The sequence below is a fragment of the Bombus fervidus genome, chromosome 15, assembly GCF_041682495.2.
Source record: "Bombus fervidus isolate BK054 chromosome 15, iyBomFerv1, whole genome shotgun sequence".
NCBI classification, from domain to species: domain Eukaryota; kingdom Metazoa; phylum Arthropoda; class Insecta; order Hymenoptera; family Apidae; genus Bombus; species Bombus fervidus.
Window position 1 is genome coordinate 1,823,634 of NC_091531.1, and position 72,089 is coordinate 1,895,722.

Sequence of the window (72,089 nt, forward strand, 5' to 3'; positions counted from 1 at the left end):
GCGAAGGATATGGGAAAGGTGGCACTCCCAATTGCTGGAGGAAGACACCACGCGGCCGCACCGAGCCGTCCGCGCCATCCTTCCCAACTGGGAGGCCTGAAGGGACCGCGGAGAAGTCCCACTCACATTCAGGATGACGCACGGCGTGGTCGGGGAGTACCTGCTAAAAATTCAAAGAGAAGTGACGTCCATCTGTTACCACTGCCAAGAGGAGGAAGACACGGCACAACACACACTGGACCGCTGCCCAGCGTGTGAAGAACCGCGCCGCGTACTACGCCTCACCATCGGCGATAGGCTAGCCCCTGAAGCGGTCATGGAGGCCATGACGAGTGTCCAACCGGAGTTAGCCGCCGTCCGCAACTACTGCGAGCAAATAATGCTAGCGAAGGAGCGGGCGGTGAAGAACAGGGAGAAGAGAGGCGGCCCCGTCAGAGTGGTTCGCCGAAGAGAACCGATACGACGCCGCGCGACCGCGGCACCACCACTACCGCCGTCATAGAAGAGCGCGGCGAAGGAGCCGTCAGACTGTGGTGGGTCTGGGCCCCCCCTCAGACTCGAACGACGGCTCAGGGAATGCGGTACTAGGGGGGAGTGGCCCCTCCTTCCTTGCTGCCAACCTCAACCAGAATGCTTCCCACAACAACAAAGGGAGACGACGACAAAGGAGTGTTGCGGTAGCAAATCTAAAGAAAGGAACCGGGGCACTCCTGACTAGCGTCAGGAAGACCGCCGTGGGGTTTTAGTCGGTAAGAGTCCGACACTACCCGCCGCCCCCCGGAAGGCGGCCAGGCGTCCATGAGGATTTCCCCACGAAAAAAAAAAGTGGTTAGCGCCTTAGGTTACGAACGTTCGGGACTCGGGTTCCAAATCCCGGCGATCGAAGTCCGATTTTTCTTCCGCGGCATCTAAAATGAGGAGAAAAAAGCAGCAGTACTCCAGCAGTGTAAGCACTAATACTATCGTCCACAACCGTTTTTTTTTTTTTTTTAATGTGGGGAAATCCTCTCGGACGCCCCGTCGCCCTCTGGGAGACGACGGGGTATTGTCGGACTCAAACCGACTAAAACCCCACGGTGGTCGTCTTGACGGTTGATAGGAGTGCTCCGAGACTGCTTGCGAATTACTGCCGAGGCACTCCTTAGTCCTCTCCCTGATGGTGTTATCGGAAGTCATCCTTGGTTGATTGAGCAACACCACGACACTGTCTGGGCCATCATGCAAGTCCGGGCGGGAGGGGGGGGGGGCAGAACCTCCTCGGCGTGACGCCACTCTCGATGGATGTTGTCCTCTCTCCCTTTCTCTCTCGGCACGCTCCTTTGCAAGCATGACTTGCTCGCAGTAGGAGCGGACGGCGATGTACTCCTATTGCCCCCTCAGCGTGGCTTCTACTAATTTCCCTAGTGATAAATGTTTCTCGGATCATATATTGAACTAATTCTACCATCGTGTTCCAGTGTATCAAGTCCTCGCCACGCTAAAAACGTCTGTGGCAAATCGCGTATCCGAAATACGAACCAAGACCAATATCGCCAACTGGCGTCATGTGCCCACCGCCGACAATCCAGTGGGTCTAATCTCCCGAGGTCAGACGCCCAAGGAATTCCTGCACCCAACCATTTGGAAAAACGGACCAGAGTGGCTTGAGCAGAACGAAGAAAATTGGCCGATCTGGAGACACAAACAACACCGAACGGCACCTCTAACAATAGATAAAATAACTTCGTCACACAACAAGTTGATACAATTAATACAAAGCACGCATTTCTCGAGTGAAATTCGCACGTTCCAGAAGGGTCAATGAGGTTGGAGAGAAGCTCCAAAGTCTAAATCTCTTCATCGACAAGGAGGGAATATTACAAATCGGGGGAAGACTCAGTAACCCACCGATTCCTTACCACCAAAAGCATCCCATTATTTTGCCGAAAGCCTCGATAACAGAGCTTATTATAGAACATGAGCATCGAAGTAACCATCATTCAGGAACACTATACATGATACAACACTGAACATCATACGTTGTTAGACAACGCTACTGGTCTGTCAAGGGTCGTAGCCAAGTATGGCGTACTATAAAAAGGTGTGTACGATGTTGCCGAGCCAATCTACCCCCAGTAGAATACCTGGTGGGAGACCTTCCAGAGGCGCGTATTACCGAATCGCATCCCTTCACTAACGTCGGGATCGATTATTGTGGCTCATTCGACCGCACCCACCGAAAGGTCAAGGTTTACGTCGCCATATTCATATGTCTGACAACCAAAGCTGTACATATCGAATTGGTGAGTGACCTGACAACCGACGCACTCATTCCCGCTTTACGCCGCTTCATCTCTCGGCGAGGATATTGCGCGACAATCCTTTCAGATAACGGCACCAACTTCGTCGGGCCTAATAAGAAGTAGAAAGAACTCCGGGTCCTCTTACAGATAAACACAACAAAAGGGAGCAGAACTTTCTCACTGATCGGCAAATACAATGGCGTTTTAATTCTCCCAATTCACCATACTTTGTGGGCTTATGGGAAGCCGCGCTGAAATCATTTAAACGTCAACTCACCTGTGTCGTCGGCACGGAACTCTTAACCTTTGAACATCTCAACACCCTTATTAGTGACATAGAAGCCATACTCAACTCCCGTCCTCTTACCCCAATATCATCCATTCCTAATAATCTTCCTGTCCTCACTCCCGGTCACTTTTTAATAGGCGATACCGTAACGAATCTACAAGAACGAAACTTCAGAGCCACTCCACCAAGCCGGTTAACCAGCTGACAGTGTATCAACCAATTAAAGCAACATTTTTGGAGGCGCTGGTACTAAGAGTATATCACCGAGTTGACCAGCCGTAATAAATGGAGCAAGGGCACTCATAATATTTGCGAAGGTACCATTGTAATACTAAGGGAGGATAAGGTTCCATCAATGCATTGGCCCTTAGGCCCCATAATCAAGACCCATCCTGTAGCTGATGGAATCATCCGGACAGTCACGGTGCAGACGGCAGCGAATATCTTGGATCGCGGCTGTTACGTCGGACGAGTCTCTACCTTTTTTTTCTTTTTTTTTTTTTTTACGTAAAGAAATCCTTATGGACACTCCGCTGCTGCTGCTGCTGCACCGGCAGCAGCAGAGTAGTGTCGGACTCCTACCGACTAAAACTCTACGATGGCCTTCCCACGCGTCTGACGGGAGTGCACCGTGTACCTCTTGCGAATTATCTGCTCCGGTGCACCTCCTTACGCGTCCGCTCGTTCGTTCGAGCCAGTCAAAGGTTCTCCTACCTATCGACTTCTGGCGCTAGGGGGGGATCGCCACTGGTCCCACGCATCCTCCTCTGCGGTTCCTAGATCGTCCGGGGCCGCCGGCTCGGCCGGGTCCTCTCCCGGGTCCAGCGCTCTTATCCTGCCGAATCGCTTCTTCAGCACCAACGCCCGAAGCTACCACGGGGGTGACGCGGCCAGAACGGTCGCCGACGCGTGGGACACCGTCCGGTATCCCCTGATGATTCTGATGGCGGTCGACCTGTGCAACCTCCCGAGGAGCAGGATGCTGCGACGACTCGCCCTCAGATCGTCCGCCCATAACGGGGCTCCGTACATCACCCGGAACCGAACAACGCCCTCGTATAGTCGGCGCACCGCGACACCCGCCCCGCCGATGTTCGGCAGCAGGCCGCACAAGGCGTTGGCCGCCGCCAACATCCCCGGGATCAGGGTCGACTCTCTACCTGGAAGTGTATCTACCTAGGATTGTATCGAAGTTCTAGAGTAATTTTTCCATACTTCCAGATTTTTCTCCAACACGCAATTTGGCGAGTAGATAACTACAATTCTATAAAACTAACTAAAATAACTTTAAACCACGAGAAATACCAAAAATCTCCAATGAAACGGCTCAACCACGGTGGAACCCACTACGAGCAGACTCTATCTCTGTCAACAAACAAGACCATAAGGTGGCAAACCTCTTCCCAAAGTTGCGAGTGGACATCGAACACTGCGCCTGGGGATATACCGAACCGTATAACAACATGGCGTATCAAGAACCAAATTTCGCAAGTCGCCATTTTGTCTGGAACTTTGATTAAACTACTGTGAATTAATAACCGTGAATAATTGTGATTAAAATAACCCCACTTTCAAAGTCTGAAACTACATTTATATGCGTTAAACATGATCAACACATTCCAATTATGCCTGAATATAGTGATAACTCAGACAGTATTCGAAGATCACTGTCGATAATATGATGATATCACCGAATCAAACATGTACAACTTTATGCGCTTAGCACCGTAGTGATAGCAACTAAAAAAGCGGCAAGCAAATAACATGAAAAGTAAATAAAATTAGTCACACTCAACAATGCAACTTATCTCTCGACTCTATCTCAGCTGGCCGCAATGTGATTACGGAGGGAGCTATCATCCCAATATGGAGTCAACTGATGAATATCGTACATGGCACTCTCGTCCGTCGCAGGCGCAGCGATCTCGAAATCGAGCTCTGAGGAGCAGGTCACTATCATAAAATGACGCCGAATACCAGTTACCGTAAGCGTCACCTCTACTCGCGTCGATCAAGTGCCTTACAAGCGTAATTACAAAATGGTTATACAAATCGCAATCTTCCACCTCATCAAGGCTCCAGCAACAACAAGGCATCTGTCATCCCATGGATTCTTACTAACATTAACAGTCTTACACGCTCGTCAACAGCTCAAACGTCAACATTAGCCATTCAATTTATTACCTGCACTTTAACTGGCAAATACCATAGGCCCATGTACAACCGTTAATTAAATTGATTCAATATTATTCAATTTAATTAATTAATTTTAATTTAAGGAACGGCACTGCAGACCTATCAATAAATAACTACCAGGCATATCATCCTGGTAAGGTGAGCCAATGTTTATATATAACTATTTTACTCTTCATTATAAATTCTCAAATCATACTACTATATCTTAGATTAACTGCTTACACTTTAATCAAAATGATACTGTTATAACTTTGCTTTAATTTTACTACGTTCTTCTATAAATTTAATCAAACATTAAATTTATTTAACTTTTGGGGACTGCATGCCTAGCCCTGTCACTGATAAAGAAATTTATCCTCCTTCCCCTTAATAAAGTAAGACTGATTATATAAATAACTATTTCTTTTATTCATAATTCTCAAATCCTCCTAATGTGTTTTCGATTTTAACCATTACCGTTCCGTTATACTTAAGCTCCAATGACTACCACTTTATTTTGATATTTATTATGTTTTCTAACTCATTTTAATCATTATATTATAAAAAACCTAACTCCAACCTAATCCCATCAATACCAATGATTCATCCACTTTCCCTTTGACAGAGTAATACTGCTAAACAAAATTACTATTTCGCTTTAATTCCCAATTTCTAGTCCTACATATGCATATCATTACATAACCCAACCACGACAACAGCTATTTTTATAATAAATATTATAAATTTAACTTTTATAAAAACCATATCTATTATATTTTACTATTATATCTTCCTGCTTGATATTGGATGTCTATGAGCCATTGTTGGTTCAATCATAAATATTTCTATTGTTGTTTTTAATACTAGATACACCAATTTTGACCGATAAGCCATTTTATTTTAATTCGGTTTATTCTGTTTTTTATTTGTTAGTTTACCTCCTTTGTTTCCAACTTTACCTCTTTCGTTCTATGCTAAATTCATTTCGAATAACCTTAATCTTAATTTAGTTATAATTAACTTCCTGTGTATTTGTATTATGTAGCGATATATACTATCTACCATATACCACGGTTAATTTAATTCATTTTATTACTTAATTAGGATGAATTAGTCGATGATTATTTACATCTAACTTTCTGGTCCTCCATACTATTGGCAAACTAATCTATTAGAGTAAGTACCAAATTAATTTACTAATTTCTACATAGTGATCAATTAATTATGATCTCATTAATCTTACTATACCTTACTATACTTTAACTACAGCTTCTTTCTACAACTATCAATTTATTATCTTTATTATATTTATTATATTTATTTTATTTTATTTTATTTTTATTGTAAGCCCGGACCACCAATCCCACTTAATACTATCAAAATCGCATTTTACATGGCCATTGCCCAAATTGACCTTTATTTAACAATGAACTACGATTATTTAAACTCTAAACATCGGCACTTAATACAAGAATATTCAAACTGTATACATAATTAATATTTAATATTAAATTAGATATTCATTTTAATTACACGTTGACTTTATTATCTACCCTATCTTTCTGTCTATGACCTACGTCTACCTTAACATGTGACTCGTAGTTATTCATTCGTTATAGTTGCCGAACCGTAATTGCACTTTATTTCAATTCCTATTCTATTCAAATTTTAATTTCTATTTCCTTTAATTTAACCAGTACATTAACTTAATATTCATTTAGCTCACTTTAACTTGAATTAAAATCCACTAAACGCTGACTCACTCAATAACATTAATCGTTATATCGATTTTAGCTCCGCTACGCCTTCCAATTTAGCTTGCGACTTCTCGCATCCGTTAAACCTTCTCATCTTATTCAAGTCAACAATAAACTAAAATCACTGTCCGTACCCATCACAACCTAATTCTTTTACTGGATCCTATCCATTCTCTTAGATACTCCAATATTCCGCTACTTATTTAACCCCAAATGGGAATTATCCATCACTATCTAGCTCGTTAAAAATTGGTATTTCTCGTGTTTCCTTTAAACTAACTCCACCCACGTTATGACACATCTACTACTGTTACAATTAGCCTTATGCTCACGAGCGGGAGCTCGCTGCAAACACATCCGCACGCAATGGTGTCTCGAGTCGAACTCCAGTTTTACTACTAATTAAACTCGGTTTGTCTGATTTCTAAGATTTTATGTGTTTTAGATAATACGTCGATCTGCACATTGTTCGTGAGGATAATGATATAATGATTTTCAGTCTTTAAAGATACGAAGGTCAATTCTTCCAACTTGAATACAGCAATTGGGCAAGTTTTGACTGTCTGTTGGTTACTAATTAATTCGATTCTATATTCAGGTGAATTGCTTCTATTCTGACTTGGTTGAGTTCCCTTACAAATGTGGATGATTGCCGTTCGTTTATATTTGTTTAAGTAATGGCTATCGACAAACGTGTATTGTTCTAAGTTGGTTAGTATTAGATCAATTTCTACCAAGGTGCGATAAATACAGAGTTTTGCTTGAAAGGTATCGGATGAATTTGTGTTATTGAAAATTGAAAGTTTTGAACTAAAGGTTCGATATGGTTACTCATAAAGTTTTGTTTCGCTATTTGGTCGAGTGTTTTTAAGAATTGTTTAGGTTCTATAATTTGTGGGTTTATTATTCCTTGTTTTCCTGATATGATAGGGCTAACAATTTCGTGGATGTTAATATAGAGCTCCGATATGGTAGATTCAATCTGGATTAGTAAAGAGATCAGTATTTCGTTTTTGTCGTTACGGTTTTCAATCTTGCGTTGGTAAGGTTTTTGAGTTGATTCGTCTTAGTATCATCTAGTACGTGTTTGATGTGCGATATGGTTACTAAGAATCGTTTTTATTTTGTTGTTGGAGTCAAACAATGTATCAATATTTTCGTTAATGAATTCTAAATCTTTTTCGAGGAGAGTTCCGAATAGAGTTTTAGATACTGAGCCTATGACGTTGAGCAGTCCGCGTTTGCTTCTATAGTGTAATAACAATTTTAAGTTGATGCGTTAGGTTTTGGAGATTTCTATACTTGATTTTTAGATTGTTTATTTCTAATATATAAGCGCAAGGTGGTTTACATTAATGATTTATTGGCTCAATTACATGTTGTAATCTATTGGTTTGATCGATTGGATCATTAAGGTTCACTATAAGAGTGATACCTACTTGTTCATTATACAGATAGTAATCGTCGATATGTTCTAAGAAAACGTTAGCATAATTTAGTTAATCTTACTATTAGATCGCTTTGAATGTATTCGAGAGTTAAAATTATCCATGTTATGGTCGCCTCCATGAAAAATAAGGTTTCAATCTGTTACCGTGTATTCTTTGCGTTTAACCATTGGAATATTCAATAAGATAAGTGGGTGGACTGGATGAGAGGATTGCTGCCGGTCCTAGCTATTCGTAGTCTAGTTTGTTGGTTTTGCGATCGTTATGTATCCATACTTTATCTTTTACTTGGAATATCGTTTGCGTTTTGATAATTTTTCGAATCTGATCTCCCTGATATCGCTTTTTGTTTAATTCGTAATTTTACTTTGACTATATAGGCGTTATATCGATTTTTCCAGAGCTTAAATAATTGTTCTTTAGTTAGGGTGAGGGTGTTTGATGTTGAGGATGGCGTATTAGCTTGTCGTCCAAATGTCAGTTCGAAAGGGGTATGTCCGGTCGTTTCGTATACTGAAGTATTATATCCCATACATATTAGTTTTAGGTTTTCGTCCCAATCGTTTCGTCGGTCGATTTTAAAATCTTTCACGGTCTGAATCTTTTTGGGATTGAAATTTACTCCTTCTTTTGTTACTACTTGTCTTAGATATTCTAACTCTGGTTTCAAAAATTCGCATTTGTCCGGTTGTATTTTTAATCCTAAATTTTGTAGTCGGTCTAGTATAATAGCTAGATTTCGGTTATGCTCTTAGATGGTGCTTCTGAATATTATGATGTCTAGGTATACGAAACAGTTACTTCCTACTAATCCCCGTAGCGCAGTATCCATCATGCGTTGGAACGTTGGCCGTACGTTTTTGAGTCCGAAGGGAATACGATTATAGTTTTTTTTTTTTTTTTTTATTTAATTTTTACTTTACAATTTGTCCAGCTGGACATTTGGTTAATTTTTCTAACTTAATTGCTAAATAACACGTGGATGGCTACTCCCCGCGGGATACCGTCTTCAAGTTTGACTATTTTATTTCTTTATTGAGGTCAGTGGAGTGTTTTCTTTTTAGTCTTCTTTCTATGAGAGTCTTGTTCGCTTCAGCAGCCAGCTGGTTTGGATGTGTCGCCGTTCTTTCCTTGTATTTTTCGACGTACCTCCCGATTTCTTCGTTGACCGTTGGTATTTATAAGTCTTTCCGTATATCCTCGTCTCTGACATACCATGGGGCGTTGACTGTTGTTCTGAGTATCTTCGATTGTAGCGACTATAGTTTATTTATGTGGCTCATTGCTGTTGAATAAATATATACTCATTCTGATGTAGTACTAAAGAAGTTGATTACTAACAACAATACTTCGCAAAACGCTTTTACAAACTACGAAAAATTACGTTGATCGCACAATTTCCTTAGTTGGAGATTGTTCACTCGGCTTAGATTCTGGAAAATTCAGGATTAACGCGAAACAAGAATCATTTCTATGAAAAGTCGTAAGACAGCAATAGCATATTTTCGACTTTTTACACAAAGAATTACGTATGTACTTACCTTAATATATCAAGGACTTTTTTGTTACAAGAATGGATGAGCTACATGCACATTTATCTTCTATATCTATCTTATATATTTTATATACATGCTTATACGCATACATATAGATATACATGCTCTATTACGTTACGATAAGCCCAATTGTTAGGTTAAAAATAAGTAAAAAATGTGTAGAATTCGTTTTTCTTAGATCGTATGTAATATCAATTGTCGTAGAATATCGAGACTCTGTGTAAGTAATACACATTTTGAGTGGATCCGTTAACTTTCCCACGATCAATCTGTTAAGTTACGAGACGAGAAATTTTTAACTTACAATAAAAATGTATGAGCTTACCTTCGTTTATCTTCCGACGTATACGATTTTTCAAAGATTTGTAGCGGCACTAGGCCGCAGAGAACAATTATCTCTCCAACGGTTCTTCGGTACATAGTAAAGCATCGCTGGAACACTGTTTACAAAAGACCGACGAAACACATACACGATAAAGCGTAGATGCTGACAGTGTCGGGAAACTTCAATAGGTCTAATGGTCCATCGATATCCCTTTCGTTCTTCGGTCAAATAATCGGAAGAAGGCTTATATAATAATAATAGCAGATGATTGCGAATACGTGCGTAGTAGGGATATTGAAAGATGACAAAGCGGAGAAAAGCTTATCACTGGAGGTCTAGGGTACATTGACCACACAGGATCTATTGACCAAGTGCTCCCTTGAAATTCCTACTGTAGCGGCTCATAGCCACGAAGAAAGTTTCGACGACTGCGACGTTCGAGGCCAGGACGTAGTCAAAGAATAAACCCCGACGCAAGGCCTTCGAAAAAGAAAACCGTTTTCCTACCCCAAAAGAAAACTTTCTCTTTCAGGGACCTTGGCACCCTGTATAACGGGAAACGAGGAAACGCTCGACATTGAAGTTAAATGTTACGTCTTATTAAATTCCAAAGAATCCGATAGTATACCTCTCTGCATCATAAAATCTGCATTTAAAAAGAGGTATTGTGTGAGAGAGAAATCGGGTGTATCACAAAAAAAAAAAAAAAAAAAAAAATAAATCAAAGGTTATTGAAATCGGATAAAACGTCCACTTTGTAAATAATTACCAGTTTTTCTTTTTGAAAAATAAATCTTTTTTACTTAATTATCCAATCTTATTCGAAAGAAAGTTATTTTTAATAGTTTTTATCGCCGCTCTGATCGTGCTTATAGCTTCTATTGTAGACAGAACGTAAACATACTTTTAACCTCGGTTATCTTCGTTTTCTTATATCTCGTTTCTCTTGCTTTTTCTTTCTCCTTTCCTCTCTAGTGTCAGAGCGGCGATGTATATAGGCGTTATACTCTCTATATTATACTGCTTATACTGCTGGTTTTGTGTAATAAAATTTACATAGACTATCATATCGGAAATATTATTTACTTTATCATTATCATTTTACTTATGAAACGTTTGAATTACGTGAAACAATTTGTAGCGACACTCGACAATAAACTTTCCAACGGTTTCTGTTCCTTGCTATACAAAGCAGGCTCTATCCCTCAGACAAGATGATTACATACCTTCAACTAGCTTAAAAACCCGCCATAAATTTTAGGATTTCTGTAGTCAAGGTCCTTCAAACCGATCAAATATCTTTTAGTTTTAACATTCCTTAATTTATTATCTACTCCGGAAAAATACGGGAAATCTGCTTTTCTAACGTATCATGTTTCCCGCTAGCAACTTTCTCTCGACGGCGGTTACCATCCCTCCTCACTCACCGACCTGGTAGATCAACCAATTAATAGCGACGTCCATTTCCCTCACTTTCCTAACGAAAACTTTCTCTAACGAATCCGATCCTCTCGTACTCTTAGCCACACCCGGTTTTCCTCCGCAGGGCCATCAACACAGTCAGTTCCTCTACGTTCCTTGAGCAGTCGTTATATTAGATTGTATCGTGCACTCTGCTCAATCGCTATCTTAACTCATCGTCTATCAGTCGAGTTTAACCGAGAATTGCGAATCGTCGAGTGTAATCGCGAGTCCTACGTAAAGCGTCGAAAGTGAGAATAAAAAAAGAACAGAATATGCTACTCACCGAAAAAATAAAAATTGAAAAGTTACAGAAAGTACGAAAGATGAAAAACAAAGGGAAACGAAACGGAGAAAAACCAGAGAAAGGTTTAGGAAAGGAATATTTGAAGAGAATGTGTGTTGAACAAACAGGAGAAGAACAGATAAAACTGGAAGATGCGAATTACGATAATAATAAGGATTACGAGCAAAAGCCAAGGATATCTCCGTGTGGATTTTTCTGGTATGGCAACCCTAATTTATCTCTCGATCTGGATAAATCCAGCGATAGTGAAGATGAAGCAGAGGAAAAAGCAAAATTTAGAAATAAGAAATTAGGTGCCACTGATCGTCGCGACCAAGAAAGGCAAGAAGGAAGGCACAATTCGCCATCGAGAAGAAGCACTAACCAATACCCAGTTATCGAATTCCGTGGATCAGTTCGACAGATTAGTTTTAGCTAGTCCAGACAATTCAATAGTATGGTTACAGTATATGGCATACCATTTACAGGCAACAGAAATAGAGAAAGCAAGAGCAGTTGCGAGAAGAGCGGTGAAAACAATTAACTTTAGAGAGGAGAATGAAATATTAAATGTTTGGAATGCGTGGTTGAATTTAGAGTCTGAATTTGGGATTCCTAAAACATTGAATAATGTTTTTCAAGAGGCAGTGAGGTCTAACGACTCACGAAAAATATACAGCCACATGTTGACTGTTCCTGTCGAGGCTGGCAGGCAAATGGGACTGGAAAAAACAATATCTACCTTGATTGCGAATTTTAAAGATATTCCTAAGACATGGTTTAATTGTGGAGAAGCTTTGATAAAAATGGGTTTGAAGGACAAATCAAGGCATATTATGCAGAGAGCATTGCAATCTTTGCCAGCATCTGAACGTATGTACATAACAGAAATAAAATGTCATAAAGAATAAAATACTAATATAATATGAATTTTACAGATGTAAATCTAATGGCACGGTTTGCGATTATGGAGAACAAATTTGGGATAAAGAGAGAGCACAAACTTTGAACAAATTCTAAGTTCTTATCCAAAACGGCTGGATATATTGTTATATTGACTCCCTAGTGAAATCTAATGATATTGATATAGTAAGGTAAAAATATTTTTTCAACTATATTTTGTCATTTTAATTTCATAGGGAATTTACCTTATAATAATTTGTATTTACAGGAAAGTTCTAGAGAGAGCAGTTGTTTAGACATTACCGCCTAGAAAGATGAAGATCCTCTTTAGAAAGTTCATCAATTTTGAAGAACAGCATGGTACTCAGGAAGACGTGACTCGTGTTCAACAAATGGTTGTAGAATATGTAGAGAAGCAGTGTACAAAATGTTCAAAAATAATAAAACATTTTGACACGTATTTCATTACATGTGGGCAAAACCTTAATTGCACAATACCTGACAAAGTTCTGTTATGTAAAGATTTCTACCCGTATGCAAAATACTATTAATATTGATAAATATGAAAAAAGTAATAATAAATTGACATATTTATAATTTCTCTGATCTCGAGTACGTCCTTTTTATTGATTATTCTATAATGACAAAATCAGGAATATGTTTAATCAAAAATTTTTTAGTACGTTTGGGACGCAACTGCTCCACTGTACAGCAGTAGTTTTAGCTGACCGATCGTTACAACCACGTCCGCGCTATTTACTTCTTCAGGTCTTGGCGACATTTGAATTGTGCCTGAAATTGTACATGTTGGTTTTGTAGGTACTCAGCTAGATACCCTTGTCCAAGAATTCTTTGTTTTTTGTACGTCCCGTTCGTGCTTATTATGTTTTGCGTGTATCTTCTTAAACGCCTTTGTTGAGGTAATACATGCTGCTTTCTGAAGACAGTAAGTACTGTAGATTTATATTGTTTCGACTCGAGATTTCTACCTGATTCATTTATATGACCAGACGAAGAGGAACCAAATTTTGTTCCCAACACTGCAGAACGATTATCATATGCAATAATATCTGAAGGATTAGTGGTATTAGGATGTATTTCTGAAGTGACAAACTATGATTTGCTGATATCTTTGCCAGGCGGCTTAGTAGGTCGTGCCCAAATTACAGATATCAGTGAATGTTACACAAATTTGTTGCAAAATTTTGTCAAATCACAGGATTCTGAGACAAACGAATTTAAGTCCCTTCCTGAGTTATATACCTATGGAGATTACGTCGTATGTTATGTAAAAGCTATACAATCGCAAGAGATATTGCAAATTGCGATATCTCTTGAGCCCAGTCTGATAAATCAAAGTTTAGATGTTGCTTATTTAGATATTGGCTCAAAAATAGTATGTACTATTAGTAGTATAGAAGATCATGGTTATCTGGTAGATACAGGTTTAATAAACGTAAGAGCGTTTATTCCTGCTAAGGAAAGTGGCAGTGAAAAATGTTTGTGTAAGTAAATTTAAATAATATATACATTTATGAAAAAAACTAACGATTATTACTAAGAAGTCTTATGTAGTTTCAGGTAAACAGCTTCTATGCTATGTTAAAGAAGTTAAAAATAATGAGAATACATCGACGATTACATTAACTTTGAAGCGGAAGCTTGTTAAGACTATTTGTGAAACAGAAATTAAATCATTGGACAGCATGATGCCAGGCACAAAATTTGATCTTTCTATAAAGAAAGTGTTGTCTAATGGCTTATGTGTTTCATTAAATGAAAACAATATAGGATTCATAAATCAAATATATTTAGACGAGCCCTTATCTAAATATTCAAATAGTCTGACAATTACTGGAACATTATTATATATTTTGCCGACCATCAAATTTGCATACTTTAGCTCGACGATAGATAAATCTAGAGACAATACTATTAAGCCTGGAGATGTTGTAGAAGGAGCTACTGCTCTATTCAGAGAATCTCGTGGAATAGTACTACAATTAACTAAGAATGGAATACGGGGATTCGTTTCCTTGAAAAGAACAGGTGTTGAATATAATAAAATCATTGAAAAATTTGCACCTGGTACCACACATAAATGCAGAATATTATCATACAGCTGGTTAGATGGAATTTATCTCTGTACCATGCAGCGTTCGCTGCTGGAACAGAAGTACTTTTCATTCTGATTTTAAACCTGGCGATGTGGTAAATGTAAAGATTACAAATATTGATAAAGTGAATGGTTTCGTTAATGTACAACTAGGTAAATTTAATGGGCAAATTGCACCAGATCATATATCTGACGAAGGTTTAAGTGCCTTAAAAGAGCTGAAAGTCGACAAAGAAGTAGAAGCAGGAGTCTTGTCCGTTCATATAGACCGAAAAAAAGTATATTTCACTTTGAAAAGGTCTTTAATAACGAGTGACTTGCCCCTTTTGGCAAACATACAAGACGCGAAAATTGATTCGAAACACCACGCATCTATCATTCAAATACATAAGCATGGAATATTGGTAAAGTTTTTTGGGGATGTTAAAGGTTGGATTCCACATACTGCTCTCGATATGAAAACATCTAACATAAATTGGACCTATTCAATTGGACAAACAATTTTGGTAAAAATTCAAAAAGTGAACATAGATTCGGGAGAAATAACTGTAAAAATGGTTAATCAGGACATACAAGTTGAAAAAGCAGCATTCGATATTGGGGAAGAAATAAAAGGCACAATAATAGAATCATCCACTCAGGGATTATATTTAAGAATCAGTAGAAATGAAGGACAAACTGTTAGTACAGGATTTTTACCAGCTGGTCACATGTCACCTTGTATGGAGATTGCAGCTCTACTGGCATCAAAATATGTTCCTGGTGATACACTTTCAGCTCTTGTATTTGCTACAGTATCTAATTTAATTTTAACTAGGACTTTTGTAACTCAAGGAAGATATAGGAATTCTGAAAAACTGAAAATAGGAGACTGTATACCTTGTACGATCAAAGATATGGAGCCAGATGGTATAAGACTAATTTTACCAGTTGCAGAATGTACGCCACTTGGATATGTGTCCTATAGTAACGTTAGTAATTTTAATCTATTGCACACAAACCAAATTTTATTAGCGAAAATATTTTCTATTAACAAGAAAGAACAACAATTAGGACTAACATTGTCGTTAAAGAAAATATACGATGATCTATCAGATCCTAAAAGTAGAATAGTGGCTGCATTGGATACATTGATTCTGTATTTTAATAAATTAGTAGAACTCTCAAGGAATTCATATTACAAAAACAGAACAATTGCATCTGTAAAATTAGGGCAGAGGGTTATTGGAAAAATTAAAAAAATTACGGCTGATGGTTTGGTTGTTCAATTACAGAATAACTTGCTAGGTATAGTGTCTAAGAATCATTACTCTGATAATAAAAAAATAGGGGACAAAATTTCTGGGACGATTATATGGATAAATTACGTACACGAGCTTGTCGAATTGACCACGTTATCGTCAATAATGCACAAAATAAGTGTCAAACAAAATAAGCAAATACAATTCCCGGACGGCAAATTGCTACGTGATAGAATCTTAATGGTGACAAATTGGTTTATCTTGATATTCCTACAAAGTATTGGTAAAGGAACTTTAGCTGCGATACCTGTACGTCGTCACATAAACGATTTACAGCCAGATCTAACACCTTATACTATTCATTCTAAAGTTAAATGTTACGCCTTATTAAATTCCAAAGAATCCAATATTATGCCTCTCTGCATCATAAAATCTGCATTTGAAAACAAGTATGATGTGAGACAGAAATCGAATAATAATAATTACTTAAAAAGGAAGAAACAAAACCAAGAGAACGTGGTACTTGCCAAAAAAATAAAAATTCAAAAGTTATTGGAAGTACCGAATGTGTAAAACAAAGGGAAGTTAAATCAACCTACTTCTTCGACCGTTGGGTCTTCGTGGTGCTTCTGACATTGGTAAAATGTAGTCATAAACTTTGGACACAGAAATATGGATGGTACCATAAGCCTTACGGTCTATTCATCTGTGGATATAATATTTGCGATTCGTGATGTAATCGCACGTGGGTTACTTCATTGCTTATTGCCCCAGTTTAGCCGGTTCCTCCAGCTGGTTTACGATCAATTGCCTGCAACCTGTGAAAAAAAATCAGACTGTACAAGAATTTTGTAGATAAATCTGTCTTATACATTGTAAAATAAAGCAATATATCTCATTAAGTTCCTCCGAATAAAATATTATGCCTATTTGCATGCTAAGGTTTGCTTTCCAAGAAAGACTATATACAAGACAACTTGTGCGATAATAATAACTAAAAAGAGTTAATATTTTTAATTTCATAGAGTGCTTACTTCATAAATGAATTTGTAGGAATGTCTTGGAGAAAGTACTTCTTACATTCAAATGCTGGCAAAGATTGCAATGCTCTCTGTGGAATATGCCTCGATCTATCCTTCAAACCCATTTTCAATAATCCTCCTCCACAATTAAACCATGTCTCAGGAATACGTTTAAACTTCGCAATCATGGTAGATATTCTTTTCTCCAGTTCCATCTGCCTGCCAGCCTCGACAGGAACAGTCGACATGTGAATTTTCAGTGAATCGTTAGACCTCACTGCCTCTCGAAAAACATTATTCAATGTTTTAGGGATCCCAAATTCAGACTCTAAATTCAACCACGCATTCCAAACATTTAATATTTCATTCTCCTCTCTAAAGTTAATTGTTTTCGCCGCTCTTCTTGCAATTGCTCTTGGTTTTTCGATTTCTGTTCTTTGTAAATGATATGCCATATACTGTAACCATACTATTAAACTGTCTGGACTAGCTAAAACTAATCTGTCCACGGAATTTGGTAACTGTTTGTTGGCCAGCACTTCTACTCTTTGGCGAATTTCGCCTTCCTTCTGTCTTCCTTGTTCTCGACGTTCAGCGTCACTTAATTTCTTATTTCTAAATTTTGCTTTTTCCTCTACTTCGTCTTCACTATCACTAGATTTATCCTCATCGAGAGATAAATTAGGGTTGCCATCCCAGAAAAATCCACACGGAGATATCCTTGGCTTCTGTTCGTAATCCTTATTATTATCGTAATCCGTATCTTCCAGTTTTATCTTTTCTTCTCCTGTTTGCTCAACACACATTCTCTTCAAATATTCCTTTTCTAAATCTTTCTCTGGTTTTTCTCCGTTTCGTTTCCATTTTGTTTTCCATCTTTGGTACTTCCTGTAACTTTTCAATTTTTATTTTTTTTTTTTTTTTTTTTTTGGCGAGTACCACGTTCTCTTGATTTTGTTTATTTCTTTTTAAGTTATTATTATCATCCGATTTCTTTCTCACATAATATTTCTTTTCAAATGCAGATTTTATGATGCAGAGAGGCATAATATTAGATTCTTTGGAATTTAGTAGATGATTCTATTATTGTGCCTTTTATTTCTTCCCCAATATCGGATGCTGCTTTTTCAACTTGTATGTCCTGATTAACCATTTTTACAGTTATCTCTCCCGAATCTGTGTCCACTGTTTGAACTTTTACCAAAATTGTTTGTCCAATCGAACAGTTCCAATTTACGTTAGATGTTTCCGTGTCGAGAGCAGTATGTGAAATCCAACCTTTAACATCCCCGAAGAACTTTACCAATATTCCACGTTTATGTATTTGAATGATAGTTGCGTGGTGTTTCGGGTCAATTTTCGCGTCTTGTATGTTCGCTAAAATGGGCAAGTCACTCGTTATTAAAGTCCTTTTCAAAGTGAGATATACTTTTTTTCGGCCTATATGAACGAATAAGACTCTTGCTTCTACTTCTTTGTCGACTTTTAGCTTGTTTAAGGCACTTAAACCTTCGTCAGATATATAATCTGGTCAATACACCCTGCGAACACCGGGCGAAACAGTGTCGTATATTGGTGGACTCCCGACATCGCGGAGTTGAGGACGAGATGTATCCAGGCCTGAAGACGGTACCAGTGGGCCGACGCAGGCTACGACATGACGAGGAAGAGATCTCCCTGCGCTACCGAACGTACCGCGTGCTACGGCGTACGCTACAAAAGGAGATTAAGATTGCGAAGTACCGTGCCTGGTCCGACCTAATCGAAGCAATCGAATCAAACCCACAGGGAAGGCCATACAGGACGGTGACGCAAAAACTTCGCACGAAGGGCCCCCTGGCAACGGCGGAGATGGAACAGGCGCTGCTGGCCAAGGTCATCGGGACGCTCTTCCCCCTACAAGAGGAAAAGGAAAGCTATATACCGGCCGATATGCCTACTGGACTAGGTCGACAAGCTCCTCGAGAGAGTCGTCGCCTCCCGTTTGGAGCGACACATTTCAGGGCGGGTGCCGGACTAGCACGAAAGCCAATACGGCTTCCAGAAAGAACGCTCGACGAGTGACGCGATCAGGCGCGTACGGACACTCACGGAGGACATGGTTTAACGGGATGGCGTGGCACTGGCAATATCTCTGGACATCATCAACGCGTTCACCACTATGCAGTGGAACAGGATACTGGCGACTCTGAAACACTTCGAGGTTCCCAGCTACCTCATTCGGCTGATCCGCGTCTACCTCGACGACAGGTCTGACAAGGCGGCCCGTCGAGCGCGGCGTTCCGCAGAGGTCGGAGTTGGGGCCGATCCTGTGGATCATCGCGTACGACGAGGTACTGCGCTGCCCACTGCCTCCGGGCGCGGCCATGGTGTGCTACGCAGACGACACTCTGGTCCTGGTTGGACGTCGCGGGTGGCACGAGATGGCACGAGTGGCCTGCGCGATACATGCTGTGCGCGGACTAGGCCTGAGAGTCTCCCCTGCGAAGTCGGAGGCCATCTGGTTCTACGACGAGAACAGGCGAGGGATTCCTCCGCCTGGTCTGAGCATAAGCATGGCGGGCGAAACCGTCGGGGTAGGGTCGCGGATAAAATACCTGGGCCTTATCATCGACAGCCAGTGGACGTTCGAGCCGCACTTCGACTCCCTGATTCCGAAGGTGACAACAGCGGCCAACGCCTTGTGCGGCCTGCTGCCTGCCGTCTGGTGCGTCGACTATACGAGGGCATCGTTCGGTCCCGAGTGATGCACGGGGCCGTACATCGGCCGAGCAAGCGTCCCTGACGATCTGGGAACCGCCAAGGAGCATGCGTGGGACCAGTGGCGGTCCCAACTAATCAGTGAGGGAGGCGAACATCGAGGCGTTGAGCCCATCCTCCCAAGTTGGGAGGCATGGAGGAGCCGATGCGGTCTCCCGCTGTCCTACCTGCGACCGTCGATGCAGGCGGCGCCCACACAATGGGAGCTGTGACGGTGCAGGTTATAATCGGCTGGAAGCCAACCTGCTGGGACCGAGCCTTGCGCTGGCAGCTCTGCTTCCTCGTGACCCCCGCTGGTAACGGTGCAGCGCGACGCACGCGTCGCGAGGTGCCGGCTAAGCGAGCTGTCCCCGAAAGGGTAGGTTCAACTTGTCCAATGACCCGCAAGGTGAGGGCGGGGTTTTTCCAAGTCGCGCGCCGACCATCAGCGCGCCGCTCCCTTGGCGGAGGACGCTAGAAAGTAGGAATAATTATCAAACAACATCATGATTGCGTTGCCAGTATGAGTTTCCACTCGAGGTATAGCGCGGCCGACCACTGGTCAGGCTCTACACGCTAAACTACTTGTCTCCCGCTGTCCTTCAGGATGACCCAGGCGTTTATAGGACACGGCGTGTTCGGCGAGTTTCTGTGGAAAATCGGACGCGAGACGACGGACATCTGTCATCACGGCGGGGAGAGCAGAGACACAGCGCAGCACACGCTGGAGCTTTGCCTGGCGTGGGAACGGCCCCGCTACACCTTGCGTCACATCATAAGCGAGAGGTTGACCCCTTCGACGATTATAGAAGCGATGCTGAGCGAGCCGCAAAAATACGAAGCTGGCTGCCTCTTCTGCGAGCAAGTTATACTTGCAAAGGAACGGGCAGAAAGGAGAGAAACAGAAACCCTCACCCTTTTAGAATAACGCGATGTAGGGGAATCGCGGTCAGGCGACCCAGGGCCGCTCTACCACCGCCCTCAACGGGACGCAACTAGCTGGGGGATGGCTCCAAGGGCAGTAGCCCCCACTGGTGCCAATACATTAGGATCGGCTCGATTAAGGGGACGCGGGGAATGCACCGATAATAATTCGCAAAGAACGAGACCACGGAGCATTCTTATCATACACGCAGGCAGGCCATCGTGAAGTTTTAGACGGTAAGAGTCCGACACTGCTCTGCTACTGCCCGCAGCGGCGGAGTGTCCATGAGGATTTCTCACCGTGAAAAAAAAAAAAGATATGTGATCTGGTGCAATTTGCCCATTAAATTTACCAAGTTATACATTAACGAATCTATTCACTTTATCAATATTTATAATCTTTACATTTACCACGTCGCCAGGTTTAAATGTTATATAGTAAATGACAACATACATATTTTATAAACTGCGATGTACAATTGTTTAGTGTAATGGTCGGGGTATCTTCGTGTACGCTCTAAGTCACAAGTTAAGTATTTTCAAAGGAATATTAAATTGAGTTATTTAAGTTTCAATTCCAACGAAGTAAGAGACTAATCCCTCTCCTTCGCTGAAGCGAGGGAGTGGAAATCAAAGACTAATGTAAAGTAATACCTAACGTAATGCCACGTACCATATAGTTGCTGAAACTTTTATGCTTCATACATAGACAATTGTTTTATTATAAATATTAATAATAAATATTAATTAAATAAATAAAGATAACAATGATTACTATAGGTTTTATATGTGATGTATTAGACCGAACGAAGTATGAAACATACAGGATACAGTACCCGTTATAATATTTATAATAAATGATAATAAAACAACCGTTTACTCAGATTTCATTTTTTCAATTTATAAAAATATGAATTAATACAAACACCCGCACTCTACTTATTATTACTTCCACACCAACGTTCTCTTTCTAAAATTCAGATTTATGTAACTGCAGTTAAACGTGACACCCACATAGGCACGCGTCATTTTTTTGCATTCTGATAAAATAGCACTTACTATAGTTTTGCTCGTTACTGTAAGTAACGTAAGTAAATAAACCTGACAGGCGTGTAATCAACAAAAAATCATTTATAAGGTCGTTTCTCTATTTATCCTTTAGCTACGTGCATTGTTTTTAACATGAAAACGCGGCGCACTTACAATTCGCCAGGCCTATTATTCTGACTGCCAGTCATTCGGTTAATCCGATTCCCATTCTTATCCACCATTCTTCGCTCGCCCTACGCTCTCCCCGATCACTTTCTACCTTGATCGATCGTAAGTGAACCGCGTGTTCATACACTAATTTCCTTCTTTCCTGTTAGATTCTTTCGTCCAGTCAGACTATGTGAGAACCGAGAATTCACGTGTTTCAAATATTCATGACTCGATGGAAAATATCCATGAGGCTTGACATTAATACAGAACTGATTTCAAAAACAATATTATAATTAGTTCTTTACTGATTACTCGACAGATTACCAAGATTCTGTTTACCATACTCTTACTATAACTCAATATAATAGGATAATAGTAAAATAATAGTGAAATAATAGGTAAATATAGTAACACGTTAAGTACAAAATAATATTTTTAAATAATACGAATTCCTTAAAAGGCATATCGGTCAATTCCATTATAGAAAAGTGCGAAATAGTATGCATGTTACAAATACTACTTTTTAAATTTAGCCTAGGATTTACTATTATTTGTGTCGTATTGTTGTGTGTATTTTTACGGGCGTAATACATTTAATTAAAACGCACTAGAAACTAATACCGGCACATTATGTAAAGTTTGTTTCAATCAATGGTAACATTTCGTCGTCGGGTTCTCGCCGCATCTTGCGCGACTTGCGCGATCACGTCTAACTTATAAAAGTGAATTCCGCGAGATTGTCCATAATTTGAAAAAACGGTCCTGCAATTCTCACGTGTTTAAAAAAAAATTTATTATGTCCCACTTACCGCCGTGGAACCGTGGTATGTTACCGCCATTACCGATTTTGACTTTGTACCATTCAAAACTTCACCGTAATAAAACATTTGACTTCCCATAAAATATAACTGCTCCTGAGTCGAATAAAATACTGATTCCGAATTCAACTAAAAAGTTTGTTCCTTTGTCTGTGACGATTGCACGTGATGTTCCGAAGATGGGAATTGAAATCGTTGTAAAGGCATCTACTATTGTTGTGGCACCGGTGTTCGATATCGCAACAGCTATGCAGTTTTTGATTACGTTGTCTTGCATCGTTGATACGTGGCAGGTTCTTCTGTATATTGTCTGTAATAAACATCGGTTGTGGAATTTTCGCTCTTACCAACTGTTGTTTCTCGCAGCTTTTGCATTTTCTGATTAATTCTTGTACATCGTTTTTCATTCCTCGAGATGAATATCTTACTCTGAAACATCTTTAGGTTTTGCTGATTCGTTTGTATACTGCTATGTGTTTCTTCTATGAACTCTTTTCGAATATCCTCTGGAGGTAATATACTTGTTTCCGTATACGGAGTAATTTCGACGTTGGTGTTTTTGAGTATTTTTCAGACGAGAGTTTAGTATTTCCGAATGATGGGTTGATTCTGGTTCTTTTCCAATGACAATATAACGGCTATCGTTCTCGTTTTCTTGAGTATAGTTTTCAAGTTTCGTAGTATTGTGACGATATTTTCGTCTTTCAGTTCTTCAAAGATATATTTTATGACAAATTTATTTTAGATTCATACATCTTTTTCCATTATAGTGATAAATATTTCTGCATATATGTTTATTTTACAGGTCCCGTGGTTGTCTTCTTCTTCCTCGGGTTGTGAATCTTAGGAGAGTGATATATCTGTATCACATTCTTAATCGGGAATAATGCTTCTGAACTGCGTTCAAGTGCTTTCCAGAATTTCTGGTGTCTATATTCTTATAGGCTGAGGAGATAGACGGGATTGCAGGCTTTGATCGCGTGATTTCTCTACTGCACTCAATGGGTTGGGATTTTCAAGTGAAGTAGATTCTTCGGTTTCTCCTTCGTCCAATTTTATTAGATCCCTTTCTGAATTATTAGTATTTTATTTATTGTTCAGACTTAACGTGAGATGATTGTTGGTTAGTGTCGAATGTGCTATTAGCGTAAATGAATCGTATGAGTTCATAACGCCTTCCATGTGCCTTTCGTTATTGTGTTGGTTGCTTTCTGGTGAACTTTTCCTCTTTTTACGGATGGACTTGGCGCTGTAATTGGTCTTTCATTCGAATTGCTAGGAGATACGCTCTATGTAAATCTTCCTTAATTTCGTTCCATTTCTTAAACACGATAACCGGTTTATCTTGGATAAGTGCGCTTCGAATTCTTTATGTTTGCGAGCGATTAAAGGAAGACCAGTGAATTACACGACAGCACGATTGCGTTCTTGTTTCGTTTTCCAAGTTTGAGTACGATATTGCATTTGTACTCCAGCAACATTAATTTCCATTTAATCGAAATGGGATCTTTGACTGAATATAGTTAAACTAAGGGTCGATAGTGAGTAATGAGTGCAAATTTACAAACACATAATGTCGGAAATATTACGTAACATATATCATAGCCAGGCATTCCTTCTCAATTGCTGAATAGTTCTTTCCGACTGGGTATAAATTGCGAGAACCATATGGAACTGCTAAATCGCGATCAATTTCATCTTGGCTTAATACTGCATCCAATATTTGTATGGTTTAAAGCGTCGGTAATGGTAACGATTGGATGGTTGAAATATGGATAATGTAGTATTAGTTTTATGCAGACTTCGTCTTGCAGATTTCTAAAGTGCTTCTATCGTTCATCGGCCCATTTCAAACGGATTTCTTTTTCTACCAGCTGAATCAATGATTATTGCGTTAACATAACAGTCTTTGATAACGACGATAATATGTAACTTGTCAATTCTAAGAATTGTTAGACGTCCTTGGATTCTGGATTGTTGGATTAGACTTTGGAGTAAGAAAGTTTTTTACCGCATGGAGTTTCCTTGGACCTGGTTTGACACCGTCGCTAAAAATTATGCCCTAAGTATGTAATTTCTTTACGCAGAAATTCACTTATATTGGTTGGGAAAGTAAATCCGCGATTTTTGAGATGATTCAACAATCTTTAAATTTTGACTTCCTATAGAGGTGAAGAGTAGAATGATATATTCTATATCATTCAAATAATTTTGAATTTATATTTCATTGAATTAATACTTGATATATTAAACGTTGAAATTCATTTGCCAGATCAAAGATTGAGAAATACTTTGCACCTCTCAGTTCGTCCAGAGTTTCGGTAATTTGAGATACTGGATACTTGTCGCTTTGTTTTTTTCGTTCAATGCACGAAAATTAATTATCGTGCGCCCATATTCAGTGTCATCGGCATCCGATATTTTGGATACAACCCATAAAGCAGAGTTATACGGTGAAGTGGACGGTCTAGTTATTTCTTGGAATAACAGAGCTTCAAATTCATACTGTATCTTCTCTTCATTCATCGGTGTGTAGCGGTACTGCCTAGTATATATTTTAATCTCATCTGTTACATAAATCGAGTGGTGAATTACAACTTTCGCAAGTAACAACTTCCTTTATTATTTGGAATAACAATGATGTTCCAAGTGGACAACTTTGGTAGGACAAGTATCTGTAGACACAGTAATATAATCTCTATTTGTCCTACCAAAATTGCATCTGTAGATACAGTAATACAATATCTGCCGTAATACATAGCCGAATATTAATGTCACTTGCTATATGCATATTGTTGGGCTTTTATTGAAACGTTTCGTCAGTACGTAGAATCTCTGAAATGTAACTAAGCAGGCACGCTTGCGCAGAGTGCAAAAGGTGGAAATCCCTAACCTCGAAATTAGTTATTTATTTATCAAAAGTAAGATTATTAAGATGATGTTTAATATCTCATAGTATTAGTATCGGTATTAATGTCTATTAATATGTATTAATATTAATATATAGTATAAGTTCATAGTGTTAGGATTTCCACTAGTATACGTATGTAGTAGTATGTATATATATATATATGTATATATTACTGTATATATTATATATATGGACATATATCTGTATACATATACATAATATAAGATGGTAGTATATATATATATATACTATGATAGAGTAATAGATGACATTATCTTAGAGATAAATATCTTATCTTTTTAATATATACATGGAATATTTTTTTATTTACATATATCAAATTTAATCATTTCAACATGTACCAAAAATAGCTTTTTAATACATAGGTTATCCTCGGTAACTATGGACAGTCCTTTATCGCATTACGTATTGTAGTTACCAAAAATTTGTTACATGCATGATACAACTAGGGCACATTTTTAACAAAGACTAATTTGTTTACATCATTATTTCCCGAGATATGAAGGTAAAGTTCAAATTCAACGTAAAGTTCAAGATAAAACTAAAATGGAACTATATGTTTTTCTTTACATGATTCGATAGTACCTATTGTGCAAGATGCAATATTTGATACGTGGCACTTTATCCGCGAACAAGACCACCAGCCGCGCTTTTGAAGCACTTGAGGAATGTTTTCCCACAAAAATCAGTAAATTTATTAGTATAATATCTCAAAAATTAATTGAAATCGGTAATGCACATGAAAGGTTATTCATCTTGAGAAGCATTATCAAATGATGCCAAAAAAAAAAAATACATAATTACTGATAAAAACGGAACTGCATCTCCATGTATAAAAAAATGATAATGTAAAAAAGATGGTGTTTTATGGTTAATTACATATATTAAGTTTGTGTTTTCTTACAACCATAGTTGAGCAAGATTTGATTTATCTATTAAATAATAAATAACAAATTAAAATAGCATTTTAATTCAGAATAAGAATTAAATTTCTTATTTAAATAATAATTGTTTGGACGATACCAAAAATAATTTATTTATTATTTCTGAGTTGTAAATGAAATTTTATTTTCTATTTGGATTAAATCCGACAACAAATGATAATACATAAATATGTTTTATTTTTGTCTTATCTGTTTCATGTTGTACAATGAAAAAATCGTATAATTAATATGGTTGTTTTTAGTAGACAGATCGTAGTTCATATTATCCTTAGCTAATATTAAAAATTAGAAGCTGTAATTTAAAGCTATCTTTCTGATTGACATGTTATATTTTTGTAGAAATAAATTTGCTCAACGATCGATAAATAACAAATAAAAGTCATAAATAAAAAATAAAATTGTATTTGTAAATAACAATTAATCTCATTATATTAAACAATGTCTTTAGACTTGTCCAAATAACAAATAATTCGTTTCTGCTTTTTATTTGAACTCTCCGAAAATTTATTCTATTTGAGCGTTTCACGTCGATTGCGCGAAGCAATTCGTAGGATTTGTAAAACGATAGCTTGCAGAAATTGTACTACTATAACGCACCAGCTCATGCGTCACTACTGACTCGGGAGTTTCTCGCAAAAAAATATTTACAGTCACCATATTCACCTGATCGCTCCCTTGCGATTATTTGTTACTCTCCAGAATGAAAAAATAAAACAAAAATCGTTATGCGAACTATGCACTATAGAAGAAAGTGCTTTCAGAAATGTGTTAATGACTGAAAGACACGCTGGCAAAAATATATTGTATCCTGTTGAGGTTGATTGATAGAAGAACGAGTGGATAAATTCGTAATAGAAAAATATATTGAAACGAACAAAGGTATAAGTAGAAGTATAATATATAAGTGTAAGTTTATGCTGATTCAGATCCTTACTCTCTTAGTGTTACGATACAATAGAATCGATAAGGAGCAAGTTCATATTTTTATAGCAAAACGACATTACCAAGAAACTTAACCTTAAAGCTTTAGTTAAAGGTTACAAGGAACACAAATAGAAATCTATTTATTAGTTCCTTTGTTCCTAAACCTCGTAACCCAAAACATAATGTATATTCAAGGGTACAATAATATAGACCTCTCCTTATTTAGAATAATTTTGTTTCACTAAGTTCTATTTTCTGCGTAATACATGTCTCTAGGTCACGGATATACATAAATAGAGATATGGAATTTTTCTTGAAGTAGTTACTTCAACATATTCAAAGGCAATAACTTAAATATAGGCGAACAAATAAATATTTTCTCAAATAAGAAAAAAATTCAACGATCTTTTTGATCACGCCTGGTATGAGGGGTGGGGGGAAAGAAAAAGAGGAAAGAAAAAAATGATATGCAGCTTGGTAGAGGTTCAGAAGCATAGTCTGAGGAAATTGTGAAAGAAAATGTCTGAGATAAAATGTGATGATTAAGAAAAGAGTGTGACATGAAACACGTTATATAAAATATACTTTATATATTCTATTTTGGTTCATATATATAATATAAAAAATGTATATGTAATACAAAACGAGTGCAGAATATAAGTACTAATGTTTAATCAGAGTTTCTGTAATTTTGATAGTATTGTATTTTTTTATCTTTATATTTTTATATTTTCTATATTTTTGTACTTTTGTGTTTTTAAACGTTTTCTATAATTCTATATTCAAGTAATAGTATAAAAAGAAGAATACCAAAAGTGTGGAATAGCAACGCATGTAACGGTACGTGAATGTTACGCGTGCGCAAGATAACCAGGAGAGGTAATATAGGAATCGAGAGTTCCTTGGACAAAGAGAAAGTTTTTTAGGAATACGTTATGTTTATGTAAACTGTATACCAAAGAATTCAAAAAAAAAAAATAAATAAAATCGGGTAACTAATTAGTTACCCGAAGAGAAAAAGGAAAACATTCGCTAAACGAAATGGCGCGATCAACTTCCGAAAGCAAGGTTGCGACGGTTGGCGTTAACAGTTGGGTTGCACGACACAAACAATTTCAAATTGGAGTTCAACCGCTAATCGCGACAAGCCCACTGCTGTAATTTTTACTCTTTTCTATACGCAGGCGGCACATTACAGAGATCTCACTCCGCCGATCCGATGTTTTTAATTATATTTTTAATACAGCGCTTATCGCATCGGGCAACATCATGACCATTTGTAAACATTCATTAGTAAAGACAGGCAGTACATCATTTAAATCCATCGTAATAAAAAGGAGAAAGCATGATTACATGCATTTCGTAATAAAGATAATAAAAAAGACGCACCATACCAACGTAAAAGAAGATTTATAATGATTTACCTGACAGGAGAATTGAATAGGTTTAGTTGAATAACACGAAATCCATGCACAAGTTTCTGGAGATCCAAAGACTTTGAGCACCCTAAGAAATTAAAGCAAGTTAGATAAATGCAATAATTAAAATTGAAACATGATTATTTAATAAGAGTATCGTATTGAAGTATATATTTAATGCATACAATTAAGTTAAAATGTTACAATATTTTGTCATTATTTGTTTGAATTTCATCAAATGCTTTTAAATAAGAAAATTTTAATAAAAACAAACAACTTACGGCATTAAAATAAAAAATTATGTTATCTTTATAGCATAATTTATTGATAAGTTATAAATGAATTTATAGTTATAATATTCAGAATTTCGCAAAATATTCCCAGAATATATCTTGTTTCACTTGCTCAAACATTTTAACGGATTGTTATCTAACATACATGATTAAAGCACACTCTTCTGTTAATCACTGATCGATCAAATTGATCCTGTTCTTAAAATCATAACGAATTCCATAATCAATGTTTCACGATATATAGAAAAAAATAATTTTAAAGCGATCTGATCTATATAAAAAAAGAACATTCTCAAGTTTAACATTGTAATGTTGTAATATTTTTACGTATATAAAAGAAATGTTGACATGTTTAAACAAAATAATCTATCAGCGCAGCATTTAATATTAATAATAGTTGTACATATAAGCAATGATAAAAAGTAGAAAAGCAAACACAGGTTTGATACATTAATGCTTGCTTATCATATATTAATGTAAATACAAATAAAGATAGGTTTTAACATATATTAAAGCATTGAAAAATTGTCGTTTGTATATATAAGTAACTGTGTGCTTTAAAATCTATGTATCAATATTAGTGGTTTCCTATCTGTTATTTCATATGTAATACAATTTTATATCTATACTCACAATTTAATTTATGAAATGCAACAGTGATATATGAGCAATATGCATATTATTAACTACTGTTGGAATACATTTGAAATAATCTTGGCACTTCAATCTTCCGATTCCGTAAGAATCTATACATACATCTACATATGGGTGCTACCTTTATTTATTTTGCAACATAAACAAATTGGTATTGTAATCTTACTGTGAAACTTAACAAGACTATGATATAAGAAGAACATATAAATATATATATACATATTTGCAAATATATACAATTTTCACATACACCTCAAATCTAGCCCATACCGCTTTATGACTTTAAGCACTGTTTGAAAGTATTTCCTGCTAATATAATATTTACATTGGGATGTCTTTTCATTTTTTTTATAGACAAGAAATTTTGTTGTTGTTATATAATATGATGAAATGTCGTAAAAATGTAGTACGATAATATGGCAAATTTGTGACTTTCAATTTAAAAAGGAAGAAAAAGAAAACATTTTACATTTAAAAATGAACCTTTGAAACCTATTATCTTGTGTCAATAAGAATAGAAATTAAACAAATTTCGTATATCGCATCGCAAACTGAACTATGAAAATTGGAAAGTTAATCGTTATCCATCGTCACATAGGCCCATACCAATAATCATAAATAGGAATTTTATTACTTAATTATCTTCGGTTCTGTACATATTCCTAGGTAGTCGTGTATTAGTATTAGATTAAAAAAAGTACAAACCTATCTACACAGTTAATAAAAATATAATAGAATTAAGAACATAAATTCCGTATTTTTAATACATTACACGTTTATTTCTCTTATCTACGATCTAGATCTATGTCTAGATCGTCTAAATCTACGATCTCTTCTATTTATCTTTTATGTGTATGGTTTGATATATTTGGTATACCGCAATAATATAGTTTAAATTATATAAAACATATCTGTTTCATAACTTAAGCAAAATCTTGAACTGTATAAACATATATAAAATATTTACCTTAAATAAATCAATGGTCGATCAAGTGTTACATCTTTTGTATTTGTACATTCTCTTCTATCAAAATTTAACAAATTAACTTTATAATTCTTTGTTTAGCATTCATTACTAACTGATACATATTCACATTGTAGGCATCCTTCAACACGACGCACATGTAACCATGTGTGAATCCACAAAACGACTGTGCGAAGCCGCGTGTCGGTCATCCGTTATTATTTCGAATTACTTACAGTACTGCTCGTTGATTGGCTACAATTCAGCAGTACAACATGGTACCTGCGCACATCCTTACGCGAATATATAAAAATATAAACGTATAATATTTGTACTTTAAGATTCAATAAATAGGTATGTAAGTACAATTTTAACAACCCGTCTTTACAGGATCTTTATGCACATATCATACATTAAATATGATACATGCAAAGTATGTATAACATTTAAGATACATGTATGTATGTATAGCGAAAAACAAAAGTCTTCGTACAGTTGGAATGTAGAAATAAAAAAAGCAACATTTCTTACATTATTCAAATATATGTAACTGTACATCATAAGAGACATTTATATAAATAATGTAATTGTATAATAAATGTACACAAACATTGACACTACTTATTGCTAGGGCAAAGTAGATATAAATTTCCTTTATATTGTCGCTTGTAATGATCGAGTTTATTTCGTTGATCGATGATTCATCGGCTTACTCTGTTTTTGCCGAGCACACGCGTTTTTGTGTCTTGTCGACAAACTCGACCTAGGCAGTTTTTGCATTACCTTGGTCTATGCTTTAGAGCACAGACATACTCCTACAGAAGCCCAACTGTTTTGGCTGATCGTGATAAAGGATGTGATCTTTCGCCAGTTCCACTTTGTAAATCTAACGACACATACGTCTATTAGTAATAAATCTTGTAATTTCGATCGCTATATACTATAAACAGAAGATAAGGGATAATATGAATTTGAGTTGGATTTTGCCTACCAATACTGATCCATATGCTGCAGTTGTTCCGACAATTTTTTACGAAGATCTCGGAAACTAAGACAAACCACCGCACTGATTATATGTATAGAAAAAAGTTGATAAAAATGTTGAGTTTTACAATGTATTAACACGTTCAAACCGACGTGACCCATCGGTTGGCCACAATCTTTGCTTCTATCTGACGGTGTAGGTCACCGGTGATTCATGCCACTTACCTTTCCTATTTTAATTTATAAAAATGTAATTTAACCAAAACTGAAATAAATCTCAAATGTTATCGAAGAAAAATAATTAATGACATGTAGTGTTTACTTATAAAAAAAGGCCCTATTTATTTAAATAATTTCAATTGTACAGAAAATATGCAGCTTATTCAATGCAAATAATTTAAAGTAACAAGTATTATTCAAATAACAAACTATGAATTTTTTCAAAGTATGGGGAACAAAGTGTGTTACGCCACGAGGCTCAGTAGAGATCGTATTTCTAACCGTCGCTCGCGGACCTACAGCGTCGCAGACATATCCTCTTATCTGCCCGACGAAAAGTATACATTGTATCGACGAGCGCATATTTGTCACCAGGCAGCGAGTTTTCGAACCGTCGATTTCGGACCGTTTTTTCCAACAAAGAAGTCGGCCTGCGTGATCATCGGCGCGAGCGGTGGCGTGACCCGAGCATATGGAGGGTCGTCTTTCCGAAAGACAAAGAATCGGTCTAAGGAAGTCAGTCTCAATCGAACACTCTAACCGATAAGTCGCATTCGTAATCCTTAACCGATGAGTCTCATTCGACAACTGTAACCGCACAGTCGTATTTGAACAGTCTCATTATAGAATTCACACCGCATACATAAAAAATCGAGTCGAATCTCTGTAAAACATTAACTGCACCTATCACGAAACAATTTGTGACGCTTCTATTATAATTTAATTTATTGTTGAAAATACATGCTATATTGAATAACTATTTCGCGGTGTCGATTTATACGAATCGTAGCGAGAATTTACGCCTCTCGCTGACGCGTTTTCCTCGCGACCGCGTCTCTCCGCGAATGGTCGTAACAAAGTGTAGCTTCGTTCTTGCAATCTGGACAGTAAATGTTAACATGTTTGCTATATTTTACGTAAAGTAAATTGTTGACTTTATATCATTTCCTCTTCCTATTTTCTTGCTTAGGGAACAATAACATTCTTTACCTCGTTTTCTTATGGTTATATCTTTCAAAGATATATTTTTTTGTTCCATGGGAATGATATTAAAGATTTTTGTCAGTTAACAAATCGTCAACTATCTTTTCACGAAATTCCAAGATATCAATTTTTGTATGTAAATTTTGTCGCCAAATTTTGTATGTAAGCATCAGGCGTTTACCAACACTGTGCCGCAAATAAGTCCTATCACCATCTTTCTACACCATTTTATTGTTTTTCTCAAAGAGTTATAATAAGCCTCCTTTGATCGGGAAAATCGACTCCTTTTTTTGCTTCATCGTAGCTCAGTATAACATTTGGCTTTTTGCAAGGTTTTTCTTCTCCTAATAGTGATTTGTAGAGAATATTTGTGAGATTCGCATATAGTTGATATAAGCACAGATCTCTTGTCAGTTCATTTAAAAAATTTCATTCGATTGAATGCTTTATTTATAGAAATTATAAAAACAATTTTGTATTCACCAGATACGAATTTCAACAACTGCACTGTACTAGCAAATAGTATTACACATGCCCTGCTTATCACAAACTAAACAAACAGCAAATCACTGATAACGAAGGTATAAAATGAAGACACGTATAAACTCGCACTGACCCATTATGCAGAATATCAAAATGCGCCCCGGCTTGTTAAAAAATCCTTGAAACCGGAAGAAAGTAGATTGCCTACAAGGTCGATCATTATCATACATTTACTTCTGGCTTAATTTCCGAGTTTCTAAACATTTTTTTGTGGAATAATATCAGGTAGCAGAAGCAATTACTATAGCTAACGCTCATACCGCGCTGGATACACTCGTTCTCGTTAGAATATGTTTCTTCCGCAAAAAGACACAAAAGACAAACACAGAAGAAAACGGAAAAATGTATTGGTGGATACCGAAATCATGAAAAAGAGAGAACCGCAAAACGTCACTAGCGTTCAATCTCTCTTCTTGTAAAATAAATGTAAATATTGTAAATATATATAAATGATATCCCCCACCTTTCCCACTCCTTCCCCACTCTTTCATCAAACCCTCAACCTCAGAAAAACCAAAAAATAAGCTATCGATTTGTACAGTTTTATCACAAAATTTTCAAGACAACAGGGAAAAAGGCAATATCGTATAACAGCACGCTTCTGAGCAGTTTAAATACAATCAATTACTGCAATATAGAAAATGTGTAAATCCTACACCGAATATTGTACGATTACATCGTACCGTCGCGTTAACGATACTTTTGTCAGAACCACTTCTTAACCCAAATTCTGTTTATTGAGAATGTAATAAATGCAATTTGTACTTCTTTGGGCATTAAACGTTATAATTAAAATAACATTTAAGAAAGCACTCGTTCTCGTCCAACCATGAAAGATAAACAGCGCTGGGTACGGATAGTACTTGCATGGTACCGCTTGGGAACTCCGTGTGGTGCTGTCTTTTTATTTTTTTAATCTTTCTTACTTTCTTTAACAATCTATTTTTAATAATCTATAATCTAAGCACCGAAAAAAAGAAATGTTTTAGTAATACGCGACTATTACCATACCTTCTATCATAACAATTTTTACATACATCTACGTTTTTTTAAATATTCTTTTTCTCTACATTAAAAGCAAATAACAAAACCAGTTATTTCAGCCGACGCTCATATCGCGTTGAGTCTACTCGTTCTCGTCCACTTATATACATCCAAATCCGAGAAATACTATACGTACTCACTAAAGGGTCTAGAAAATAACTTCTCCGAGACAGAAATACTCGCAGATCTACAAGCACTACAAGTGCCCTACGTCCAATTTACAAAAGCTTCGCGTTTCTTAACAAAAAGATCGATAGAGAACAATGTATTGCTTCCAATTTACATAGTCCAAGTGTCCCCACAAAGCAATATTAGTAACTTACTAAAGATTAACCGTCTAAATTACTTTAGGGTAAAATGTAAAAAAATCAGAAAAAATAACATAACACAATACCACAATACCACCTGTTAGGGCACACCTCACAAAACAACAACCTTAACTACCGATGCGTAAAATGCATTGAACCGCACGGACCCGGCGAGTGCAAAATAAAAAAAGAAGACACAGTAAACAAAGACAAAATTTAAAAACTACGGACATCCTGCATCGTGTAAAGGATGCTCAAAACTCATGGAACTTCATAAAAAACTTAGCGAAAAAATTAATAAATCAAAAGAACCAAAAAAAAAAAAAAACAATCGAAATGCTCAAATAAGCCCTAAATTCATCCCGGAATTAAAGTTCTCACATAGTGTTACGTCGCGTGAGACAATCCGCACGCCATCCCTCGTTACCTGGCCGGCAAAGGTCCACGTACCGTTATTCATTTATTTGCCTAAGGGTAAAAGCGGGTTTTTCTCATGAACGATGTCACCCACAAGCCACGTTGGTAGGAGACTTCCTCCACCTATTTTCATTCATTAACGTTGGTTATAACCAATAGGCATCGCGGGTCGTTACCTTCACTTTCCTAACGAAAAGCGTAAGCAACGAATCTGCTTTCTTCGTACTTAAAACCCATGCCGAGCTTTCCTCCGTAATAACACGAAAGCGGAAAAGGTGTCAAATCACAATCGCCAAGTCGAAAAGAGTTTCAATCCGTACTCACTCGTAGTTTTAGTCTACATACTCACAATTGTATCAAATATTGAAGTTATTGAATTGTTGGAAATATAATCATATTATAACCTGTTAAAATCAGTGTTATATTCATTGAACCACTCCTATTATCCTAATCGAAATAGGGAATCAATCTATTCGTGGCGTCGATTATTCTAATCGTAACGGGAATTTACGACTCCCGTTGACGCGCTTCCTCGCGAACGCGTCTCTCCGCGAACGATCGAAACAGATGGCTTAGAACAGGAAATAAGCAGAAACCAAGCCCCAGAAAATCAGCTACATCAAACAAATATATTACCCCGTGTAAATAAAAATCCTACCCCAATCGAAACCGTAGCCCAACTAAACATAATAAACGTTATCGAAGGTTTCAAAAAAAGCATACTCAAAGCCTTACATGAACAACAAACACAATTGAACGAACTGAAACAATCATTAAAAACACACGAAGAAAGGATTGACCTATCTTCATCATTATCAATGGTATAGAAGATGACTAACCCAAATCCACCAAATCAACAATTACAGAAAAGAACGAGTCATTTAAACTTAAAACATCTGAAAATAATTTCAATAAATGCCAACTCCCCAATTTCTAACCAAACAAGATATAGTATGCTAACCCTACTAAATAAAGAAACCCCCGATATCGTACTTATCTCAGAAACAAAATTAAACAAAATACACAAAATACATTTCAAAAACTACTCCCTTGTAAGACAAGACGGACCGAACACAACACAAGGTGGAGGGACAGCAATCCTCATAAAAAATCCGCTGAACTTCAAAATAATCCTACGTTACAAAATAACGAGTTTTAAAATCCTAGAAACGACGGTCATAAAAAATAAAGATAAATAATAATAAAAACTTATTTATCAGATTATCCGGAAAGTTCTTTTCGTTTTTTAAATAGGAGGTAAGTAGAAAATATATTTCCTTTTGTGTACCTTTCTTAAATAATGTATGATCCTTTCTCTTCTATCACCTTTTGCCATCTCTCCGGGAGTCTCATAATGCCATTTTTCCAAAATTCTCTTGGCTTACTTTTAAAATATTCTTCGAAGCCGATTTTCACTTAGTTTACTGATTTGAATTTTCTATTGCGAAGAAAATTCTTTAGGGAGAAGAACAAATAATAGTCCGATGGTACAAAGTCTGGAGAGTATGGAGGATGTGGTAAAATGTTCCAATCAAACTTTAGAAGTTTCGTTCGCACCGCTAAAGAAACGTGTGGCCTCGCGTTATCGTGGTGGAATACGACGCCACGTCTGTTCACCCCTTCAAGACGTTTTGTGATAATGGTCTCCTCAAGTTTTTCGAGTTGGGTGCAATATTTTTTGCTGTTGATCGTTTGCTCTTCCGGAAGTAATTCGTAGTAGTGGATACCTTTACAGTCCCACCAAATTGAAAACAGCACCTTCTTCGGGTGAAGTCCAGGTCTTGCTACCGTTGGAGGACACTTATCTCGACTCGACCATGATCGCCTGCGCGCGGCGTTGTCGTAGAGAATCCAACTTCCCTCCCCAGTAATTAACTTTTTTAAAAATGGCTCTCTTTTCTTGCATTGAATTAATAAATCGCATGTCGAGATTCGATTCAGGAGATTGTTCTCCGTCAGTTGATGCGGACCCACACTTCGTAGGGATTAAGGTACCCAAGCTTTTTTAAATGTTCATGAATCGTTGTTCGCGGAATACTTAAAGCATCTGCTATCTCACGAACAAGCCTTGATAAGGTCAGTATCAGTGATGGATGGACGTCCGCTGCGATCTTCATCTTTCAGATAAAAATTTCCGGCTCTAAACCTCCTAAACCAATTCTGAACTGTTTGAACAGTTATAGACCAAATACCATTGTTACGACCGTTCGCGGAGAGACGCGGTCGCGAGGAAAACGCGTCAGCGAGAGGCGTAAATTCTCGCTACGATTCGTATAATCGACGCCGCGAAGTAGTCGTTCCCCGTGTTTCGGTTAGGATAACAGGGGTGATTAATTGAAATTAACACTGTGTTAACAGGTTAATATGATGTATATATTCAACAATGGATTACACAATATTATGAGCGTCACAAGTATTTGACGATGAGTACAGCTTATGCGTTACAGAAAATGTGACCCGATTTGACGATATCTCTCGATGAGATAGTTAGACTTTACAAACGGATTGATTTAAAGATAGAACCGTGGTAGACTTATTGACTGTTCGGACGACGAAAATGGACTCCCCGGTTACAGATTTCGAATGAGACTGATCGGTTAGAGTGTTCGATTGAGACTGATCCGTAAGAGATTTCGATTGAGACTGCCCTCCTTAGACCGATTCTTTGTCTTTCGGGGAGACGACCCCCCATATGCTCGGATCACGCCATCGCACGCGCCGATGATCACGTAGGCCGACTTCTTCGTTAGAAAATAACGGTCCGAGATCGACGGTTCCAGAACTCGTTATTTGGTGATAAATATGCGCTCATCGATACGATGTATATTTTTCGTCGGGCAGATAAGAGGGTATATCTGCGACGCTGGAGGACCGCGAGCGACGGTTGGAAATACGATCTCTGCAGAGCCTCGTGGCGTAACAACCATAAACGTCACAAATCTCCTTTGCAAAGTTTTTAGGCGTACTGTCGTTTTTAAAACAGTGAAACATAACGTGACGAAAATGCATCTTTTGCTTTTCCATCTTTCACAACGCAAGAAACACTCGATACACTTTCTACTAACGTCGAGAACTGTTCTCTTGCCTTAGCAGGATAACAAGTTTTTTTTTTTTTTTTTTTTTTTATTTGTTTTATTAAATTTTTACAATTTGTCCAGAAGGACATTTGGTAAAATGTTATAGCTTAGAGAATAAAAGAAGAAAAAAAAATAAAAAATAAAAAATAAATAAAATATAGCATGTGGATGGTTACCCCCAGCGGGGTTCCATCTTCTAGGTTTCCTATTGCATCTCTATTTCGAGGTCTGCGGGATGCTTCCTCTTCAGTCTTCTTTCTATTTTGGTTTTATTTGTTTCAGCAGCCAGCTGGTTTGGGCGTGCTGCAAGTCTTTCTTTGTACTTTTTTGCGTATCTAGCGATTTCCTCTTTGACTGTTGGAATTTTTAGATCTTTTCGTAGGTCTTCATTTCTGACGTACCATGGAGCGTTAACTATTGTCCTTAAAATTTTTGCTTGCTCTATTTCTATTTTGCTTATGTGACTCATTGCTGCCGTCCCCCATAATGGGACTCCGTATGTCCAGATTGGTTTGATTATTGTTTTGTATATACTTAGTTTATTCATTGTGCTTAATTTAGATTTTCTATTGATTAACCAGAACATCTGCTTCCTTTTTGCACTTATTCTGTTTATTATTGATTTTATATGGTGCTTCCATGTAAGGCGTGTGTCTAAATTTATTCCTAGATATTTGACTTGCTTTGTTTGTGCTATGTGGGCGCCGTTCAGTTGCATATCTGGTGTTTTTCCTTTTCTAAGTGTAAATGTTATGTGGTTGCACTTGCTGGTGTTCACTTTTATTTGTTTGTTTTGCAGCCATTTTTCTATTTTTGTAGTGTGTTCTTGTAGTAGTGCGGCGGCCGTTTCTAGATTTGCATGCCTCACTAGTATGCCGTATCGTCCGCAAACGTCAGTGTTTTACTGTTGACAGTTGTTGGTATATCTGTCGTGTATAGTGTTTATAATATTGGTCCTAAGACACTTCCTTGTGGTACTCCTGCCTTGATGTCCTTAATTTTAGAGTATGCATCATTTATTTTTACTACAAAGGTTCTGTTGTTTAAGTAAGATTTGAGTAGTTTGTAGATTTGTTCTGGAAATTGCTTTTTGATTGTTTGAAGAAGTTTTTCATGGTTAACTTTGTCGAATGCTTTTTCGATATCCATAAAGAGTGCTGTGCAGTATTGTTTTGTTTCAAGCGACTGTAAGATTTCATTGACGAGTCTATGCATTTGTTCTATTGTGGAGTGTTTATTCCTGAATCCAAATTGATGGTTCGGTATTAGTTTTTCTTTTTCTATTGTTGGTTTTAAGCGGTTATATATTATTTTCTCTAATAATTTGGAAAACGCAGGTAGTAATGATATCGGCCTGTAGGATGCAGTTAAATGTGGGTTTTTGTTTGGTTTGGGTAACATCACTATCTGTGCTATTTTCCATAGTGTAGGAAAGTACTGTATTCTTAGAATTGCGTTAAATATTATCGTTGTTAGTCTTATTGCCTTTGGGGGAAGGTTTTTTAAGATTTTCCCATTGATCAAGTCAAATCCTGGTGCTTTACTTGTCTTTGTTGCCTCAATTAAGTTTGTAACTTCTTGCGCTGTTGTGCTGAGTATGGTGCAGCGTTTATCAGTTGTGTCGCTGGCATTTTCCACTTCTTCATTTGTTTGCCATCCAGGGATGCTGTTATTAATTTCATACGGCGAAAATATATTTTGTAGGTGCTTTGAGAATTCTTCTGCCTGTTCTTCGTTTGTTCTGGCCCATGTGTTGTCCATTTTTCTGATTGCTGGGATTGTTTTTACCGTTTTCTTAATTTTGTTAGTGACTTTCCATAGGGAGTAGTCGGTATTCTCATGCGCGGATAGTGATTCGATGAATTTTGAGAATTCGTTATTATGATGTTCCCTTATTTTATTCTTTAGTTCCTTTGCAAGTTTATTTAGGTTTTTCTTGTTTTCTCGTGTTCTCTGTTTTTGCCATTTTGCTTTCGCTTTTCTTTTTTCCCTGATTTTGTCTAGGATGTCCTGCGGAATAATTTTTGATTGCCTGCTATTTGTTTCATAGGTGGTGGTTGCCCACGCTGCTTCCTGTATTATTTCTGTCAAAGTTGCTACTGCCTGCTCAATGTGTTCAGGTGTTTTCAACGGGATATTGCAGTTGATTTTGTTTTCGATCAGCTCTTTGAAAGTTTGCCAGTTGGTGGTTTTATTGCAAAGCGACTCTGACTTGTTATAAAGTAGTGGTTTGCTTGTATATTCTATTATAATTGGTGTATGGTCGGAGTTAAGCTCGAGGCTGGTTGCTATTTTTAATTTGCTTACATTTAGCCCTTTTGTTACTGCAAAATCCAACAGGTCAGGTATTTTATTGGGGTCTGTCGGCCAGTACGTTGGTTTTTCTGTAGATAGTACGTTGAGGTTGCTGCTTCTAATGTATTTTTCCAATGTTCTACCTCTCGGCGTGCTAATTCTCGAACCCCATAATGTGTGCTTTGCATTAAAGTCTCCTGCCGTTATATATATTTGTCGCCTAAGGATTGGAAGTACTCTTCCCATTTTTTAAGTGTCATTTTGTGTCTCGGAGGTACATATACTGCTGACATCTGGAAGTAATTGTCATTGGTTTGTATTGTGACAGTGGTTGCTTGTAGGTGTTCTTGATTTGTTTGACTATGTAGGTGATGCTTGATGTCGTTTTTTATTATTACTGCAGTTCCTCCATGTGCTTTACCTGAGGGATGTTTGGTGTCGTAGATGGTGTAGTACGGTATTTCCATGTAACTTTTTAGAGTGAAATGTGTTTCTGAGACAAGTAGTATATCAATATTATTTTTATACAAAAATATTTTAGTTTCGTGGGCTCGCTGTTGCAAGCCATTGGAGTTCCAGACTGCTATTTTCAAAATGTCCATCTCTATTTTTTACTTAGCAAGTTAGTGAGTAGTTGTAACATGATTGTTGTTTGTTGTGCTTGTTGTCTTAGTATTGTGTTTAGATCACTTACCATTTTTCCTAACATTTCCATACCTTTAATGGATTGTTTGAGCATTTCTTTGATGTCTGTAACGTCTTCGATGTTATTGTTTTCATTCTGATTGATTGCAAGCGTTGGTTTGCTAATGTTTTTAGTTACTTGTGCGTAGCTTCGTTTACCTTGGGGATCTATGTTTCTGCTTATAGCGTTTAGTTCGTGTTGTGCTTTCAATGTTGTTTCGTTATCCGTTATACTTTGTTGTGGTTGATGGTCATTGTGTGATCTGTTGCGAAGTGGAGGAAACAGTTTACGTTGTATTTGTTTCCTTATTTCACATCCTTTGCAGCTGGCTGGGTGGTTTCCGTTACAATTATAGCATTTAACTTCTTCTATTTTTCCTGTGTATGGGCAGTGTATTGTTAGGTGATTTTTTGCACATTTAACACATGCCGGGCTTCTGTTGCAATAATTTTTTGTGTGTCCGTATTGTTGACACCGCATGCATTGTGGTATATCTTTTTTGTAGCGTGGTGGTTCCACTGTTACAATTGTATTTAGTATTTTTTTGATCTCATAGATTTCCTTGTTATTGGTTCTGGGTTCCAGTTCTATTAAGAATAGTGGCAATGGTTGCTTCGTATCGTATCTTGTCATATTGTTTATTGCTCCTGTTTCATGGCCAATTTTTCCTAATTCTTCACTTAATTTTTTTGTATTAGTTTTTGGATGTAAACCTCTTATAACTATTTTATAGCTCCTTTCTGTTTTGAGTTGGTACGTGTGGTATATAGCATTTTTTTCCTTTAGTTCGTTTATCACTTTCCTATAAACTTCTGGGGTGTTTGTTTGAATTTTTACTTGTTCTAATTTTTTTTTGTTTTATTGTGTAGTTATCCTTCCCGACTACATTGTTTAGTAGATCAATAAGCGGGTCTATTATTTGGGCCTCAACAAATATTGGTGGTGGTTTTGATATGTAAGGTGTTTTAGTTGTGGTTTTGCTTGTCGGGTCATTGTCTATTTCTTCCGTTAGTGAGCTGAAGGAGTTTCTTAAAGGTAATTCTTGCAGTCATCGCTGCTTTCCTGTATCTGGGTTTCCTGCAGCATTTGTGCCTGGAATTATTTTACGTTTTTTGCTAGTCTTTGCTAGCTTCCAGTTTTCGTCCTGGTAACTTATTTTGTTGTCGTGTCTGCACTCCTCCTGTCTCCGCTGCTCTTCCATTTCTTCTATTTCCATATCATTTTGGTTGTTATTATTTTGCTGTTGTTGCTGTAAGCCTGGTAAATCTGACGACCCTTTTATGTAATATTTTTCTTCATTGGTTGCAATCTTGATCGTTGATATCTGCTGTTGCATTGTTTGTCACTATCACTATTCGTAGCACTTCCCTGAATCACTTGACTGGAGCACACGTTTGCTTACACACATCTGTTCGCCTCGGTTGCCCGAGCGAGACTGAGGATAACAAGTGACCACACGATTGACGGTAGAATGATCTGGTGGTTTGTTCACTTAAGCGGAACGAGATAAGGTTCCGAGCGGCGAACGCGAAAACAACTTTCTGGACGACCTAATATTTATTGATTTATATTTTTATCTATTTTCATATACACATATGAAAATATCTACAAATTACTTCGTGTTTGCCCACGTCTCCGGACATGTGTATCTTTTTGACTTTAGAAATAAATCTGTTTCTTTCAGAATTGTTCTAGTTCCATGTTCGAAAATGATTAAAATATGGCAACGTAGTGATGAGAAGTTTTCATTCAGAGAAAACAATTTACGATATTCTTGAGAAATTAAGCAGCAACAGACAAAATATTTGCGAAGATACTTCCAAAAGCAAGGATATGATATGGAAAAACTCTGGCTATTCACCAGAAGTGTTTAAAATACATTCAAACCTCTTTTGTACACACATATATATTTATTTATTTATACATTTTCAGATACACATATACAAATCTATTTTAATTGATTTCATCAGATGTTACCTTATACCAATTTATCTGTCCAATTCATATCTTAACGGTCCAGTAATCTAGTTTTCTATTTTATAGTTTTTTATTTTTTATACTCTTATATTTTATATTTTTATTTTTCATAGTTTTATTTTTATAGTTTTTATTTTATTTCACTTCGTAAATTTACTATAATCTGTACGTATTATTTCGCATCCATTTATACTGACTTATAATTATATTCAATTATTCGGACAGCACCGTAAGTCCAAAGAATACATGTTCATGGTCAGTTTATATCTAAACGTCCTACGTTCATTTTAGACATCCCTAGGATATTCGCAAGACTTAAATTCCACAAGTTTTAGAAGCATCCGTATTTTAAGTCTTACGAATGTTCTTGGGATTTCGTTTCGGAGTTTCTAAATTTTGGATATTCTGGAGAAAGAACTAAATATCAAATATTTTAAGAATAACCGTTTCGCAGATTTTACAGATGGTTAAATTGTTGATATCGATAAGACATTCATTGCGAAAAAAAACAAGACGTCCATTTCCGAAAATTTTTGCAATTTCCATAAAGTTTCCGTGTTTAGTTTATACACGTACTAAAAATTCTAGTTGCAAAAAGTACTAAATTGTAATAAATAGTTTAAATTGTAATCGGGAAAGATCGTGGTCCAATATATATCGATGCAAGATGTTCCGAAAATTGTGGTAGAAGCCGAAAAAAATGATTCCCCATGTAAAAATAAATCGAACATATAAAGCGACAATTTTTCAAACAAACACTTGGGAAGTAACAACATTAAGTTGAACGTGTTTCTTCGCACGTATGTATTCTATTCGATGCTAGAAGCCGAACAGGGGTGATCCCCGGTGAAACGGAAACCACAGAATAACAATTTTTTATACTAGTCTGTTATCATGAAAGTTCTGCATACCAAGAAACGTAACTTTCTTTCACTTTTAAAACACATGCTAATTTATTTTTTCGTGTATGACAGAATGATACAAGACATAGTAATCTTGTGTAGTACTAAAAATATATTTATTTCTTCCTTTTTTATGTGTACGATCATAGATTATTAACACGTTGAAAGTCAGGCTAGTTTTACAGGGATTGCCCGTGGCGCCATGATGAATTTTTTATTACGCGATACATATTTCTATTGTCTTCTATTTAATTTTTTACTTAACCCCAAAAGATAATATGATTTCAAATGAAGATTATGCGACCATACATTTTTATCAAATCCCTCCGAACGATGTCGAGTGTTGTCAGATAGAGAGAAAAGTCCTTCGAACAGTTTATCTAATATGATAATAGCATCTTCAGTACATTGTCGTCGAATTGAATTGAATAGTGAAGTTGAAGATGACGGCAATGATGAAAATAATACACAAGAAGAGGGGTATGATACAAATTGGTATATTCCTTTGGGCAGTCAAGCGAATATCAGATTTTCGACTTCACAGGGAATCAATATACATCACTCTAAATTTTTTGATTATACTAAACCGCGTAGTTTTATTTTCTTTTTGTTACGAATCAAATATTTCAAATTATTCCGAATCAAACAAATATATATGCTGCACAAATAATGTCAAAACAGCGATTGAATCATCCCGATAAATGGGTTGAAACAAATCCTAATGAAATCAAACTGTTTTTTGACCTGATTGTATCCTATTGAGTCCCAGGGATCATTAAAAAAGCAAGGTCGAAAAATGCCATTCAGCGCGATGGCTCTTGTCTTCATTTATGTTCCCCGGCGGGAGCTAACGGGATCGCGCTCTTTTGCACGTCGATAAACATATTGCACTTGGTAAAGCAATCGGACGTATTGTTGCTTATCGGCGCTGATAACTGTGTTTCGAGATTATAAAAGGAAGCAAAGCAGAAGGTAAAATAACACTAGTTTAAGTTAAGTTCTGTAATTAATTTATTGTATCTCCAAAAAGGTATAATGAATCAAGAAAGAAAAATAAAAAATTCAAGCGTTTTTAATGTCGAAGGTGGATATATCGTTCCTGTAATGCACAAGTGTCACGTAAACTTGTGACTTAGATTAGAAAAAAAAGAAGGTTGAGCCGTAATCCAATTCTTAACTTTCTTTTATCAAACTTTATCATAATTTATTTTATTACTATTTAATTCGATGATTACAATGGTTTTACAGAGGTCGAATAATATACCGAATTAGAGAAAGGCTAAACAAGAACTAGCCGAGCTTGCTGAAGTCTCTGCTTATATATGTTTTGGTATGGGGATGTTGAGGGGCTCGAAGTAGGTTATGATGATAAGGTAGTGACGTGTGCAAAAGAGTCCCAAGGTCGGGAAGGAAGTCTTATCTCTGATGTAAATTAAGATGTGGTCGATGTCACACAAGAGACAACGTATTTAGAGTACTTCAGATAGTGACAATGATTTTTCACATTAATGTACATTGAGCCCTTTACGAATTGCCAAAGACATTTATATTCAACATGATTCCCTCGAGCAGATCGAAGAATCTGGATCGCCATGTAACTTCTCTAGCAAGAGTAAACTCATCGAATATTTTTTGATTCTGTACTATGGTCAATAATAGTTGGAGAAACTCTTAGGTTGTCCTAAAAGTTTCTTTCGTTTCATAACGTGATAATAAATGAACAACAATTTCTGTTTTATATTATTTTATCAAATTCGGTGTGATCCATTTCGTTCTACTTCTATTATTATGTTCGTTTCTAATTCAATAAACTAATATAAAACAAAAAACAATTTTGCAATCCCCAAAATGAAAAGAAAGTGTAAAGTAAGTTACGAAAACAGTAGCAATGGAAATATTATATTCGATGAAGAAAAAACTTATAATGAAGATATTACAGAGATCATGGAAACATCAGATTTAGAAGGTGAAAACTATAAATATTATAAATAACAACATGAAGTTATTGAATGGGGAAACTTTACATAACTGGACTTTTTTAGGTATTGTGTAATTAAGGTTTTGCTCGCACGATGTAATGAAATACGTGTCAAAATGTTTTATTATTTTTGATCATTTTGTACACTGCTTCTCTACATATTCTACAGCCATTTGTTGAACACGAGTCACGTCTTCCTGAGTACCATGCTGTTCTTCAAAATTGATGAACTTTTTAAAGAGGATCTTCATCTTTCTAGGCGGTAATGTCTGAACAACTGCTCTCTCTAGAACTTTCCTGTAAATACAAATTATTACAAGGTAAATTCTCTATGAAATTAAAATGACAAAATATAGTTGAAAAAATATTTTTACCTTGCTATATCAATATCATTAGATTTCACTAAGGAGTCGATATAACAAGACCATATATCCACCCGTTTTGGATAAGAACTTAGAATTTGTTCAAACAAAGTTTGTGCTCTCTCTTTATCCCCAAATTTGTTCTCCATAATCGCAAACCGAGCCATTAGATTTACATCTGTAAAATTCATATTATATTAGTATTTTATTCTTTATGACATTTTATTTCTGTTATGTACATACGTTCAGATGCTGGCAAAGATTGCAATGCTCTCTGCATAATATGCCTTGATTTGTCCTTCAAACCCATTTTTATCAAAGCTTCTCCACAATTAAACCATGTCTCAGGAATATATTTAAACTTCGCAATCATGGTAGATATTGTTTTCTCCACTTCCATCTGCCTGCCAGCCTTGACATGAACTGTTAACATGTGGCTGTATATTTTTCGTGAGTCGTTAGACCTCACTGCCTCTTGAAAAACATTATTCAATGTTTTAGGGATCCCAAATTCAGACTCTAAATTCAACCACGCATTCCAAACATTTAATATTTCATTCTCCTCTCTAAAGTTAATTGTTTTCACCGCTCTTCTCGCAACTGCTCTTGCTTTCTCTATTTCTGTTGCCTGTAAATGGTATGCCATATACTGTAACCATACTATTGAACTGTCTGGACTAGCTAAAACTAATCTGTCGAACTGATCCACGGAATTTGGTAACTGGTTGTTGGCCAGCGCTTCTTCTCGTTGGCGAATTTCGCCTTCCTTCTGTCTTTCTTGTTCTCGACGTTCAGCGGCACTTAATTTCTTATTTCTCAGTTTTGGTTTTTTCTCTACTTCATCTTCACTATCGCTGGATGACTCTTTATCCTGATCGAGAGATAAATTGGGGTTGCCATCCCAGAAAAATCCACACGGAGATATCCTTGGCTTCTGCTCGTAATCCGTATCTTCCAGTTTTATCTTTTCTTCTCCTGTTTGTTCAACACACATTTTCTTAGAATATTCCTTCTCTAAATCTTTCACTGGTTTCTCTCTGTTTCGTTTTCCTTTGTTTTTCATCTTTTGTATTTTCTGTAATTTTTCAATTTTTATTTTTTCGGTGTGTAGCATATTCTCTCCTTTTTTTGTTCTCACTTTCGACGCTTTACTTTGTTCGACGTAGGACTCGCGATTACACTTGACGATTCGCAATTCTCGGTTACAACTCGACTGATAGACGATGAGTTAAGATAGCGATTGAGCAGAGTGCGCGATATAATCTTATATAACGACTGCTCAAGGAACGTAGAAGAACTGTCTTTCTGTGCCGATGGCCCTGCGGAGGAAAACTGTGATGGGTTTGGCTAAGAGTACGAGAGGATCGGATTCGTTAGGGAAAGTTTCGTTAGGAAAGTGGGGGAAATGGACGTCGCTGTTAATTGGTTGATCTACCAGGTCGGTGAGTGAGGAGGGATGGCAACCGCCGTCGAGAGAAAGTTGCTAGCGGGCAGACGTATATATTAAGTTGTAGAAGTTAATTGTAGGAGCACAATGGATGTTAATAAAGTATTGGCATCTGTTACGATCTGATCTTGATCTTCGGTGTTCGTAACCGATTATGCGTTACTCTATATGTAGAATCTTAGATTTCTCGAATTATATTTAAATCAAAACGGTAGTAGCTGCCACCAGAAATAGTCTTTAGACTATTTCAATTGGTTCGACTCTCGTTCGTTATTTTCGAAACGAGGCGAACGACCGAATGGAATAGATTGAAAACTTGTCGCACCTTTCTAAATCGCGGCACTATTCTGAATATCCCAGAAGATCGTTTAAATACTTTCGCGACAACAGAACGGATTCAAAAACTTGTCGCTCCTTTCTAAAGCGCAACACTATTTTAAGTTTCCAAACTATCGTATTCTTGATAATCTAATTCGTTGATATAACCATAGGAGTAGCTTTGACTACCGTATTAATGCGACTGATAAATAAACTCCACGTTACGGCCTGCCTGCTATGGGCAGGAGTACTAGCGCGAGAAGGATTAGAGTTTCCTTGGAATAAATAAATAATTTCAATGTCTTGTAACTAGTAATTTAGTCGATTTTATTTAGTTATATGTTTATTAACAATATTCTGATCTTAACTCTCTATGTAGTTTACAAAAGGAGGAAAATTATCATTAGCGATGCAGCTCTAGATCGCATTCGGGTATAGGTAAGTTGGATGGTGAAAACTAATTTCTGTTTCTTCCTTGGTTATTCCTAATTCTTCTCCAATATTTTCTTCTTCTCCTCTAATGTCGGCATACGTTTAAATCAACGTTCTGCTCGTTTCCTGCTGTTATAGGCTCTACCTCTATGAAGGAAGAAGAAAGAAAAGATAAGGGACGTACAAACATTGTTTATTATTTGGATACAAGACTATAATATGAAGAATCTCTATTTTGCGTTTCCAAGAGACACAATTTGTGATTATAGTAACAAGTAGATTTACGCGATACAATATGTCACAAGAATTGAAAATGTTGCTAAAATATTACAATCGTGTACAACACGTATCCTATTCTCTCATCTAACTCTGAATTCTCTTTCCTCAATCGTATGAATTTAAATGTATTAAAATCAAGATTTCCATCTTGGATAGTTTCTCAAATCTAAAATAATTCGAAGCTTTCTTATCACGATTTGATCAAAACGGTTTGCCAGCTCTTTCGACATTGTATATATACTATATATTTTCCATTTCTCCCTATCTTTCTCGAAGATATCGTTTCTCTTGTAGCAATGCCATAAATATGCGATTCAATAGATTATAGAGATTCACAATTTAACGTAAAATAACTAGAATCAAGTTTAAACCATAATCATCGTCATTTATTCGTACCATCGTCATTTGTACCTTTAATTCATATAGTTAAAACTAAAAAGTGCCAACTTTTTTGCTGAAAAATTTGCACATTCATGATTTTGATACGAGGCCGATATAATTTTCAAGTTCATTATCATCAATTAACCCTGCTGTGTTCTTTCGATCATTTTTTATCCAGTGGTATTTTTTGATGTTAAAAAATATTTCAAATTCAGGTAAGATATGAAAAGACTGTTATTGGTATGCATGACTGCTCATCTCAATTTTAAGATAAATATTTTCTTAAAATACTATGTTGAAAATGACAACGTGAGTTCGCGCTCGCCATCTATATGCAGATGCGCTAGTTACAATAAATAGTAACTAGAAGATAGTTCTAGATATAATCGATACGTTTAATCGATAGGTTTAAGGAATTCTTTTGTCTTTTTTTTTACTCAGTCCATGTAAGAAAGTGCAATAAAGGTCGTTAAGCTCAGAACGGTGTGATAAACCTCTCCGAAGAATAAACTAATGGCTATTGTGATCCTACCTCTAAATAGAGAAATAACAACATATTATAAATCTCTTTTACTGCTAAAATTAAAACAAAATTGAAGTGTAAAAATTCGAAGATTGCAGCAGGGTTAAACTTCCCTTTAGAATGCCAAAAGTTTATCTACCAATACTACCAATACACCCCCAGTATATGGATTGGTCACCAATTTTTGATGTCTTAAAGTAAGGTTTTCAGCCTGACGCGATGGTGTTTTTTATTATAACCTAACCCCGCGTTCACGAGGTTAGAGAGTAAAAAAACGCGAGAAAGAGACGGTAAACTGGGCGCAGGAGGGAAGAAATGGAGAGTGACAGTAAGTGAGTGAGTGAGTGAGTGAGTGAGTGAGTGGTGAGTGAGTGAGAGAGAGACCGCGAGAATGGGATGCGGTCGGAGGAGAGACAAGGATAGAGTGATAGGACGACAAGATGGAAAAGAAAGAGAAAGAAGACGCGTTCATTTGAACACAGTGCCTTTGACATTTTTTATGTTCCAAAGTTAAAACCTACGGACCCGTATATATATAATCGCATATTTCACAAATACGAGCCATTCTTTATAAAATAGAAAATACTCACGGGCTGTATGCCTCTTACACAAGTAGATATGGGTTTTCACTTGATTAATTCGTCCAAAGTAAATGTGTACACGATTTCACTAGAAAACGTCAGTGTTACGTAGACCAACAGTAGAATTTTAGCTAACGCTCTTACGGAGACTTTACGAAAAGAATAAGGGAAGGAGAGGTGATGCGTCGCGATACCGAAAAGCACGGGCCATAGCACGGAATTATCGGCAACGTCACACACCGTGACGAATACTCGGAATTTACGATTCGATGTGTCTGAAAGTAGTCGCTCGATGCTACGAGACTCGAGACACACGATCGTTTTACAATAGGGTTTTATATCTAGATCACGTCACGATGCTCGCTTTTACTTGAAAAATCTTTGACACGATTTGGTACGAGTGTGAATTCGCCGCCGACCGAGTTTGCTACTCGAGTTATTTACATTTTTTCCCACGCTTCCCTCTCCTAGTTTATTAAACATTTGAGACACTACGAGATTATCACCACTGATTTCGCTAACACAACGTGCAAATAATATAGCGATTACAATATGGCCGATTTCCGCATTGGCAGACGCATTCTGCGCTAACGCACAAGAAAGTACCATCTCGTTTGTCTAGGGTGAAACTTCGAAACGAATGTTGCCACTCACGGCTATAAAAGGATTTTGTTTACCAATCACGTTTATCGCGTCAAATTATTCCAATTTTAAATTGGACTATCGATCGATTCAAACTTGTCTTTAACTATCAATTCATGTAGTTCATATTAAAAAAAAAACTTTAATACTAATTATTGGATGACATATTTATAACTCCCCAGTTTCTAATCGTATTCCAATCGTAACTTGGGCAGATCTGAAGAAATGAATTGTATTGTTCTCGAAACATTGACACAAAATGAAAAAAATAATTAGAACATGTCAATTTATTTTGTTCTTTCACTTTTATTCCATGGCTTCTGAAAGTGTTGGTAGACCTTTTATGATTACCATACGCGTATTATACGAAACATTTTCAAATTTCATTGATGCTGTATTGACATCCAACTATCATAATTATATTTTTAAAATCTTAAACGATTCTGAAAATGAATGCAGAAATTATAAGATATTTAGTACAAGTACATGTACATATATTTTGCAGAGATTATAAAAATATTTAAATAAACAATCATTCATAAAATCAGTAAGTCTCAGTATTCAGTGGGACCATTTTTAATATAACACATTATACGCTTAAAATGACTATATATACTCTATATTAATTTTATACTAAATATAAGTATTTCGTTTACTCCCGGAGAGACGCGATCGCGAGGAAGCACGTCAACGGAAGTCGTAAATTCCCGTTACGATTAGAATAATCGACGCCACGAAATGATCGATCACCTATTTCGGTTAGGATAATAGAGGTGGTTAAATTGAATATGACACTGATATAACAAATTACAAGTTACAGTTTATTATAACAGCTTATGTACAAACTAAATATGAGTTGCTAGAGAGTAATTGTAATTTCTGAGTTCGAGTAGAATAAGGCAAGTTTGAATGGTCGAAAACGAAAGAGCAACTAACTCTCTATAAAAATGATGCTGCGAAGGAAAACTTGTGATGGGTGGATCCACGGACATCAGATGAGCTGATTCATTAAAGACAGGGTTTCGCTATGATAGTGAAGGAAATAGGCTTCGTTGGTAATTGGTTAATTTTCGAGGTTGGTGGGTGAGAAAGGGGCTAACTGTCACTGAGAGAAAGTGGCGAGTGGGAAGCATCATACGTGAGAAAACGAACTTTCCCGAATCTTCCGGTAGTAAACAGTAAACTGTTAGAAAACGAATTACTAAAGAGGTGTTTGTTGGATCTGAAGGGCCTTAGCTGGAAATTGCTAAAATTTATGATGGGTCCTTGAGGCTATTGAGAGTACGCCGTGAGGATGTGCGGACATCTGATTGCCAGCCAGCCGGCGGTATGTGGCCTGGTCTAGGTAGAGAGCCGGCCGAAGTAACAATAAGTTTACATTAAATATCCTGCAACTTTTATATATATTTTCAAATTGGCAATATAAATAGGACAATATTATCATGGTGCTAACAAAATGTTTTATATACAACACACAATATGAATATTAAAGTTTTCTGTGACTTATGTAAATACTTTACCAAGCCACTGTATATATCAATATTAACAGTATGTTTTTGCATCTGTAGCCATAAAATAGAAGTAAATTTTCAAAATATTCTTAGATATTGTGTATTAAGTTGTTGCTGACATCCTGTAAAGTAATGTGTCAAAATATTTTATTATCTTCGTTACCTCGCTTCTCTTCATATTGTATAAATATTTGCTGAACACAAACCAGACCTTTCTGAATACCACACTGCTCTTCAAACTGGATATACATTTTGAACGAGATTCTCATGCTTTTACATAGTGATGTTTAAACAAGTGCTTTCTTCAGGACATTCCTATAAATTCATTTATGAAATAAGCACTCTATGAAATTAAAAATATCAACTTTTTTAAAGTTATTATTATCGCACAACTTGTCTTCTACAGAGTATTTCTTTTCAAATGCAAACCTTACCATGCAAATGGGCATAATATTTTATTCCGAGGAACTTAATGAGATATATCGTTCTATTTTAGAATGAATAGTATAAGACAGATTTACCTACAAAATTCTTGTGCAGTCTGATTTTTTTGCTTCACAGGTTGCAGGCAATTGATCGTAAACCAGCTGGAGAAACCGGCTAAACTGGGGCAATAAGCAATGAGGTAACCCACGTGCGATTACATCACGAATCGCAAATATTATATCCACAGATGAATAGACCGTAGGCTTATCGTACCATCCATATTTCTGTGTCCAAAGTTTATGACTACATTTTACCAATGTCAGAAGCACCACGAAGACCCAACGGTCGAAGAGGTAGGTTGATTTAACTTCCCTTTGTTTTACACATTCGGTACTTCCAGTAACTTTTGAATTTTTATTTTTTTGGCAAGTACCACGTTCTCTTGGTTTTGTTTCTTCCTTTTTAAGTAATTATTATTATTCGATTTCTGTCTCACATCATACTTGTTTTCAAATGCAGATTTTATGATGCAGAGAGGCATAATATTGGATTCTTTGGAATTTAATAAGGCGTAACATTTAACTTTAGAATGAATAGTATAAGGTGTTAGATCTGGCTGTAAATCGTTTATGTGACGACGTACAGGTATCGCAGCTAAAGTTCCTTTACCAATACCTTGTAGGAATATCAAGATAAACCAATTTGTCACCATTAAGATTCTACCACGTAGCAATTTGCCGTCCGGGAATTGTATTTGCTTATTTTGTTTGGCACTTATTTTGTGCATTATTGACGATAACGTGGTCAATTCGACAAGCTCGTGTACGTAATTTATCCATATAATCGTCCCAGAAATTTTGTCCCCTATTTTTTTATTATCAGAGTAATGATTCTTAGACACTATACCTAGCAAGTTATTCTGTAATTGAACAACCAAACCATCAGCCGTAATTTTTTCAATCTTTCCAGTAACTCTCTGCCCTAATTTTACAGATGAAATTGGTCTGTTTTTGTAATATGAATTACTTGAAAGTTCTACTAATTTATTAAAATACAGGATCAATGTATCCAATGCTGCCACCATTCGACTTTTAGGATCAGATAGATCATCGTATATTTTCTTTAGCGACAATGTTAGTCCTAATTGTTGTTCTTTCTTGTTAATAGAAAATATTTTTGCCATTAAAATTTGGTTTGTGTGCAGTAGATTAAAATTACTAACGTTACTATAGGACACATATCCAAATGGCGTACATTCTGAAACTGGTAAAATTAGTCTTATACCATCTGGCTCCATATCTTTGATCGTACAAGGTATACAGTCTCCTATTTTCAGTTTCTCAAAATTCCTGTATCTTCCTTGAGTTACAATAGTCCTAGTTAAAATTAAATTAGGTACTGTAGCAAATACAAGAGCTGAAAGTGTATCACCAGGAACATATTTTGATGCCAGTAGAGCTGCAATCTCCATACAAGGTGACATGTGACCAGCTGGTAAAAATCCTGTACTAACAGTTTGTCCTTCATTTCTACTGATTCTTAAATATAACCCTTGAGTGGATGATTCTATTATTGTGCCTTCTACTTCTTCACCAATATCGAATGCTGCTTTTTCAACTTGTATGTCCTGATTAACCATTTTTACAGTTATCTCTCCCGAATCTGTGTTCACTGTTTGAACTTTTACCAAAATTGTTTGTCCAATCGAACAGTTCCAATTTACGTTAGATGTTTCCGTGTCGAGAGCAGTATGTGAAATCCAACCTTTAACATCCCCGAAGAACTTTACCAATATTCCACGCTTATGTATTTGAATGATAGTTGCGTGGTGTTTCGAGTCAATTTTCGCGTCTTGTATGTTCGCTAAAATGGGCAAGTCACTCGTTATTAAAGACCTTTTCAAAGTGAGATATACTTTTTTCCGGCCTATATGAACGAACAAGACTCTTGCTTCTACTTCTTCGTCGACTTTCAGCTTGTTTAAGGCACTTAAACCTTCGTCAGATATATGATCTGGTGCAATTTGTCCATTAAATTTACCAAGTTGTACATTAACGAAACCATTCACTTTGTCAATATCTGTAATCTTTACATTTACCATGTCGCCAGGTTTAAAATCAGACAATGAAAAGTACTTCTGTTCCAGCAGCGAACGCTGCATGGTACAGAGATAAATTCCATCTAACCAGCTGTATGATAATATTCTGCATTTATGTGTAGTACCAGGTGCAAATTTTTCAATGATTTTATTATATTCAACACCTGTTCTTTTCAAGGAAACGAATCCCCGTATTCCATTCTTAGTTAATTGTAGTACTATTCCACGAGATTCTCTGAATAGAACAGTAGCTCCTTCTACAACATCTCCAGGCTTAATAGTATTGTCTCTAGATTTATCTATCGTCGAGCTAAAGTATGCAAATTTGATGGTCGGCAAAATATATAATAATGTTCCAGTAATTGTCAGACTATTTGAATATTTAGATAAGGGCTCGTCTAAATATATTTGATTTATGAATCCTATATTGTTTTCATTTAATGAAACACATAAGCCATTAGACAACACTTTCTTTATAGAAAGATCAAATTTTGTGCCTGGCATCATGCTGTCCAATGATTTAATTTCTGTTTCACAAATAGTCTTAACAAGCTTCCGTTTCAAAGTTAATGTAATCGTCGATGTATTCTCATTATTTTTAACTTCTTTAACATAGCATAGAAGCTGTTTACCTGGAACTACATAAGACTTCTTAGTAATAATCGTTAGTTTTTTTCATAAATGTATATATTATTTAAATTTACTTACACAAACATTTTTCACTGCCACTTTCCTTAGTAGGAATAAACGCTCTTACGTTTATTAAACCTGTGTCTACCAGATAACCATGATCTTCTATACTACTAATAGTACATACTATTTTTGAGCCAATATCTAAATAAGCAACATCTAAACTTTGATTTATCAGACTGGGCTCAAGAGATATCGCAATTTGCAATATCTCTTGCGATTGTATAGCTTTTACATAACATACGACGTAATCTCCATAGGTATATAACTCAGGAAGGGACTTAAATTCGTTTGTCTCAGAATCCTGTGATTTGACAAAATTTTGCAACAAATTTGTGTAACATTCACTGATATCTGTAATTTGGGCACGACCTACTAAGCCGCCTGGCAAAGATATCAGCAAATCATAGTTTGTCACTTCAGAAATACATCCTAATACCACTAATCCTTCAGATATTGTTGCATATGATAATCGTTCTGCAGTGTTGGGAACAAAATTTGGTTCCTCTTCGTCTTGTTTCTTTGCCCTCTGTTTCTCACGATTCCTTTTACCAATTTTCTCATATTTGCCAAATAACTATTAACGTACAAATATTGAATAAGTAATTTTAAGATATTAAAATATGATGGATATATGTAATAAATTTACCAAATCTGATGCTTTCCTTTCTCGAACTTCTTTTCCACCTCTTAAAAGATTTTTCGACGTCATCTATGAAAAATAATTATGTTACTATTATATACATTATAAAAAGAAAATTTACAAAATCTGTAGAAATGTATAACTATAAAGTACCGAGATAAAGTATGTGGTTGGTGGGTCGTGCTAAATGCTGAAGAAACACTCGAGTATAGTTAACAATATATATTTATTAACAAATACTCTATATGTACACTTTGCGTAAAACTCGCGATTACTATGAGCGGTTCGCGATTACAAGTTGGACTTGGACACGATAGAAGTTATGATGATGATTGCTTAAGATGTGGAGGAACTCGGGTCAACTATTACTGCTAACTACCAACTATCGACTCTGACTGCCGTCTAACGACTGACATTCCGTCACGATGATGCTGCAGAGGAAAACTATGGTGGGATATGTCTAAGGATACGAGATCATCGGATTCGTCGAGAAAAGCCTTCGTTAGGAAAGTGGGGGAAATGGACGTTGAAGAAGGATACTAACCGCCCTCGAGAGAAAGTTGCTAGCGGGAAGTATCATACGTGAGAAAAGCAGATTTCCCGTATTTTTCTGGAGTAGATAATAAATTAAGGAATGTTAAAACTACAACATATTTGATCGGTTTGATGGACCTTGACTACAGAAATCCTAACATTTATGGCGGGTTCTTAAGCTAGTTGAAGGTATGCAATCATCTTGTCCGAGGGATAGAGCCTGCTTTGTATTGCAAGGAACAGAAACCGTTGGAAGGTTTATTGTCGAGTGCCGCTAGTAATTGTTTCACGTAGTTCAAACGTTTCGCAAGTAAAATGATAATGATAAAGTAAATAATATTTCCGATATGATAGACTATGTAAACTTTATTACACAAAATCAGCAGTATAAGCAGTATAATATAGAGAGTATAGAAACGCCAATATACATCGCTGCTCTGACACTAGGGAGGAAAGGAGAAAGAAAAAGCAAGAGAAACGAGATATAAGAAAACGAAGATAACCGAAGTTAAAAGTATGTTTACGTTCTGTCTACAATAGAAGCTATAAGCACGATCAGAGCGGCGATAAAGACTATTAAAAATAACTTTCTTTCGGATAAGATTGGATAATTAAGTAAAAAAGATTTATTTTTCAATAAGAAAAACTGGTAATTATTTACAAAGTGGACGATTTATCTGATTTCAATAACCTTTGATTTTTTTTTTTTTTTTTTTGATACACCCGATTTCTCTCTCACACAATACTTCTTTACAAATGCAGATTTTATGATGCAGAGAGGTATACTATCGGATTCTTTGGAATTTAATAAGACGTAACATTTAACTTCAGTGTCAAGCTTTTCCTCGTTTCCCGTTATACAGGATGCCGAGTTCCCCGAAAGAGAATGTTTTCTTTTGGGGTAGAAAAACGGTTTTCCTTTTCGAAGGCCTTGCGTCGGGGTTTATTCTTTGACGACGTCCTGGCCTCGAACGTCGCAGTCGTCGAAACTTTCTTCGTGGCTATGAGCCGCTATGAGTAGGAATTTCAAGGGAGCACTTGGTCAATAGATCCTGTGTGGTCAATGCACCATCAATGTACAATCGAAGATACTGAGAACAATAGTCAACGCCCCATGGTATGTCAGAGACGAGGATATACGTAAAGACTTAACAATACCAACGGTCAGAGAAGAAATCGGCTTGTACGCAGAAAAATACAAGGAAAGGACGGCAACACATCCAAACCAGCTAGCTGCTGAAGCGAACAAAACTCATAGAAAGAAGACTAAAAAGAAAACACCCTACTGACCTCACTAAAGAAATGAAATAGTCAAACTCGAAGATGGTATCCCGCTGGGGGTAGCCATCCACATGTTATATAGCAATTAAACTAGAAAAATTTACCGAATGTCCAGCTGGACAAGTTGTAAAGTATAAATTAAATAATAATAATTAAAAAATAAACAGTATGCATTTGTCACGACCGGCATACTTCAAACCCGATGAACTGATAACGGAGATAAAGATGTGGCGGCACTCGGCGACTAAGTATATCGCCGAAGTGCCTAATGAGTCACCAGTATTCCAACGGTTCTTCCGTCGAATGTTCGAAACGAAGGCGTGCGTGGCAACGGTCAAGGACGCCTAACGAACGCGTGGATAGTGGGGATATTGTGGGATGACAGAGAAAAAAGAAACAGATCCGATCGAAAGTCAAATTGTAAGAGCTTCAGTCTCGGAAAGTCACGACTGGAGTTCAGAAGTAAATTGTAGTTAGTGTAAACCAAGTGTTAAGAAATAAATTCTCTCTTTTTTATTTTTTATTTTCATCTTTTATTTTCATCTTCGATTTCTCTTTTTTATTTTACGTGACACATTGTTCGCTTCAAACTTCTTCATAAGAGCACGTCAGTCGAGAGTACGCACCATATCTGAGCGTGCTGTTAATTTAAGCGTTATCCTTTGTATTTCCCGAAGGAATTGCGTTACTCTATGGAACTGTTACATCAGAACACTTTAAAAAATATGTATGTTTATTTTCATTTATTAGTCGTTAAAATATTAATGCGGAAAAAGAAGATAAAGTATTCTGAAAAATAGAATAATTATTCCATACTTTCAAGTATCTGCATTTAAAATTTGTAGCATAAATATGAAGTAATATACAGAAATAGAGAAAAAATTTTCTTTCTTTGTTCAACTGTGAGAAAAAACGTCATTGTTTATGCAGACAAATTAATAAATTTTTCGTCTTGCTTGTTTGCAGCTAGTTCTTGTCGTTACATATCTCATTTTTTCCGCAGTTTAACGACAAGATTATAGAAATGTTTTTTTTTATTTTTATTTATAATTTGCTTTTTCTTCTTTATAGTTACAAAAATTTACTTTTTTGTTATTTTTTTTATAATTTGTCGATTATCATCCACGGTTCAACACTATGGAAACAAATTCAACACTGGAATGCTATGAAGAATAAGATTAGACATTTGGTACTATGCAGCCTTTTCACTAGTCAACAGATACCTTTGTCACGTAGAAGATATAGAAAATCGTGAAATTAATAGATTATCGGTTGTTTCCTTAATTACTAATCAATTATTCTGAATTATTTCACGTTTATTATTAGTTTGAACGTTTCACAATTAAAGTGAAATATTGAGACTTTAGATATGATAGTCTATGTAAAATTGTTCAGAATACTATAACAGAGTGTGTGGAGTGCTGATTTTGGGAAGATTTATAGACTAAGGTTTGGTCCCTCTGGAAGGGTTGTCCCTGGGTATCTGTCAGAAATGGCTATCCTCTTTCTATCTTCTAGGCCTGGGACACTATCTGGTTATTGTCTAGATGGCCGTGGCCTCCAAAATGTCACCTTCACGCTGAACAAAAATCACAACGGTGTCAAACCATTTCTAACATCTCACGTCTCCGTATCCATTGCAGTAAAGCTTCCCGAGTTACAGCTTTCAACTTTTGACGCATACTTCGAAAATTGGATCCCATTCCACGACAATTGACTGTCAACATTGTATATCAATAATCAACCGGAATGGAAATTTTTTCCCATTCAAAAATTAGAATATTTTGGATCGGCTTCGTTCGTGTAGGATGAGAGGGGAAGTACATTATAGCGCGGCTGTGGCGTACGCGTGAACCGTTAAGAAGCGAAGAAACAATGCATATATACACTGCATACACACACGGCCGGCCATAAGCACTACGACATTTATTGACGTTTAATACAGAAACGTTTAATACTTGTTATAATTACTAATAAATATGACAAATAGCTGTACTATTACTTATGTCCGTTTTATCATACAAACCAATTTTCTTTCCAAATTCTTTTACATAATTAACTATCGTGGGCAAAACACGCAATTTAAAATAAAAGGCGTACTATTTCGTTTTGTTGAACCAAAGGAAACGATTGGCTCGCATTTCAGCAGAAACTTTTTTATAATGAATATATTTATAAATTAAATACGTGTACAAAATTCACATTTAGAAAAGACCTATTGAAAAACAAAATCTTTGTAACTATATTTTGTTTTCAATTAAGCGTGTATTAGTGAGAGTAAATAATTTTTATTTATTCGTTAACATAAACATTTATATCGCTTTATATTATAATTGTTTACAAGGTTGATATTGGTTAATATGTTTTTCTACTAACATATGTACCTGCAGGATAATCCAAAATAATAGTAAGAATTTTAATGACATTTTATAATTAATGTGTAGATATTTATTATTCATTGTTTGACATTAGAAGAGGTAGTACTTATTTTTAGAACACTTGTAAAATGCCGAAGAATGAGAGGACACTAGCAGCGAGTCAATACCAGTCAGCTAGAAACATTTACCGAATGTCCAGCTGGACAAATTGTAAAGTACAAATTAGATAAATAAAAAAAAAAAAAAAAAAAAAAACAATAATGCTCTTCTAATCAGTTGTTTGTTGAGAATCGACGGTATAGAGTATTTGTCGTAATTAAATTTCTACGTGGTAATATCAAACCTATTTTTTAAATATATTCAATGAAATGTGTCGTGAAAATCGCAGTCCGCACAGATGGTAATCTATTCAAATATTTTTAATTCATAAAGTTAATAGATCTAGCGTTACATATTACAAGGTGCACAGTATACTAACATTTCCTTACGCGAAGCTAAACTATTCTTTTTTCGTGGTAGAGCTAATGTATTTGCCAAACAAAATCTCTTCAAATGTAGCTCTCTTAAAGATTTAACTTTAAGCCAAAATCTTGATTAGCGATAATATACATAGTTTACTTTATTTTCTAGCTAAAGAGCGAAACGCTTTCTTTGAATTGACAACAATACAGAGAGTCAGTTGGTATTCGTCATTCATTCGGTAATGATTGTCAATCATCCAATAGTTAATATTCATCAACCGTACATAGTCAGTCATACAGTTATAATCAATCAAATAGTTAATTCAGGAGTTATTCTTCAGTCAAGAACAAGTTAATTAAAATTTCGTAATTATAAATCACGCCGATTAATGAGTTGAAATTAGTTTGTCAGGGTTCAGTTAACTGACAGTTTTGTATACTTAATCAGTATTAAGTGCGATTGACATTACACGTAATATTCATTACGCGATATTACAAACGCGATATTCATCAATAAGTGACATTAAATTTTTGATGGCTGTGGTGGGATGCGCTTTTCGCAGAGGATTAAAGTTACTACGAGTATTGTAATAACGTAAACGAGAAATATATCGGTCACACGAGAATCATTGAACGAAGACACGATCGTGACATTAAATTTTTGTAACCTAATATGTTTTGTAATATAAATTAACATAATACAGATACCGATTCAGTGCTTAACGAAACATAGTACGTATTCATTTTTTGTTGTAACACATTATTTAATATTCCATCTTGCGATGTTGGTTTGGGTGAAAAGTTGGCTGATTCCTCCAACTGTAATACTTTAGTAATATTTTTCATTAATTCTACCTTTCCGAACGCTGTTCTAACTTATATACATTTTTTTCTTTTTTGTAATTATTTATTTGGATTTTACAATTTGTCCAGAAGGACATTTGGTAAAGTATTATATCTAGGTGGAAGTTTTTTTTTTTTTTTTTTTTTATTTGTTTTATTAAATTTTTACAATTTGTCCAGAAGGACATTTGGTAAAATGTTATAGCTTAGAGAATAAAAGAATAAAAAATAAAAAATAAAAATAAATAGAAATAAATAAAATATAGCATGTGGATGGTTACCCCCAGCGGGGTTCCATCTTCTAGGTTTCCTATTGCATCTCTATTTCGAGGTCTGCGGGATGCTTCCTCTTCAGTCTTCTTTCTATTTTGGTTTTATTTGTTTCAGCAGCCAGCTGGTTTGGGTGTGCTGCAAGTCTTTCTTTGTACTTTTTTGCGTATCTAGCGATTTCCTCTTTGACTGTTGGAATTTTTAGATCTTTTCGTAGGTCTTCATTTCTGACGTACCATGGAGCGTTAACTATTGTCCTTAAGATTTTTGCTTGCTCTATTTCTATTTTGCTTATGTGACTCATTGCTGCCGTCCCCCATAATGGGACTCCGTATGTCCAGATTGGTTTGATTATTGTTTTGTATATATTTAGTTTATTCATTGTGCTTAATTTAGATTTTCTATTGATTAACCAGTACATCTGCTTCCTTTTTGCACTTATTCTGTTTATTATTGATTTTATATGGTGCTTCCATGTAAGGCATGTGTCTAAATTTATTCCCAGATATTTGACTTGCTTTGATTGTGCTATGTGGGCGCCGTTCAGTTGAATATCTGGTGTTTTTCCTTTTCTAAGTGTAAATGTTATGTGGTTGCACTTGCTGGTGTTCACTTTTATTTGTTTGTTTTGCAGCCATTTTTCTATTTTTGTAGTGTGTTCTTGTAGTAGTGCGGAGGCCGTTTCTAGATTTGCATGCCTCACTAGTATGGCCGTATCGTCCGCAAACGTCAGTGTTTTACTGTTGACAGTTGTTGGTATATCTGCCGTGTATAGTGTGTATAATATTGGTCCTAAGACACTTCCTTGCGGTACTCCTGCCTTGATGTCCTTAATTTCAGAGTATGCATCATTTATTTTTACTACAAAGGTTCTGTTGTTTAAGTAGGATTTGAGTAGTTTGTAGATTTGTTCTGGAAATTGCTTTTTGATTGTTTGAAGAAGTTTTTCATGGTTAACTTTGTCGAATGCTTTTTCGATATCCATAAAGAGTGCTGTGCAGTATTGTTTTGTTTCAAGCGACTGTAAGATTTCATTGACGAGTCTATGCATTTGTTCTATTGTGGAGTGTTTATTCCTGAATCCAAATTGATGGTTCGGTATTAGTTTTTCTTTTTCTATTGTTGGTTTTAAGCGGTTATATATTATTTTCTCTAGTAATTTGGAAAACGCAGGTAGTAATGATATCGGCCTGTAGGATGCAGTTAAATGTGGGTTTTTGTTTGGTTTGGGTAACATCACTATCTGTGCTATTTTCCATAGTGTAGGAAAGTACTGTATTCTTAGAATTGCGTTAAATATTATCGTTGTTAGTCTTATTGCCTTTGGGGGAAGGTTTTTTAAGATTTTCCCATTGATCAAGTCAAATCCTGGTGCTTTACTTGTCTTTGTTGCCTCAATTAAGTTTGTAACTTCTTGCGCTGTTGTGCTGAGTATGGTGCAGCGTTTATCAGTTGTGTTGCTGGCATTTTCCACTTCTTCATTTGTTTGCCATCCAGGGATGTTGTTATCAATTTCATACGGCGAAAATATATTTTGTAGGTGCTTTGAGAATTCTTCTGCCTGTTCTTCGTTGGTTCTAGCCCATGTGTTGTCCATTTTTCTGATTGCTGGGATTGTTTTTACCGTTTTCTTAATTTTGTTAGTGACTTTCCATAGGGAGTAGTCGGTATTCTCATGCGCGGATAGTGATTCGATGAATTTTGAGAATTCGTTATTATGATGTTCCCTTATTTTATTCTTTAGTTCCTTTGCAAATTTATTTAGGTTTTTCTTGTTTTCTCGTGTTCTCTGTTTTTGCCATTTTGCTTTCGCTTTTCTTTTTTCCCTGATTTTGTCTAGGATGTCCTGCGGAATCATTTTTGATTGCCTGCTATTTGTTTCATAGGTGGTGGTTGCCCACGCTGCTTCCTGTATTATTTCTGTCAAAGTTGCTACTGCCTGCTCAATGTGTTCAGGTGTTTTCAACGGGATATTGCAGTTGATTTTGTTTTCGATCAGTTCTTTGAAAGTTTGCCAGTTGGTGGTTTTATTGCAAAGCGACTCTGACTTGTTATAAAGTAGTGGTTTGCTTGTATATTCTATTATAATTGGTGTATGGTCGGAGTTAAGCTCGAGGCTGGTTGTTATTTTTAATTTGCTTACATTTAGCCCTTTTGTTACTGCAAAATCCAACAGGTCAGGTATTTTATTGGGGTCTGTCGGCCAGTACGTTGGTTTTCCTGTAGATAGTACATTGAGGTTGCTGCTTCTAATGTATTTTTCCAATGTTCTACCTCTCGGTGTGCTAATTCTCGAACCCCATAATGTGTGCTTTGCATTAAAGTCTCCTGCCGCTATATATTTGTCGCCTAAGGATTGGAAGTACTCTTCCCATTTTTTAAGTGTCATTTTGTGTCTCGGAGGTGCATATACTGCTGACATCTGGAAGTAATTGTCATTGGTTTGTATTGTGACAGTCTTTGCTTGTAGGTGTTCTTGATTTGTTTGACTATGTAAGTGATGCTTGATGTCATTTTTTATTATTACTGCAGTTCCTCCATGTGCTTTACCTGAGGGATGTTTGGTATCGTATATGGTGTAGTACGGTATTTTCATGTAGTTTTTTAGGGTGAAATGTGTTTCTGAGACAAGTAGTATATCAATATTATTTTTATACAAAAATATTTTAGTTTCGTGGACTCGCTGTTGCAAGCCATTGGAGTTCCAGACTGCTATTTTCAAAATGTCCATCTCTATTTTTTACTTAGCAAGTTAGTAAGTAGTTGTAACATGATTGTTGTTTGTTGTGCTTGTTGTCTTAGTATTGTGTTTAGATCACTTACCATTTTTCCTAACATTTCCATACCTTTAATGGATTGTTTGAGCATTTCTTTGATGTCTGTAACGTCTTCGATGTTATTGTTTTCATTCTGATTGATTGCAAGCGTTGGTTTGCTAATGTTTTTAGTTACTTGTGCGTAGCTTCGTTTACCTTGGGGATCTATGTTTCTGCTTATAGCGTTTAGTTCCTCTTGTGCTTTCAATGTTGTTTCGTTATCCGTTATACTTTGTTGTGGTTGATGGTCATTGTGTGATCTGTTGCGAAGTGGAGAAAACAGTTTACGTTGTATTTGTTTCCTTATTTCACATCCTTTGTAGCTGGCTGGGTGGTTTCCGTTACAATTATAGCATTTAACTTGTTCTATTTTTCCTGTGTATGGGCAGTGTATTGTTAGGTGATTTTTTGCACATTTAACACATGCCGGGCTTCTGTTGCAATAATTTTTTGTGTGTCCGTATTGTTGACACCGCATGCATTGTGGTATATCTTTTTTGTAGCGTGGTGGTTCCACTGTTACAATTGTATTTAGTATTTTTTTGATTTCATAGATTTCCTTGTTATTGGTTCTGGGTTCCAGTTCTATTAAGAATAGTGGCAGTGGTTGCTTCGTATCGTATCTTGTCATATTGTTTATTGCTCTTGTTTCATGGCCAATTTTTCCTAATTCTTCACTTAATTTTTTTGTGTTAGTTTTTGGATGTAAACCTCTTATAACTATTTTATAGCTCCTTTCTGTTTTGAGTTGGTACGTGTGGTATATAGCATTTTTTTCCTTTAGTTCATTTATCACTTTCCTATAAACTTCTGGGGTGTTTGTTTGAATTTTTACTTGTTCTAATTTTGTTTGTTTTATTGTGTAGTTATCCTTCCCGACTACATTGTTTAGTCGATCAATAAGCGGGTCTATTATTTGGGCCTCAACAAATATTGGTGGTGGTTTTGATATGTAAGGAGTTTTAGTTGTGGTTTTGCTTGTCGGGTCATTGTCTATTTCTTCCGTTAGTGAGCTGAAGGAGTTTCTTAAAGGTAATTCTTGCAGCCATCGCTGCTTTTCTGTATCTGGGTTTCCTGCAGCATTTGTGTCTGGAATTATTTTACGTTTTTTGCTAGTCTTTGCTAGCTTCCAGTTTTCGTCCTGGTAACTTATTTTGTTATCTTGTCTGCACTCCTCCTGTCTCCGCTGCTCTTCCATTTCTTCTATTTCCATATCATTTTGGTTGTTATGATTTTGCTGTTGTTGCTGTAAGCCTGGTAAATCTGATGACCCTTTTATGTAATATTTTTCTCCATTGGTTGCAATCTTGATCGTTGATATCTGTTGTTGCATTGTTTGTCGCTAACACTATTCGTAGCACTTCTCTGAATCACTTGACTGGAGCACACGTTTGCCTACGCACATCTGTTCGCCTCGGTTGCCCGAGCGAGACTCTAGGTGGAAGTGAATAAAAAAAACAAAATAAAATATAGCATGTGGGTGGCTACCCCCAGCGGGGTACCATCTTCGTGTTTGCTAGGTTATATCCTTTGTGAGGTCTGTTGGGTGTTTCCTTTTTAGTCTTCTTTCAATGTTTGTTGTGTTGATCGTTTCTGCTGCCAGCCGGTTTGGGTGCGTTGCTATTCTTTCTCTGTACCTAGTTGCGAGTCTGTTAATCACCTCCTTGACCGTTGGTATTCCCAGGTCTTTCTGATATGTCCTCGTTTCTAACGTACCATGGGGCGTTTAAAATGGTTCTGAGTATTTTTGCTTGCATTGTTTCAATTTTGGTTATATGGCTCATCGCTGCTGTTCCCCATAGCGGGATTCCGTAGGTCCAGATTGGTTTTACGATTGATTTGTATATTCTTAATTTGTTTTCAGTGCTTAATTTGGATTTTCGACTTGTTAGCCAGTGCATTTGTCTCCTCGTTGTCTGTATTTTGTCTATTATTGCTTTAATATGCTGTTTCCATGTGAGTTGTGTATCTATGTGTAGTCCTAGGTATTTGACTTGCCTAGTTTGTATTATTTGCGTGCCGTTCAGGAAGATGTTTGGTGGTATCTGTTTTCGCAGTGTGAATGTGATGTGGTTGCATTTATTAGGGTTAGCTTTGATTTGTTTAGCTTGTAGCCACTTTTCTATTTTTGTGATATGTTTTTGTAATATTGCGATTGCTGTTACTGGGTTAGTGTGCCTGACTAGTACAGCTGTGTCGTCCGCGAATGTCAGTATTTTGCTATTTGTAGTTGTTGGTATGTTGGCCGTGTAGAGTGTGTATAGTATTGGTCCTAAGACGCTTCCTTGCGGGACCCCTGCCTTGATGTCTTTGACTTCTGAGTATGCGTCTTTGATTTTTATTAAGAAGGTTCTGTTGCTTAGATATGATTTTATTAATTGGTATATTTGCTCCGGGAATTGTTTCTTGATTGTTTGTAGTAGTCTTTCGTGGTTTACTTTATCGAAAGCTTTTTCTATGTCCATGAAGAGGGCTGTGCAATATTGTTTGTTTTCGAGTGTTGTTATTATTTCATTGACAAGCCTGTGCAGGACATATCCCATGACTGCCATTTTCACATGTTCTTGCGAGGGCGGGTTCAGAGTAAAATGGATAACCCTGTATTTATACTGCCACTCCAGTTATTCTTCTCGTTCAAAATACAAATAACAAATAAATCTCTGTTGGTACTGTTAATTTTATTTGATGTATGTGGAATCAAAGAAACGCGTGGGTAAATTGTAAGGTAATGTAAGTATATATATATTGTGAATATTAAAGTACAAAGTTTGGAATACAATGTAAGCTGGTCCAGATCCGCAGTTCTTCAATTTTAAATGGGAAAAATCTGAAAATGTGTCCCACAACTTGTCGAAGTTGGAACTGATAGCGGCGAAGATGAAAGCCCTTGGAAGTGAAATTGCCGAGAGAATGCTGATAACACGTATTTTATCGGCGTTACCAAGCAAATTTGACCATTTTCACAGTGCGTGGGATTCAATGGAAGAAGAAAAGAAGACCCTAGACAAGCTTAGTATGAGACTGATGACAGAAGAAATCAGATGGAAGAAAGTCTCAGGGTAACATTGCTAGCGTGCGGATCTGGACCAGCTTACATTGTATTCCACACTTTGTACTTTAATATTCACAATATATATATATACTTATAATACCTTACAATTTATCCACGCGTTTCTTTAATTCCACATACATCAAATAACCTTAACAGTTACATTCCCTGAAATTGTGATGGTTCATAAACTGTACCTTTATTCTTTATAATAAGCCATTTATGTACTTCATTTTTACGAGTCATTGCAGGAAATAAATAGAAATCGTCAAGAAACAAGATTACAACTGTGCGCCTATATATTATATATATATATCGGGTTTGAGTTGTTGGGGCTTGGGTTATGGGCGTGTAGAGAATCTTCGCCTGGGTTGTTCATTGTTGTTGCACAATCAAGACAGCGTTTATTATCACGGATACAGATGAAATAAGATCGACCAGTGACCGCGGTAACTAGACGCTAATGGCAATGACCTTAGGTTCGATATAGCGAATCCACGGTCCACGGGCTCACTCTTTGTTAAACTCAGAATAGAATTCTATGCACAAAAGTAACGTTCGCTATGACGCTCAGTATATTGCTCTCTAGACGATGTGTCAGTCACCAAGGAGATCACAAGAATAATTGACTGATGGAAACTTTCCTCTCCTTACGATTGCGTTAGCTTTGTTGAACGTTGCCCCGGGATACCAACAAAACTGCAGCCACCGTTGCTAGGCAGACCCGCGTAGCTGCGACATTGCTCTTGCCCGGAGTTTGATTGTTAACACAACGTGTGTCTCATAATATTGGTATTTTTCTGTTAGGTGGAACGTTCATCCCGTGAAAGCGGCTACGCTCGGCGACTGGTTGTCGCCTCGAGCCTAAGCTCATTGTCTCAAGTTTCGAATGACTGTGTCTGGGTTATTTTGTGAATGCTATTGAGGTTTTTCCAAGTAATTCCAACGGGTGACCCCGTTGTCCTTTCATCTCCGACATATATATATATGTAATATCGTTAATTTTGGGATAATTCAGGGATCGATTCTGAAGTCTGAAAATCGAGTTTTTTTTATTATGAACGTAATTAGATAAAATACAAAAATAAACAACAATTGATATCCGTCTATAACAATAAATAACAATAAATAACATAGACGAGAAATAACAAGTTTTGTACAATGTTTACCTGAATATCGAGAATCGATTTTCAACGTCCTGAGCTACCGATCTTTCTTCGTCAGTCTTCAAAATTTTAAATAGCTATTCTGTAATCTTGTTTGCTTCTAATGTTACTCTCTGTCCGTCCGTTTGGGAAAATGCGTGCTTCTCAAAAATGGTTGTCCGTAAAACATAAGAGGGTCGCTCTGTCCGTGAAACAAAGAATGTCGTGCTACCCGTAAAACAAAACGAGTCCCTATCCCACGTGAACTCTAGGGAGTTTACATATATATTTTGAATTTGTTAACTAGTCGAAATTCGAAACTCGGCGTAATAATAAACTAAAAATTTACAAAACGATCATAAAACCAATTTGTACGTACGGAATACCACTATGGGGGCAGCAGCAATGATCTACATGACTAAACTAAAGTTGCTACGACCAACAATAATCAGAACAATAGTTAGCGCCGCATGGTATGTTAAAAATGAGGATTTACGTAAAGACTTAAAAATACCAATGGTCAAGGAAGAAATCGACAGATGTACAAATAGATACAAAGAAGGAATTGCAACGCATCCAAACCAGCTGGCTGAAGCGTAAAATACCCATGTCGAAAGAAGACTAAAAAGAAAAGCCTACCCTATACAGCCCGTAACCGTTTGCGTTTATCAATCTATGAATTACATTTATGATTTTACAATCCGCAGGAAAGTAATAGTACACTCAATATTCTGGTTTACGGCTGGAGACAAATAAGAAATATATATATTCTATACAACACATCTCATTGAACATACGGAAAATCATTAGTAGAACATAGGTTATGAAAACACATTTTAATTCATGAATATGTTATGAAAATTATGTAAGAAAATATAAATAAAAGACAATGCGAAATATCATGCAAAATATGTCGTGCAGCGAATAAATTAATCATTATTTATAATATTTCATATCTTATTTCCCTTGTAAAATATTTATTATGTTTCGACGTACTCAATTCTTTAATAGTTTTATATTAAATTGTTATTATCCCATAACTTTATAATTTGATTCCTCTACTGTTTGAAATTGACTGACTCCTGGGAAATTCTTTTGACTAAATTTATAATTTAATTTTCATAATTTATAGCTTATATATTTTTACATATTTATTATATAATTTATTAAATATTTTATAATTTATATAAATATTAATTCATAGCTTGAATATTTTTAGAAAAATAATAGTTTCAATGTATTCAATTGTGTCAACCGAAGCACTATCGTGTTCAACAAATCAATCTTTTCGTACAACATGACTAATATGCTTTTCTAATCCTCAACATACTACATTGATATATATAAATATATAAACAATAAAACTGAGAAATAGCTGTTTATGAGTCAAGTCAATTATGATTATTCGAGATTTATGACAGTGGGCTCGGGCTCGAAGTGACATAATGGGTCACTGAACGTAGCCACGGTCACGGGAGGGACGTGTACCTAACAGAGGTATAAAGTAATTAAATAACTCTCCTTAAAAACAGGAATTGACCTGAGGAATACGGAGAGGAGTATATAAGAGCCGTTACACTTTGACTGAAATTCAATTCGATAAGTTCGACTAGTACAGAGAACGCTTGTCATCCCGTTGACCGTGTATTCGTTATCGAACCTAAATTCATCGTCATAGATATCACGATCACTTACTCATCGACATCATTTGTTAACGTTTGTAATACATTCCCATAAATAAAATTCATCTAATACAAGACAACTATGGACAATTCCCAGCAAGACTCATTACACGCCCCGTTTTCCAAGGAGATCACGACATATATATATGATATAGGTGATATATATTCCCGTTTCAAGTTTATCACAAGAAGTTCCTTTTTTCTTAAGTTAAGATTACAATAAGTATCTTGAATCTATTCTTCTGTCTTAATAGTGGAAATACCTAATGGAAGAAGTAGTGTGCAATACATTATAATATGCTCAAATATAGCAAGACCTGCTAAGAGAACCTGCGTCATAGCTAGCTTGATCCTTCTGGTTCTTTATTTCGAGTTTGTTTTCGCCTGTTAGATTAACCAGTTCTTTGTGTTCTATCAGCCTTCTATTCCCTTTGCACCTACTTATAGCTTATTAGTTCAATGCTTCACCCGCAGGCACAAAATCTAATTGATTTTCAGCAAGCATGTTTGTTCGAAAGTCTTATCACTTCACGGAAAATGATAAGTGACTTCAATATGGATTGTCATTCGCCACTCGTTTATGAAGTAAATCTAAGAGACGGCAATTCTGGTGTAGTTTCCTTCAAGTATCATCATTTCGAATATATTTCTGTTAGTGCGTGTACATATTTCGTGAAATTTTTTATATCTAAGTTTACTACAGCAACGCAGTGCCATGTTTGATTACTTAGTCTAAAAACTAAACGTTTCACAAAACTGTCTGTGTTTAAAATTTGGCAGCATTCCCACTTCACAAAAACGTTCTCGATGTCCAGAACAATATACTCCATGTATTTTAAGGGAGTTTCTTTGAGACCGTTGTTCCAATAGACTCAAATCTTCAAAAAAATATCTTACAAGATTTTGAAATCCGTGTCAAAAATGCATTCATGAGCAGTTGGAATTTTCTTACAGGAATAACTTCATAAAGAATTTTAGTCTTGGGTGAAAACACTACGTGCTTTCATTTAAAACCTTTTTGACTGAGTGTCTTCAGGTCTTCCATTGTATGATGCCAAACAGCACAGAAAGGATGAAGCGTTAGATACTTCATTACTGAATTATTAACTTTTTACTAGTATTAAGAAGTTTTTATATTTTTTACCTATATTATTTCTGAAATAACATCGCTATTGGCTATAAAATTTGAGTAAGCTCCACTCTTATGCTTTAG

The 72,089-nt window shown here is 36.3% G+C and overlaps 3 protein-coding genes, 1 long non-coding RNA gene and 1 pseudogene across 5 annotated transcripts; 1 reads left to right on the forward strand and 4 right to left on the reverse strand.

Moving 5' to 3' along the window:
- The first annotated feature begins 11,063 nt into the window (after positions 1-11,063).
- On the forward strand, positions 11,064-14,077 carry LOC139995160 (protein RRP5 homolog; annotated as a pseudogene).
- Positions 14,078-16,107: 2,030 nt separating this feature from the next.
- On the reverse strand, positions 16,108-32,112 carry LOC139995166 (protein RRP5 homolog). Of its 2 annotated transcripts, none has more exons than XM_072018405.1 (3): positions 30,675-32,112; positions 28,767-28,848; positions 16,108-18,757 (listed from the first exon to the last, which is right to left on the reverse strand). In XM_072018405.1, exon 3 carries the CDS (start codon positions 17,665-17,667, stop codon positions 16,870-16,872), a length of 798 nt encoding a protein of 265 aa, XP_071874506.1. In that variant the 5' UTR covers positions 17,668-18,757; positions 28,767-28,848; positions 30,675-32,112; the 3' UTR covers positions 16,108-16,869. The 2 variants fall into 2 exon arrangements, with proteins under 2 accessions (XP_071874506.1, XP_071874507.1); XM_072018406.1 differs by lacking the exon at positions 30,675-32,112 and adding an exon at positions 29,687-30,499.
- A 14,069-nt stretch (positions 32,113-46,181) lies between these two features.
- On the reverse strand, positions 46,182-47,982 carry LOC139995162 (protein RRP5 homolog). Its single transcript, XM_072018400.1, has 3 exons — positions 46,690-47,982; positions 46,459-46,624; positions 46,182-46,381 (listed from the first exon to the last, which is right to left on the reverse strand). The coding sequence occupies exons 1-3, from the start codon at positions 47,558-47,560 to the stop codon at positions 46,219-46,221; spliced, it is 1,200 nt and encodes a 399-aa protein (XP_071874501.1). The 5' UTR covers positions 47,561-47,982; the 3' UTR covers positions 46,182-46,218.
- A 4,241-nt stretch (positions 47,983-52,223) lies between these two features.
- LOC139995184 (uncharacterized) lies at positions 52,224-53,080 on the reverse strand. The gene is made up of 3 exons (XR_011801898.1): positions 52,995-53,080; positions 52,772-52,875; positions 52,224-52,682 (listed from the first exon to the last, which is right to left on the reverse strand). It is a non-coding gene; the product is annotated as an uncharacterized lncRNA (long non-coding RNA).
- A 285-nt stretch (positions 53,081-53,365) lies between these two features.
- Positions 53,366-56,725, reverse strand: LOC139994983 (protein RRP5 homolog). Its single transcript, XM_072018082.1, has 4 exons — positions 56,571-56,725; positions 56,424-56,486; positions 55,793-56,351; positions 53,366-55,722 (listed from the first exon to the last, which is right to left on the reverse strand). The coding sequence occupies exons 2-4, from the start codon at positions 56,484-56,486 to the stop codon at positions 53,366-53,368; spliced, it is 2,979 nt and encodes a 992-aa protein (XP_071874183.1). The 5' UTR covers positions 56,571-56,725.
- Between the last annotated feature and the right edge of the window lie 15,364 nt (positions 56,726-72,089).

Bases quoted from the DNA above. Each gene is read 5' to 3' on its own strand.
- LOC139995166 (XM_072018405.1), bottom strand. From the start codon at position 17,667: ATGTGTGTTGAGCAAACAGGAGAAGAAAAGATAAAACTGGAAGATACG.
- LOC139995162 (XM_072018400.1), bottom strand. From the start codon at position 47,560: ATGCTACACACCGAAAAAATAAAAATTGAAAAATTACAGAAAATACAA. The intron at 46,625-46,689 runs GTATGTACATAA...TGAATTTTACAG, and splicing joins ATCTTTGCCAGCATCTGAAC to ATGTAAATCTAATGGCTCGG. The intron at 46,382-46,458 runs GTAAAAATATTT...TTGTATTTACAG, and splicing joins AATGATATTGATATAGCAAG to GAAAGTTCTAGAGAGAGCAG.
- LOC139994983 (XM_072018082.1), bottom strand. From the start codon at position 56,486: ATGACGTCGAAAAATCTTTTAAGAGGTGGAAAAGAAGTTCGAGAAAGG. The intron at 56,352-56,423 runs GTAAATTTATTA...GTACGTTAATAG, and splicing joins AAAGGAAAGCATCAGATTTG to TTATTTGGCAAATATGAGAA. The intron at 55,723-55,792 runs GTAAGTAAATTT...AGTCTTATGTAG, and splicing joins TGGCAGTGAAAAATGTTTGT to TTCCAGGTAAACAGCTTCTA.